We start from the raw sequence: 52,633 nt of genomic DNA on the forward strand, positions 1-52,633 counted from the left end.
GTTTACAATTTCCGTTTAGCGTAATTTCGCCGGTATTTCTTATTATTTTATTTTCGAGCTGACCGTCACATTGTATGGTTATCGTTTGTTCGGCGTCCGTCGAGTATAACCAGGTGTGCTCTTGGTGTAATGCTATCCATAACATGTGGGTTGAGACATAGTGTCTTACATTACATTTGCTCTGATAATGTTGTCGCTGCGTATACATTTGAATTTCGCATGGTGCGTCTAAATCTACGCAGTGTATAGGTGAATTGCGTTTACATACATATTGTGTATTAATTTTATTACAATTTCGCAATTCGCTTTCCGTCATTGTCGCATATGTTAATTTTTCTTTATCTATAACAATTATTTGATTATCTATTTTGATATAATTGTATACATTATTATAGGATGGTGTGGGGAATTTTATTACTTTTACAATATCATAGGTCGGTTGCGCAATTAAAGGGAAACGCAAAATAGTATATATTGTTGTCGGATCACAGTAAGTATATAACAGTAAGTATTAGTTTTCTATAAATAGCTTTAGTCTATTCGTATGCATGCGCACTGCTTTTCTTCCTTTTTTAATTGTGTAGTTTACGTCGGAATTCTTTTCGGTTATTACGTAAGGTCCTGCCCATAGTGCATCTAATTTTTTCGATCGTCCCCGTCGGAGCGTCTCGTCGTATACTAGTATTTTGTCGCCTATCTTAAATTTTGTTTCTTTCGCGGATTTATCGTAGTACCCTTTGGCTTTTATTTTGTCTTCTTTAATATTCTCTTTCGCGAGTTGATTTGACGCCCGTATTCTTTCTTTTAATTCTTGCGAGTAGTCGTCGTAACTATACGTTAGTTTGGGCGGTCTCGCTAGAGCTGTCGGTAGGTCCGCTTGATGCCCGTATACTAATTCGAAAGGTGTATGCCCCGTAACCGTGTGTGGGGTCGTGTTATACGTAAACATTGCGTAGGGAATCCACTCGTCCCAGTCTGTTTGGTCGGCATTTATATAGTGTCTTAAATATTCGGCTAACGTACGGTGTGAACGCTCTAATGCTCCGTTGCTTTCGGGGTGATAAGCTGTTGTCTGAATTTTATCGATTTTAAGTAATTTGCACGTATTCTTAAATATTTCACTTACAAAATTTGTTCCTTGGTCGGTTAGAATTTTTTCGGGAATCCCGTATTCGAAAATTATTTTTGTGGCGAATTCTTTCGCGATCGTGTTAGCTTCTTGGTTTGCGATCGGTATCGCTTTGCTAAATTTTGTTAAATTATCTTGGAAAGTTAGTAAATATTTATTTCCGTTATTAGTAATTGTTAACGGTCCGACTATATCTAACGCGCATTTTTCGAATGGTTTACTCGGCGTGTCCGTAATAATGAGGGGTGCTTTTACTCGTCGCGATAATTTATTTTTCTGGCAGGATTCGCATTTCGAGATATATTTTTCGACGTCTCTTGTTAATCCTGGCCAGTTATGTTTTAATCGAATTCTTTTTATTGTGCGTTCGATTCCCTGATGTCCTCCTGTGGGTGCATCATGATATTCGTAGAGTATTTGTTGTTTCTCCTCTTCGGTATATACTCTTGCGTTATCGGCGAGTTTTTCTTCTCTCTCTTCTTCCTCTTCTTCTACTTTGAAGATTTCTCTCTTTCTTCTCTCGCTTGTATCTCGAGTTACGTGTCGACTTAGCGCGTCGGCGTTCGCGTTTGCTCGTCCGGCCTTGTGAATTATCTCGTAATCGTATTCTTCTAATTTTAATCTCCAGCGGATGAGTCTTGATCCGGGGTCCGTGACGTTAAATAGCCAAATTAGAGGTTTATGGTCGGTTATTATTTTCAATTTTGTTCCATAGACATATGGTCGAAAATGTTTAACTGCCCATACGATTGCTAACAATTCTTTTTCGGTCGTATTATAATTTTGCTCTGCCCGAGATAACACTCGGCTGGCGTAAGCGATAGGTCGGTCATTGCCTACCGGTCCCTGTGACAGCACGGCTCCGATTGCGTAGTCGGAGGCATCGGTGGTCACGTTGAATTCTTCGATGAAGTCCGGATATTTTAACACTGGCGCGGTCATTAATTTTTCTTTTAGGGTGTCGAACGCGATTTGTTGTTCGTTTCCCCATACAAAAACTTCCGTCTTTTTTGTTAGTTTTGTTAACGGTTTCGCGATTCGCGAGAAATCTTCAATGAATTTGCGATAGTAGCTCGCTAGTCCGATAAACGATTGTATGTCTTTTATTTTTTGTGGCGTCGGAAAATTTTTTACCGCGTCTAGTTTCGACGGATCGGGTAATATGCCGTTCTCGGAAATAATATGCCCTAAGTATATTACTTCTTTACGTAAAAATTCGCACTTTTCCGGTTGCAATTTTAAATTATGTTTTCGTAATCTCTGTAGTACTTCCACGAGTCTTTTGTTATGATCCTCCAAACTGGATCCGTATATTACGATGTCGTCGAGATAAACGAGACATCTGAGCCCTTGTATCCCTGTTAGTACCGAATTCATTAATCGTTGGAAGGTCGCAGGCGCGTTTTTTAATCCAAACGGCATTCGGTTGAACTCGTAGTGTCCATAGGGGGTTGAAAAGGCGGTTTTGTTTTTATCGCGCTCAGCCATCGGTATCTGGTGATATCCTGATGCTAGATCAAGCGTCGTAAAATATTTGGCGTTCCCTAACTGGTCCAATATATCGGTAATATTAGGCAGAGGAAATGAGTCGCCTATAGTTAAATCGTTAACTTTCCGGAAGTCTACCCTGAGTCTTTGTTTTCCTGACGCATCGGCTTTTTTCGGCACTACTAATAATGGAGCATTCCATTGACTCATGCTTGTTCTAATAATTTGGTCTTTTAGCATTCCTTGCACTTGCTTATTTACTTCTGCTTTATGCTTCTCGGGAAGGCGGTATGGTCTTACGTTGACGGGCGAGGTGTCGGCGCGCGTGTTTATCTCGTGCTTTATCGTCGCGGTACATGTCAGTGGTTCTTCATTTAAATGAAATATATCGTTATATTCTTCGCATATCCGTTGTACTGAGCGTTTTTCTTCGACGTTTAGATGATCCGTGCGTAATAATTGTCAGATTCGTTCGTCGCGCGTTGACGAGTTATGGGTGTCGCCCGTGTGTATCGTGTATACTTTGTGTGCGTTATCTTCACATATGTCTTCTACGGTTACGAGCGGCGTACTAATCTCTACGGTCTCGTCGGTCGTATTAATTATACTGACGGGGCACACAAAATTTTTTGGTTCTACCAGGCATCGTCCGATATATATTCCCGGTGCTGTTTCTTCGGCCTTTATCACGCCTATCTTATTACGATTCGTTGCCGCTTGTATTATCGTTTCGCTACGCGGTTTTAATTGAATTTTATTGTACGGTCGTAATTTTAATACGGCGTTTCCTATTTGAATCTCCTGTTTTTTGTAATTGCACGTGACTTGTTGCTTTTGTAGAAAATCGATTCCTATGATCCCTTCGTATTCCATTGGGAAGTCGTCCTTTACGACATAAATCGCGTGTTTGATTTTTCGGCTGCCTAGATCGATAGTCGCGTAGAATTTTCCTATTGTTCGCGCTTTATGCCCGGTTATGCCGATCAAAGTAATTTTGTCGTTGTATATCTCGGTTTCACCTTTCAGGTGTTTAACTTTTATTAAAGAGACAGTAGCTCCAGAATCGTAGAGCATGTTAATCTTGCCGTTCTTTACTTCGCGTATAGGTAGAGTTATTAAATTCAGGCTCGCTGCTCCACGAGGCGTCTGTCGCACGTGAGTCACCTGATATTCTATCGCGCGTGTCTTTTTATTATTTTCTTCTTGCCGTTCTTCCTCGTCACTGCTATACTCGGAGTCGGTATCTCTTTTTCGCGATTTCGGTTTCTTACTGTTCTCAATTTTATTTATGCTTCGCGATTTTTTATTATCGGTTCCCTTATCGCGGTCCGGTGTATTTGTTTTCGGCCTTCCATTTAAAGTCCAACACTCGTCGCGATTATGTCCGCGTTTTTTGCAATAATTGCAGAATTTCTCTACGGTATTTGCGCGAGGGGGCTTGTCCGGTTTTGGGAGCGCGTATTTACTGCTGCGGCAATCGCGTCCGTAATGTCCCGATTTTCCGCATTTATAACATTGCGTGGTTTTATATTGACCTTGTCGCGGTTGTTGCCCAGTTTTGCTTTGTGATGCATTTGTCATTCGCGATGCGTTAGATCCTATTAACTTTTCTTCTGCGGTTGCGCCCGTTATCGCTTCTTGGAGTGTTGTGTATCGTTGTGATCGCACGAGTATTTTCAATTCGTTACGTAACCCGAATTGGAAATTTAATAATGCTTGGCTTTGTATGGTTTCTAAAATAGCACGCTTATAGGTGCTCGAACGCTTTTCTCCCTCAATCATTGAGCTATATAATTTCCTGGCAAGTTTGTCGACGCGTTGTCCGAAACTCTGTGCCGGTTCGTTAAAGTTTTGCTTGAGCGAATTGAACTCGATTTGTAAATGCGCTGTACTCCGCTTACTTTGATAAGAATTTTCTAGTTGGTCTTTCAATTCTTCGAACGTTTGAATGTCTCGTGTCTCGAAATCTTGCATGGCTTTTCCCCGTAATTTAGTAAATAATATTCCTTGAATTAACGCTTCCTCGTCATCAGGGTGAATATTTTTAATTGCGTACGTACAGGAGTTTAGAAATTCTTGTAATCGGGTTCGCGTTGTGCCGTCGAACTCCGGTATCATTATTCGCGCCTCCTTTAGTGACATGTACCGTTGTGAGGCATTCCGCCGATTTCGGATGTCACGCTCGGTTCGTCCGTAAGCCATACGAGGCTCGTGCTCTTCGTCCGAATCTCGATCATAAGCGCGTTCGCGGGATCTAATCTGCCTATTGTCTAAGCGCCTATCCGCTCCCTGTTCGCGTGTGTGTTCGCGTAGATTCCGTCGATCTTCTGCGTCTCGATTTCGAGGGTAGTCGCGGTGATCACGTTGATTATTTCTGTCTCGCTCGGGAGTGAGTTCGCGTAGATCTTGCCGACTGTCGCATCTCTCTTCCGCATTTTGATTACGGGTGTGTTCACGGAGATGTCGATTATCGCGGTGCCTATTTGCATCCCGTTTGCGTGCGCGTTCGCGGGAGCTTTGACGACTCTCGTCTGATCTCTCTCCGCGTGACCTCCAATCGTACATTTTATTTATTTCTGTCCGCATTTCGATTTGTAAATCTCGTAGGCCTTGCAATACGTCGCGCATCATAGGATTTTCCTCGTTCGCGTTGTTTTCGACGGGTGTCCTATGTTCGGCGGGTGTCCTGTGTACGTCGACTTCTACGCGATGTACGTTTCCGCGCTCTATAGTTTCGCGTAGGCGACCAATTTCGCGGTCCACAGCACCCACGGATACGTCCGCTGCACCATTTGGTGGGGTGTGCATTACCGACATGTTATCTTCGTTAGAGTCAAAATCGCTACTATCGTACGTAGTTGACCATCCGCTTTTCTGTGACGCGTTGCTAGGGGTTTTGCTTGCGCGTATTTTAATTTCTTTTATATTTTCGTTATTACCGTCTGTTCGCGTCTTTAGTATACTTTCGTCAAAACTATCGAAGGGGAACTCGCGTTTAACAATGACGTTCGCGGGTAATTCGTCTTCGCTTTCGCTTGAATATTCGTTCTCTAATTTTCTCCGAACTCGCTCGAGTCTTTCTACAGTTAAGGGTAACGCTTGAATCGCTCGTTTGGCTGAGTCGCTATGTAGCCAAGATTTGTTCGCTATCGGTTTCGGGGATGTCTTGTTCCCTTCCGACATTCACGCAGAAATATTATAAGGATCGGACTTACAGTATTACGGTTCGCATCATTACGCTCTTTATCGCTACGGCTTGACTGCTGCTACTGCAACTCGATCGCTCGTGGGCTGATAACGGCTGGCGGCTCGGTGCTCGTGATTGATACGGCAGGTCGTCGCTCGGTGATGATGCGTTGTCCGTGAGATTGTCGCAGGTCGGCGTTGTCCTTGGGACGTTGGCGATCCTACTCGATTCTCAGCTGCTTGCTTATCGCTCTTCGTACTGCTTGCGTTGTCCGTCCTTCACTTTCACTGCACTGTGACTTCTGCTTATTTCCGTCAGCTGTTTTTCTAACTGACGTGCCTGCTTCCACACGTTGTGTATGTGTGTATTGCGGGTCTTATTTTTTAGTATGCTGCTTTCTGTGTTGTCCGTCGATTATTTCGACGTGCCTGATTTTTCTAATACTTTTGTATTGTTTTCAGGTCTTCAGGTTCCTGCTGGTCCTGGCGGTCCGTCGGCGCGATCCCACCGCTGCCACCAATTTTGTTGTGTGCCTCGAACAAGGCACTGGGGTTGCGCCGAATTAAGGATGAGGATCCTCGGGTCGTGCAGGACTTCGTAGGAAGTTAGGAGTGTTGTACTCTTTTCTTTCTCTTAAAATACACTTTTATTTCGGATTGAATATGGTTTCGCTTTATTTCTCGTCCTTTCTTTAAATATATATTCGCGTAACATTCGATGAGCGTATATTCGTATTCCTCTTAATAATTCAGGTCGTTGTTAGTGAGTCTCGTTCTGATGTTCTGGTTTCTTATTAGCGACCACGTCTTGATGTTTAGGAATTGTATTCGAGACTCCGTCTTGATGTTTAGGAGTTGTATTCGATACTGCCTTCGCGGGCGGGCTCTCCGTCCTATATCCTCTTTGTTTCTTGGATTTCTTTCGGGAGAGGCCCTTGGAAACAGGTCTCTGATTGGTTAACAATACTCACGCGTTTTTGATCTAATTGCAAGCGAAGCAGGTCGAAGTCCCTGGTCTTCGCTTGCATCTCGCGGTTTCCGGTGCTTCGCGCGTGTCTCGCTGCGTTAGCGTTTTCACGCGACGAGCGTTTGTCGAGAGCGCTCTTTTATAAGCAAAAATGTTTTACAGTATTCTATAAAGATATTCAGTAAATTCTAATTTCTAATAACTACTGGTTATAGTTCGGGCTATAACAATATATATACTTGAAATAAAATTACTTACAAAATTTATATTTAAATAAAAATAAAGGAACATTTTATTTTATATCAAAATATATATATATATATATATATATAAAATTGGGGTGAAAAGTGGCCCCGCATGTTCAGTATCTGGCTGACATGCGGTGGGTCCCGGGTTCGAATCCAGTTCGAACCAAACACCCCATATGCCTGCTTGGAACTGGTGAGAGAAAGGAAATCCGGAGTCGGTGAAAGAGGGGGAAAGCAGGATGAGACAGGGAGTGGAAAAGGAAGAAGGAGGAAGGAGGAAGGAAGAAGTTGTTGGAAGAAAGGGAGAGGAACCGGAATAGAGGAGCTTAGAAAAATGGTGGAGATGGTGGAAACAGTTGGAAAGATAAGGAGTCATGGAGGAGAGGAAAAAGAGGCGGCGATTGTTGATTAAAGGACGATGAAGGAAGGGAAAGAAACCGGAATAGAGGAGCTTAGATGATGGTGGAGATGGTGGACGAGGTGGAAAAGATACAAGGAGTCATGGAGGAGAAGGGAAATGGGCGGATAATGGTTAAAGAATTTGTATATAGTATTGTAATATATTTGTATATGTATGATATGTATGATATGGTAAAAAGGAGAAGAAGATTGTAAGAGGTTTGGGAACGCTCCTCAGAAAAAAGCGCCTTCAATCCCCAAGGGGACGAATAAAGATATGTATGTATGTATGTATATATATAAAATTAGTTATTTTTATTTGAATATATAAAATAAAATGTTTCTTTATGTTTATCTGATATAGATTTTGTATAATTGTTTTCAAGTATATATTAAATTAATAATATATTAATTATTGATAATTAAGAAAATATAGTTATTTTCATTTCAAATATATATATAATAAATTAATAATATATTAATTATTATCGATAATAATAAAAAATTAGTTATTTTTATTTGAATTTGAAGTATATAAAAAAAATGTTTCTTTATTTTTAGTTTTTATTTCAAGTATATAATAAAATGTTATTTAGTTTATTTGTGATATAGATATTTAAAAATATAAAAATACTGTGAAATATTAAAATTTTTATTCTCGCTATTCCTTTTCCTCCTCCTCTCTCTTCAATTTTGTTTTATGTGTATGTGCGTGGACGCGTGCGTGTTTATGTGTTCGTTGGTAGTTGTGCATGTGTGCGTGTATGGTCAGGTGCGTGTGTTATGTGTGGTTTGTTGCGATTGTGTATGTGTACATGCGTGCACGAATCCGCGAATTTCTCTTTCTCTCACTCTCTCACTCACTCGCTCGCTCTCTTTTTCTCTGTCTCTCACACACTCTCATTTTTACACAATACGATATGTATTACGTAGCTTAATCGTCAATTGATAGTACCACTGACAATGAAATTAAATCGGTGGCGTAATGATCGTATGGTCGATTTATCGACCGTAATCTATAAGTAATTTTATTATCATCAGGATTATCGAGAATAGATTTATCATCAAAATCATATATATCTCATTGGCCGCGTTCAGCAGAACAACTGCTAAGTTGTCGTCTTATTAACACTACGTTGATTTGTTGGTTCTAAAAGTATATATATATATATATATATATATATATATATTATAACATAACATAATATATATATATATATATTATATTATAACATAACCCCGCACGCTGCTAATATCGCGGAGCGTCACTAACGCCGCCTGTGTCAAACGTGAGAACTGGACAAGATTACCACTACATGCATCTATTGCATGTGTTGTATACGTGTATGCATGTGTTGTATACGTGTGATTAATAATGCGTGTAGCACGATAGATACTACTATGTATGCGTGAACGATGATGACGGTGACGTTTCTTAAACGAAATTTTTCATATATTTAGACTTTGCATTATTATATTTCCGCTTACAAAGCACGTAGAGCAAAAATAAAAACACTTTCATTATATAATTCGACCTCAATCTATCGATTAAACTTAGTAAAAACTCGATCGCTTCAGCCGTTAATGAGCATCCGAATCTATGACTATCTCGAACTGTCCGATTCGCGTAAAGATACACTGTGCCTCGCTTCTGAGAGTCGGCTTCGCCCTAACTAGGCGCGAGACACTACCGTGTCTCTTGATATGATATATCCTAATATTGTATAAATAAAGTTTTTTATCATCGAGATATTATTACACATTTATTTTTATTTTTACACATTTTGTTACTTGCTGTTTAATTGTCTTTTCTTTTCTTTCCAATGTTTGAACATATACATTTTCTTATTTGAAGTGTGAAAAGTATGTAAAGTGCAAGTAAAATAAACAGACTATGGGAGTTGAATATAATATATGAAAATGTAAAGGAAGAATATTTTGCTTACCTTTCATGTTATTACACAAACGTATTTTTGGGATTCCTCTTTCCAAATTTCTTTTAAGTATATTTAGATATTCAACATTTGCTGTAATATATAAAAAACATATAACAAATATGTACAATATATATATAATATATATATACAATACAAATACAATAATATATGCTTTCAATATAAATTATGTATAAATCAATGAAAACTATTTTTAAATGCATTTTCATGTTATTATGCAATATTTGTATGAAAATATATAATAATATTATTTAATACTTCTCGAAGAATTTGATAAAAAAATGACTTACGATGCCGCACTATAATTTCTATTTGATGATATAAACCTGTACCTTTTCTTTTCTTAGCACGTAAATTACGTCTAAGTGAAGGTAATTGCGAAATTTTACAAACATAATACGTTTCATTGGAAAATTTAATTAATGCGTACATGTTTTTGCAAGTAATCGCGCGTAACGACTAATACTACCAAATAACAGAAAGGTTAAAACAAAAGACAAGAGAAAAAAAGTTCTCAACAAATTGCTTCTTATTCGCGTAAAAGCGCGAAAAATTCAAAATGGCATATTTTAAACAGGAGCCATAAACAATTTTTTTGTTGAGTTGCAGAGCAATAATAACATATTTTTGATTTAATAACACGATATAATACTTGCTATGATAACATCATGAAGTACAAATTATAGTGTGCCATCCAAGTTATTATGTATAAAACTTCGAAAAAAATTTTAGATAATATTACTACATATTTTTATTTAAATATTGAAAATTCGACTTAATAGGCCTTTTATTAGAATTTTGTTACAATTTATATGGAAAAGATGTTTTGTCAAATATGTAAAATTAAATTAATAGTTTATATATATTTCTTATATATTATTTTGTATTTGTTTCTATTAAAAAGTCTAACATATTTTTGTTTCTTCCAATGTCAAGTATGTAAATGCAAATAATTGAATTACGCATAAAAATATTTTATTATTATATAAAAATAATTCCATTTTTTATTTACTAACCACTACTAAAAATTACACTTTATAAAATTTAAAAAATCGAATTTATGCCATTTCTTTATTAAAAGAATTACAAATTATAAACAGTTATTTTAAATAAAACACCTATATACCTGTGTATCTGTCAAGAATATGTCAAAATTAAATTGTGTATGTCAAACTTGAATTAATTTTCCATTTGTTTGCTTATACCTGTTTGTATTGCCAAGTCAATTTTTCTTGCCTTCCGTATGCAAATGTGAATGTATAATACATTATTATGTAAAATATGGTTGTCTTTTTCTTATGTACATATCAACCCACTATAAATAATACGGTATAAACCTAAAAGCATCACATTTATGATTAGAGTTATGTATTGAAAACTTTATATATTTTCAGCACAGTTCTTTTCTTAATAAACTAAATATAATATTTGTATATTTGTCAAGTAATAGAAATATAGATACCTTATAGAAGTATCATTACATATTAGTATATAGCTCGATTTGATTAAAATGAGTTACAACTATGGTTACAGAAAACCATACAAACAAACATCTAAGCACACATTTTGAATCGTACAAATATTACGACACACTTTTTCCAGAACAATAAAATTATGTGCACACTTTGTTTTTACGTCATCGCATCTTATTATGTGTATCAAGACCCTGAAATAATATATAAATTAAAGAACAAATAATAATTAAGCGCAGAATCATTTTTCTTAATTTTATACAAAATTTCTTACCACAAACTTGTTTAGTTATTTTAATAAGTGATAGTTTCTTCGGATTGTGCATCGGAGTGTACATATGTATATAGTGTGACTGTTTGAAATTTCTCTTCTTTTGATATTAGACGATTTTAGATACTTTTACATTTCACATATTTCATAAAATAATTATTCTAAAAATTTATGAGTCCGTATTTGTAGTAGAATTCTATTCTGTAATAGAACACAACGATAATGCAGAATCTGTAAAGTATAAAAGAACTTTTATAAAAAATGTTTCAATGAATAAAATATAGAAATAAATAAAAGAGTATAATATTTGTCAAGTAATAGAAGTATAAGTACCTTATAGAAATGTCATTACATATTAATACAATAGCTCGATTTGATAAAAATAAATTACAACTTTGGTTACAAAAAACCATACGAACATCTAATTGTAAGCACACATTTTAATTCGTACAAATGTTATGATATACTTTTTCCAAAACAATAAAATTATGTGTACACTTTGCCTTCACGTCATCCCATCTTATTAGTGTATCAAGTCTCTGAAATAATATAAAAAATAAATAACAAATAATAATTAAGCGCAGAAACATTTTTCTTAATTTCATACAAAATTCCTTACCACAAACTTGTTTAGTTAAATGCCAGTTATTTTGATAAGTGATAGTTCCTTCGAATTGTGTACATATATAGTGTGACTGTTGGATATTTCTCTTCCTTGGATATTAGACGATTTTAGATAGATTTACATTTTACATTTTTCATATAATAATTATTCTAAAAATTTAGTCCACAATTGTACCAGAACTCTATTCTATAATAGAATACACAACTATAATGCAAAATATATAAAGAATAAAAAAACTTTTATAAAAATTGTTTTCATCAATAAAATATAGAAGTAAATAAAAGAATGTGAATAAACTACGCAATTTCTCTCTAATTCATTGTTTATTACCTGCAGAAAGTCTTCTCCATTTGCTGCTAAATGAAAGGCAGTGAGGTTAGTTAATTCGTCCCGCTTTGTGTGCAAGATTCCAAATTCACATAAAACATTTTATTAATTGCTTATTAATTTTTAAATTAATTATATTTTTGAATCTTTTGCATATACATGTATATCGCGGGTTAATGAAACTAAATCATATGTCAACAAACTTTTTTTTTTATGTATTTAAGGTGGGAAATCTGTCATATCAATAAAATATAGCGATATCAACATCCGTTTTGATAGACAAAACCTGTGATATATATATATATAGAGTTTGATACAAAGTGTCATTAATATAAAATTAATAAGCCATTAAAATATTATACGTAAATTTTAATCCTGTGCACAAAGCGGGACGAATTAACTAACTTCACCGCACGTTATTTGGCAACGAATGGAGAGAAGTTTCTGCGGGTAATAAACAGTAAAATGGAAAAAATTTGCAATTAGTTTATTCGTTGGTTTATTCACAGTTTATTATTCACACTCTTTTATTTACTTCTATATTTACTTCTGTTTTTTATTATTTTATTTTTTATTTTTATTTTATATTATTTTATATTTTATTCTATATTGTGCTCATAAATTTTTAGACTAACTTTTTGATAAATAAAGGAAAATGTAAAAGTATCTGGGTGTTTACGACAAATGATCGGATTTCTAATCAGACCGAGCAGTGGTACTCAATCGGTTCATATCAGAAAATCCCCTAGACTAGTCGGATTATGTTTGCTGTCTCACAAGGGACATGTCACAACTGTCCGGAACCGATTTGATTCTTCTTCAAATATGTTGTTAAATTCACAAATCTAAAAGATACGTATTTTTTTATATGTGCGGATATTGAGTTTTAAGGGGTGAAACACCCCTTTAAAGAAAAACTGTATTTTTCTTTAGGATCGAATATCTGGTAAACTATAAGAGGTAGAAAAAAAAGACGTACAACAAATTTTAATGGCTTGAAGAGTACTTTAAAGTTATATGAACAAAATTTTTTTATTATATAGTCCTTCCCTTTCTTTCCACCCTCATATCTCCACCCTATATCCTAATACCGCCCATACCAACGCGTCAAACAGCCATACCCTTTTCCCCCAGTCCTCTCCAAACCGTCTCTTTCCTATTCCCCAGACTTGCCCTAAAATGCCCCCCCCCGCCGCCCTATCCCCTACCTGCCTACCCTGCCTCCCTCTCAACTCTCTTCTCACTTTTCTCTTCTCCTCTCTACACTCCTCGTCAAACCACACTCTCCCCTTTCCTCTGTCCTCCCCTTCGTCCTTGTTACCTTTTCTTAAATCGTTAACACCTTTTCCTTTATCTTCACCCACTCCTCCTCCACTTCACTCCTTTCCCCTTTCACTTCCCCTAATTCCTCCTAGAATTCCTTTCTCCCCTCCTCAGACCAATTCCATCTTTTAAGCGCCATCTCTCCCTTTTTACCTCTATCTACTCCTCCTTTAACCCATATTGATATTGGCATGTGATTCGAGTCGATTCTATTTCCCACCCTAAGACTCCCTATTCTATCCCTTACCTCCTTATTTCCTATTATGTAATTAATTACCGAATTTCCATTCGGCCCCAAATAAGTCCAGTTTCCCTCTTCATTCCCCTCCATTCCCCTATTAAAAATTTCCCATCCCACCTCCTCCAGCTTACTCACTAGCATCTTCCCATCCCCATTTACTTTCATATCTTTTGCGCGCGAGCGATCATTTTTTTTGTCGCGGCGAACGGAGGAGAATTTGTTGATAGTGAGAGAGAATCGATGCAGGAGAGAGAAACGTCTTTAGAACGTTGAGACCGAGGAACGAGAAGGATAGCGATTGCTATTATATCTCGGATGTACGGGCGATGATTGGCGATAACGGCAGAGAGTGATAGAGAAAGAGGAGTTCGAGTTCTTGAAATGATTTCGATAATATAGGCGATCTTTTATAAAGAAAATAATAACATATTTATTCTACGAAGTTCCGGAATGCGGTTCCGGTTAATGCACAGGTGAAATTAACTCTTGCAGTGTCCGATAAAACTTCGAAATCGTCTTTATGGCGCTCGCACAATTACCGAGAGATATTCAATCGCGATACAATATAAGAGAATGCAGAAATTGCGATGCTTGGACTCGAAAATGATTGTCTTATTAGACGGTGTGTACTACTCGACTGTTCTTGCGATAAGATCCCGCGAGATTCGCATCCTTGGTAATTAAAGCCTTCGCCGAAACGTCTCGAAATTTCCAAGAATGAAGAAAGGGAATCCCGAACTCCGGTTAAATTCGAATGTTTCCACGAAGCTCGAAACGATAGATTTATTTGATTATATATCAAATAAATACAAAAACGAGCAAATACATCGAGATTGACAGTGAAAAAAGTATACATTTCATAAAATATTAATATAAAATAAACAATCTTTCGTTTTAAATGTGTTATCATTAAATATTATAAATTAATTGTAGAAATATAGATGTATTGAAAATGACTGTCGTACAGTCGAAACGTATACGTGAGTTAATATATTGAATTGTTAAGTTAATCGTAATAATAAAGTTTATTTGACATCTGGAATTAACACAGCTCGTTTAAGTTGGCCTTTATTTATTTATTAATTTATAGAATACACACGAGCCATAATTTATTTAAATTTATTTTCATAAACGCTGGCCTTATAATGCGGTATTATATTGATAATAGAAGCTTTAAACACTATCGTTTTAATTTTAATTTTATACACGACACATTTGGAGAAAGAGTGGTAAAATGCCTGAAACATTGGTTGAATACAAATTATAATATTGTGAGATGCGTGTCTAAAATAAAGTTCCTAAAACAATGTAAGTCAGCTAACATCTTCCCGAAACACTTGATGAATTTATGTAATAATAAATTCAAATTCCATCACCATAAATCAGAGAGAAAATTAGAGAAAGTATTGCACAAATCCAGACTCGATATATTAAATATTGAAATTTTTGATTTATATAGATCACTAAATTCACTACATAAGAATCTCTCAAATTACACTGAATCTTTATATAATGACATTCCATCTTACATGTGATTGAGATTTCTAACTATCATTTCATCTCTTTTAATAAATATCAAAAAAAGTTACACTACATTCATAAAAAGAAGTTTTTATGGTTACTACAGAAACACAAAACGGAATATTTGAGTAACATCAAGCCTATTAATTTTAGTTGCATGATAGAAAACATAAACAATCCTCAAACAGACAGATATACACATATCAATAACCACATAATTGCAAAAGAATTCTCACACAATATATTTAAACCTATAGAACAAACTAACACGAAATGGTTTATGAATTTAACAGGCGAAAATATCCCAGCAGTAGTAACGAATTTATTACAATTAGGAAGTAATTTCAGCCTACCAATCAATACTAACAAAAAAATAATGATCCACGAATTTATTAAAGATATAGAGAGTAATTCTAACAATTTGAATAACCTCAATACAATACGCAACATTGCTATACCACAATTTAACCAATTTTTAAATAATAAAGCAAAGAAAAATCAGACACAAGAAAAACTGGCCTTTATGTATAAAGAAACAAAAAAATTTTGCAATCAAAATCCCAACATATTATTCACACGTGCGGACAAAGGTAATACGACGGTTGCAATGAACAGAGAAATTTACATTAAAAAAGTAGAAGAATTATTAAATGATAATAACACATACCAAATGATCAAAAACAACCCCGCAATAAAAATAGAGAAAGATCTTAACAATTTAAAAAAAAAATGGCTGAAAAACGACACAATCACGAAAAAACAATATTATTACTTACACTCGAGTGATTCTCTACTTCCGAAAGCTTATGGTTTACCCAAAATCCACAAGAAAAATGTACCTTTCAGAATAATAGTATCCTCAATCAATACTACTACGTTACATCATTTTGCTTCTTTTTTACAAAAAATTATAACAGATAGCATTCCCAAAGCAAATAGTTTTGTGGATAATAGTTTTGAATTGTGCAACGCATTGTCTGATAAAAAAATAAATAACACTGAAATCATGGTGCCATTAGATGTAGTATCTTTATTTACAAACGTTCCACTGGACCTTGCAATGAACAGCATAAACAATAGATGGCATCACATAGAAAAGAATACGAAAATACCTAAAAATGAATTTATTAATGCAATTAAATTTATTCTAACGTCCACATCGTTTACGTTTAACAGTAAGAATTATAAACAAATATATGGTGTTCCTATGGGTTCCCCACTATCTCCAATTGTTGCCGATTTAGTAATGCAGGATCTAGAAACGTCGATTTTTAACACCTTGAATATTAATGTACTATTTTATTATCGATACGTCGATGACATTTTACTTTGTATCCCAGAAGACAGTGTCACACTCATACTGGACAAATTTAATAATTACCATGAAAGATTGAATTTCACGATAGAAAGAGAGAAAAGCCGCTGTATAAATTTCTTAGATATATCTATCAAAGTAATTGATAATGCAATACACATTGATTGGTTTCATAAGAAAACATTTTCGGGGAGAACACTATCGTTTCATTCCAGCCACCCCATTTGTCATAAAATCGGTGTTATTTATAATTTAGTGGATAGAGCTTTATTGTTATCACACCCTATATTCCATAGTAAAAATTTGGAAATTATCATAAATATACTACTAAACAATGGTTATCCTCTCAATCTTATCTTCATAAAAATTAATTGTAGAATTAAGCACCTTATAAGTAACAATCTTAATGTAATCAAATCAAATAACTCAGATAATAGTAATATTAGGGAAGATACTAATAAATTTATTGCGATACCGTACGTGGAAGGAATCTCAGAACTAGTTGCGTCAGCGATAAAAAAATCAAAGACAAGAGTGGGATACCGTTGTATAAAAAAACTAAATAACATTATCACAACACAAAAAGATAAAAATCAGATATCAAAAAATTCTAACATCATTTACAAGATTGATTGCAAGAATTGTGAAGCAACATACATAGGACAAACGAAAAGACAATTGTACACTAGGCTCGGGGAACATAAGAATAATATCAAATTAGACTCAACGAGACACTCAGTGATTTCTGAACATATATTAAATCAATCACATACATTCGATTGGGATAATACAAGAATATTAGATTACGAAAGCAATTATCATAAAAGATTAATATCAGAAATGATACATATAAAGGAACATAAAAGTAGCATCAATTTAAAAAAAGACACCGAGTTACTGGATAGTTGTTATTTTGATGTACTTGAGAGATTGGGTGAGTCATGCTAATGTATTTATAACAGTTCAATAGATATTTATTATTCTTAACTGTTCCTTTGGCACATCAACATACACAACTAATAATAGTCTTAACGATAAACCAGCAAGAAATCTTGTACACATTTGTAAGTATAAATAATAATTGGAGATTCGACAGAAATAATAATTATTATAAAATTCCATAGCTAAAATTAATACTCGAACTACCTTCAAGTTATGGAATTCAATAAGAGATCATCTTATAGAGAAATCAAACTGCCTCACTTTTCGCTTAGTAACGACAAAATCGGAGCAGGAAAATTTCCTTTAAGGAATATGATCCAGAATAAAAAGTTTTAACATTGGGAGACATTAATTACATTAATTAGACTAATCATTGACATGCGATTTATACGCTTTTAGACATAGAAATCCAATCTTTCGTTTTAAATGTGTTATCATTAAATATTATAAATTAATTGTAGAAATATAGATGTATTGAAAATGACTGTTGTACAGTCGAAACATATACGTGAGTTAATATATTGAATTGTTAAGTTAATCGTAATAATAAAGTTTATTTGACATTTGGAATTAACACAGCTCGTTTAAGTTGGCCTTTATTTATTTATTAATTTATAAAATATTAAATTTGCATAAAGATATTTTATTTAAAATACGATAATTTTTCACACTTTATTTATTAACTATTACATAAACTTTCATATGTATGATGATTTCCCGAAACTACATATACGATGATCACGTATCGCTATAAATAAACAGATAGAGTTAGGTCAAATATTCGAAAGCCTGATAATTCTAATTCGATTCTAATATATTTGTATTTGAGCAAATGTATCGTTACGTCGAAATGATACGATCGATAATTTATTCCGATGCTACACTTCCTATGCATTGTATGTTTAAATCATCCCTGAGAAAAGTTTTATATGAGAATTCATGAAATAAAATAAAATAATACTTTATATAGTCTACATTAAATAATAATAAAAAAAATAATAACTAAAATCAACGAAGTAGCCAGCGTTAAATAGAATATAACAATAGCTGACAATTTAGATTTGGAATCTTTTAAAATAAAATAAAATAATACTGTAGTCTTTCTACATAAAATAATAATAAAACTAATAAACAATAACTCAAATCAACGAAGTAGCCAGCGTTAAATGGAATATAACAGTAGCTGACAATTTAGACTTGAAATCTTTTAAAATAAAATAAAATAATACTGTAGTTTTTCTACACATGAAATAATAATAAAACTAATAATAACTAAAATCGATGAAGTAGTCAGCGTTAAATGGAATATAACAATAGCTGACAATTTAGACCTGGAATCTTTTTATTGCGTTGACACTAAATCCGAAAAATGTCTGTTCAAAAATAATAAACGTCAATATATCATTTTTCCATGCGATAGTCCAAGTGAGAAAATACCAAGAGCCACATCTCGTTTTGCATCGGAAGTGTGCGATCTCTCAACCACTTATTCGAAACGATTTATCTTTTGGAGAAACCATCGTTAGATTTGTCGCTAAACAAGGTCAAAGGTCGAGTCTGTCGGATGGTTGGATACAAAGAAACGTATAGTATAGGCAGTCGGATTCTGTGGCCTTCGAACCTGCATTTTTTCGCTTCATTTACCATCTTTTATTCTATATACGCTGCTTTACGAATTGCTCGCTTTTCTCACTGCGCCGCAGGGATTATATGATGATGACAAAGTCGTGTTTTCTTCGATATGCTATTTCTTAAAATATATAGCAAGGAACTTCATAACTATACATATAAATATACATTATATATTTACATTTATACTATATACATTTATATTGTAATATATACATTTTGTTTATATGTGTACAAAAAATTGTATACATACTTTCTCTCTTGACGAGCGTTGGCCTGTACGAGCCATTTTGCGATGATTCTATCAATCTCTGTCTCAGTAACATCCTTGTAATGAACGCGAACAGTTTCTATTGTAAATTTAATAAATTATTAGCAAATTACTATCACTTTATAAGTTAACATAATCAAGAAAAAGTTAAGTCTTCAAAATCTAAAACAGTACAACACTTACCAAGTATGATTTTATACAAAATCAAATCCTGAAAAGCCTTTTTCTTTTTCGCTCCGACTAAGCTGTACATTTGAGCCAAAGGATTAGTTATCAACTTTTTTAATACATTAATGGTGCAAGAATGCACATCGACACCTCCTAAGCCTTTTAATGTATGTATCTATGATATAAAATAAATAATTTAAGGGGCCTTATCCTAAAGCTACGGCCGAACTCCGACGGGTTTGCGCCCTCATCTGAGAGGAACTAAAATTGTCGATAATTGTCGATAATTTTAGTTCTGTCATTACCGACAGCGTTATGTATAAAAATAACCACAAAAGAGTAAATAAAAATTGTGTTCAATATGTTGAAAAGACATCATATATTTCTACTGTTCTATCGCTTCGCACGCGTATCAAAGAGTATCGGAGCGCATAGAAAACAGTATATCATATGTGTGTCTGCCTTCATCATATGTTGAACACAATTCATGTGTGAGCATATTGCGTTTATAAATTTCTACTACATATGTATAAATATTTATTTATACGACCAAAAATATACATACTTATAATGTTTATAGAAATAATACATTGTTATTACATCATCGTCATTATATTGATTGAAAAAAAACGAACTATTAGATAGATTGTAATTGAGTAGAAAGTTACATTATAATATTCAGTTATATATGTATTATGCACATACATCTGTATACGTCATATATATTTCTTATATTTATACATACATGTATGCATACATACATATATAATACGTATATATATACAAGGTATTTTATTTGATACAGTGTTATCATAAAAATAAAACATTTTCTGGAAAAATGTTAATATAAAAATTGTATTATATTATAAGATTTCGAAAGGAGATAATATCATGAAAATTGCTCTTGCGTAGCGTTTTTCAATTATATTTAGACTTAGTTTTTTTAGTGGAACTATTTTTATTATATAAATCGAACTCTCGCAACATTCAACATAAAAAGTAATAGGATGGCTAAAAAATGAAAACTTTACGAAATATTTTAAAATTGATTTAATTTTATATAAACTATGAAATATCTCATAAAATATTCATTTTTCGATAATTTCATCTCAATACTTATGGTATAAAGAAAACATGGTATAAAGAGTACAATGGTATGAAGAAAACAAACAGTTATTCTCAAAGAAAAATATGTAGCTGCTATTATACTTTTTTTAACAACTATGTGTTTTTTTGCACTAATTTATTTCTCTCATTATTTTGTGCATAAGTAGATGTAAGATTATTGAAAAAAATGAATATTTTATAAGATATATTTCATAATTTATAAAATTATATCAAAATTATAAAATATCTCGTAAAGTTTCTATTTTTTAGCCATTTTATAATTATTTATGTTGAATATTGCGAGGATTCGATTTACATAATAAAGGTAGGTTCATAAAAAAAACTAGATTGACCTCTAAATATCTTTGAAAAACACCGAACAAAACGATATTGTCCCCCTTCGAAACCTTTTACAACTTTTATATAGAACATTTTTCCTGAAAATGTTTTATTTATTATTTTTCTGATAATCCACTGTATCAAATAAAATACGTATATATATATAGACGTATTATTTATGTTTGCATACGTGTATATAAATATAAGAAATGTATATGACACATGCAGATATGTGTGCATAATACCTACATATTCTCGATATTATAATGTAGCTTTATATAAGTTACAATCTAATTAAGTTTATTTTTTCCAATCGATATAATCGAAAAATAAAAATGTATTATTTCAAAATTGTGTATGTATGTACACACACAGAATATAATACATTATATATATATATTATATATATATATATTTTTTTTTATCGTATAGGTAAATGTTTATGTATTGTAATAAAGATTTACAATACATTGTTTGTCTCGATTGTAACAGAATAATGTATTTTTACAATATTCTAAATATTTAAAACATAGAATGGACCCCTCCCCGTCCATTCTCGTGAGAACGCAACCAATATGTTTTTCGTCTCTCCGATTATAATTTGCAATCGAGATTGATGCAGCTTTCTCTGGTCAGTTGTAAAATATAGATTTTTCAAGTCTATATTTGTAGCATAGATTTTTTTTAATAAAAAATTATTTTTTATTATTTTGGAAAAGGCGAGAGTTTATTGCTTTCTAGAATTGTATAAAGATGTTCTCTCATGCATTTTACATTTTTGGAGTATTTTTCCACGCAAGGATTGCCTCCTAAGGCTATAGTCGTGGCGAAGGCGGCAGCAAAAATTCCACAACATATGCCATCAGGTTGTGTTTGAACCTTTTCAAAAATTATGTCACTCGAGCTTATTGTTGGATAACGAAGATGTATATAATTTTTCTCTTTAGCTACCAATTTATCGTATGTACAGCCAGGTAGACTATCGTACACGCGAAGTTTGGTGCCGTCAAAGAAAATACATCTCCAATGATTACTGCAATTCCCTCCAATTATTTGTAAGCTATTATCACTACGACTAGCTTTAATCATGTGAGGGTATTCTAAATAAAGCACACTTTGCGTTTCGAAATGAGAAGTTTCTCTTATGATACGCAAAAATAGATCCAACGATTCATCGTTTAATTGACTTGTCATACGCAAGACATTATCCTTTACCAAATAAAGAGGAGCAAATGTGTTTAACAGTTTTTCATTTCTCTTTATATCGTCTTCAGATATATCTCGCTCGTTACTAGAATAACTTGTGATAATGCAATCATCATCTTCCTCTTTATTCAGAGCAATATCAGCAGTATCAGTAATTTTTGCTTCTATTAACGAAACGTTCGGTTTGAATTGTTTGCTCTTTTGTATGCCATTTTCGCTTTCTACTATATTTCGTTTCTTTGTTCGACTCATTGTCACTATTTTTTTTGCTGCTTCTTCTTTAGCTTCTATAATATATCTTGGATCTCTGATTGGCATATGCCTATTATGACGACTATCCAAGATTTCTGGAAGCATGCATTCGTTATAGAAACGTGTTAAGTAAGGTAGCATTTGATTTCTCCAAAAGATATTGTCTGCATCAATGCGCAATATTTTCATGCTTTGTGGAGTCCAAACAGCAAAAATACAATATTCTCGCCGTGTTATGTTCAACTGACCTTGAACTTGATAAAGATATCGATGATTTCTATTCATTTTGTGTGGATCTTTTTTATCAAAGATACCTTTCAAAGAAGGTAATGTCTCTACAGCTGTTTCTGCTGTCAAATGCTCAGCTGACAGAGGACATTTTATTTCCACTAGACCATTTTCGTCAATAATTCCGTCAGGAGAAGCACCCAAGCACGGATTTTCAGTATCAATAAATAATCTGCAAGGTTTTATTTCTTTATTTAATTTTTCAGCCAATTCGTCTCTTGCTACTTTTTCGTTTTCGCGACCATATTTTAGGGCTGCGGTATCAATAAACGAAGGATATAAAATGGCTTTTAATATTGTTGCGCAAGACGTTGTCGGTCTCATGCGACATACAGTTCCAAAATTGCGGTCAACATTTCTCGTCTCAATGATAACCATAATTCCGAGTCAGTAGGGATACTATGCCAATTCTAACCCAGGTCCTCCGAGAGGGGCGCGGGGCGGGGGGTTCTCCGTGGCGAGGGGGTATGACGTCACGCGGGGCGGGGGGGATCTTGTAGGCGGGGGGGGATGACGTCACGCGGGGCGGGGGCGCTTATCGCTGTGCGGGAGACGCTTATCGCGTATTGTTTTTCATAAACAAAACAGCGTATTGTATTACTTTGAATTATCTAACATGTTTTATTATAAACAAAACACCGCAAAGTGAGCGCCAATATTCGGCCGCCCTCGCGGTACTTCTCCCTCCCCCATAAGGCGACGCGCTTTGGCGGTACTTCCGCCCTCCCCCACCCCTGCCCATATGTGACGTTTCTTCCTCATTGTTTAGGAAGAATTCTTTTGCGATAATTTTGCCGACATTCGGCCGCCCTCGCGGTACCTCCCCCTCCCCTCCTCCATCTGAGGGGATCTTGGGAGGTCGCGCTTATCGCAATGAACACGTCGGGACACGTGTTTTCTTCGCGGTAAAAGACCGGGTTGCATTACGCACCGATATTTGGCAGCCTTTGCGGTACCTTTCCCCTCCCCCTAAGCGGAATTCTTTCTCATTGTTTAGGGAGCGCCGATTCCTTTGCGAACATCTCTCTCGCGTGCGCCTCTCGCGTTATCTCTTTCTCACGTGTGCCTCTCATTCTCTCATAAACGCCTCACGCTCTTTCTTCTAAGCGCTCTCGCGCTATCCCTTTCTCGCGTGCACCTCTCGCGCTATCTCTGGTGGTCCTTAGCATCGCGTTCCCCTTCCCCATCTCTCGCTCTCTCATAAAACGCCTCGCGCTATCTCTTCTAAGCGCTCTCGCGATCCTTAAAATTTTATATACTCATATATTCTTATCTTTATATTCATTTATATTTTTAAAAATTTTATATCCATTTTATATTATAATTTTATATCCATTTTATATTCACATTTATATACATTTACATACATTTATATACATTTATATTCTTTTAAACACACACACAAACACAAATGTATAATACACATTTATTCATAATTAAAAATAATTAATATTAAATTAATATATTCATTTTAAAAATTCCCCTTCTTTTCCTTCACTGCGTCATCTCTCGCGTGCGCCTCTCTCGCAGTCCCTAACCTCGCGCTATCTCTCTTTCATATACCTCGCCGCAACATCTCTCTCCTTCACGTTCGCCTCACGCCCTCTCTTTCTCTCGCGTTCACCTCGCGCTCTCTCTTTCTCTCCTAAGCGCTACCTCTCTAGTAGTCCCTAACCTCGCGCTATCTCTCTCTTTCATGTTTCTCGCTGCGACACCTCTCTCGCGATCCCTAGCCTCGCAGTCCCTAGCCTCGCGATCCCTAGCCTCTCAGTCTCTAGCGTCACGTTCCCCCTTCCCCGCAAGGACCAAGCAACTATTGGGAGCTATACGTATAAGAGCTAGGGAACTGTTTACGGATGGGAGAGAGTGTGGATTGGAAATGCGTGCAAAGAAATTACATCATAATTTAAACTTAAAATCTCTTTATTCTTCTCTCTTTTACATATTTCTTTCTTACATATTTTTTTCTTACATATTATGGACTAAAAACTAAAGCTGCCAGCTCGCAATCGACGAGTTGATGTTTATTGAAGGCGTCGCTAGCGTGTATTACATTTAATACTTCTTTATTATCCTTTACAGTGGACGCGATATTTGAAAATTGCGTAAACTTGATATCGACTGTATTGATAATTTTAACCAATCGGTCAAAAGTTACATCAATGCATGGATCGAGATCGAACATACGGTGTAACGTCGATTCGATTATCATCGTGCATATATTTGAAGATTCAAGACTTATTAACTTGGCGTCGTTAATCGTACGAACTCACACTGTTAATGGTCCAACGCTTATAAAACTGTAGGCATCTTTAGAGTCGTTTCGAAGCAGATTCTGAATATTGTGACGTTGCTCGTAGAGTCCCTTCCACGCTTCGAGAGATAGTATCAGTTCCTTTCCTCGATGATCTCCTATGGCGATTTTCACGTAACTCGGTGGATCCACTTTGATACCAATTTCGAGGAATTTAAATCCCGTAGCTGTCAATGCATATCGTTTATATAGTATACGAACCGCATGAGGCTTTAATGAAAAGCTGTAAAAATGAAATTAGTTTAAAAATAAAACAATTTGTAAAAAATATAAAGACATAAAAATAGAAAAATAGAAAAAGTTAAACTTAGTTGTCACATTTGTTCTCAAACGATGGAGTTTCATCACAATTCGGTATGTAATTATTCACATGTCTGCCGGAGCCGCTGCTTCTTTCAGCGTAGTACATATTTCCAGATTTTAAAAGTGAAACCACCAGTACGAACGGTTAACACGACACTGATCGTATAAAGAAATTAATCAAGTGTTGTACATGACGCTTATTTTTAAAAGTAGTGGGGTAAATGTGGTGGGAGATTCTAGAATACTATTGGCGCTATGAAATTTAGGAGAAGGGGAAACGGCGCTCGGATAAAAAGAATTCTTAGAAACGATTCGTGAGGAAAGGATTGGGGAAGGGGAATAAGAGATAAAACACATTAATGTTTAAATATTTTATTTTTCTAAATCTTGCAATTCTTTCTGGCGTTGCGACCACCAGTTAAATATTTTGAATACATTTTGTAATGCGCAATTCTTAACATGTTTTCCACATCGCATAGTGTTTTTAACATCTAGATTATTTAGAGACTCGATATCGTCGTAATCAGCATCCAAGGTCTCAATAATGAAACCGTTTCCCGCATCATCCAATATATCGGCTAACCATTCTCGCTTTTCAAGTCCTTTTACATATACGAGAATGGATTCTTCTTCTTCTTCATGTGGTCCACCAACGATAGCTGTTGTAATCAAAGCTGAGCCATGCTATATGGAACGTTTCCATCTTCCCATTGCAATCCATGATGATTTCGAGTCAACCATGAGGCTTGGTGTCTCTCCGATTTTATGAGCACATCCCATGGTACAGGACATGCGAAAAAATAATGTGATAAAATAAATCCTCTTCTCAGGATTGCCGCTTCCTTTACAATGAATTGTTTATTGAGGATAAACCCCTGTAGATCCACAAACGTTGGTACGGACATGACGAAATCTCTCTCTTCGATGTATCAGTTAAAAAAGAAGAATGACAACCATCTCATAACACTTTGATTTATATTCTGCTATGCTTCCCCCTCTCTAAATTATTGGTGATTTTGCGCACAACGTTGGTCAACGGGTTGTACTGGATCACGCGATCATGTATGATGAGACAGTACGCAGAGGTATTCATCGGCACGTTTTCCTTACACTCAAATTCCAATCTCACATCCACGGTTGCGCTCTTGATCGATTCGTTTTGTCGAGAACAATCGATGATTACGAATGGGCCGTTACGTAGAAACATTGAGACGGTGAGACTCGGCTCGAGATACTCGTATCCGTAATAGTTTTTGCAGAAACGCGCATACGTGTCGTATAGAATCGACCATCTGTTTTTATCGAAGTCCAGATTCATGTCGTCGTACGGATAACATTCCGAGTTCAGATAGAGTTTCACGTTGGTCAATTTACAATCGTCGAATCGACTCATATCCTCAGACATGACATTCTTCCGGCCTGTCTGCAGAGCAAAGATAACGTATCGTGGTTTCTCCAGTTGAGTCGCGGTTTTAATGGCCCACGAATGCTTGGTTGTACGCTGCAATAGCGGAAACTCATACAGATCCCACGAGCGAAAACCCATGCTGAGGTAGCGTCCGCTTTCCAGAGCGCGCAGCATAGACAGCTTCTTAATCTCGCTCAACAACACATGTGGCATTCGCCATTGTATCTTGAATATGTTGATCACAGGCTCCAGCGTCGAATCTCCAACCAGACAATTGATGTCGTTGCGATCGTATTAAGAACAACTCGTGACGAGCGTTAATCACCACTCGTCTGTAATCCTCGCAAAATCCCAATAACATGTAGGGCGGCACGCAAAAATTGATATTTCCATTCACAGTAGTCGGATCACTCCAACTGGCATTTCTCATAATCACGCTTCTATAGGATGATATCGTTACATAGTTTTTGAGCATACTTGTTATTCCCACGTTTCTGTTGCGATCAATCTCCACGCCATCGAGTTCATATCGAATCTCATCAAACATGAATGCGACGCAATTATTTCCCAGTATCACATCAGATCCTTCGGCTGGTCTATTTATCTTTAATTCTCCTTCGATGTATAGAAAACTGTCAAACGGCAACGTATACAGATCCTGTTGTTGTATGGGTATTCTTATCTCATCACTGTGTCCGAACGTGGTGTTGGCGAACGGGTTGTACGTGTGAGTCTCAATTTTGATGATGCGATCGTCGAAGATTGGCTCTTCCCTGATGTTGAGGATGTCGGTCATTGTTCAGATATTTCGCATCGCGAATCCCAAAGATTGTAAAAACGCAACGTTTGATGCGTTCAGTTTCTTTTTCTTGGCGCAACCGGATGATTGGATATTAGCGAATGTGGACGTTGTTGTTGTTGTCGCTGGCTCCGTAAAGATTGTGTTATCTCTCGTGTTTTTCGATCCGTTCAACACAAGCATCTCATACGCCGCACACGTACGTTATCGCTGTCGTCGTCGTACGTGCAATCTAATGGTGATTTCTTCTCCTCGAAAATCGAGCAATCGTCTGTCCTGGTCGACAACGCGTAACGTTAAATCTCGTAATGCTCCGCGCGATGATCGGCAAGTAAATGATGTGCGCCGGTGTTTCCGATATCTTATATCCTGGTGGTACCCTCGGTGAAAATTCATGTATCGTATGAACGAGTTTGCCGTTGCTGTACGCGCCCGCGATCACGTTACACTCTACGCGGATAATGTTCACGTTGATAATGTTAATCGGCATGTCCGACTCGTACCATTTTCGCGGCTGCAGTATACGGTTCGAGAATCCCAGCAGCGATCCAATGTTGTTAGGCTTGTTAAAAGTCATTCTGTATGCGCATTTGATCTCACTCCTCATCGTATTGTAATTAGCGCGGAGAACTATCGGGTATTCTTCATCTTCAAAGTCACCATTGTCAATGTGTTTTTTATCTTCATCACGAATAGCGTGTCGCGGACATTTTCGTGAAATTGCATGTTTCAAAAACTCATGTATCGCTTGCAGCTCATACGATCCCTCGGGAATCGTAATTTCCGCGTCATCTTTGCCAAAGTAAAATTTATTATTCGAGGAATTCACGTTCGATATCGTGTGATAAGTCTCAAAATCCGCTAGACCGAGTTCGTATTCATCGTCGCTCAAATCTATGGCGGGAAAGTAGTTTGCCGCGAGGACGCTACTCTTTCCAGTCAACGTGAATGTCATAGACATATCGGCAAAACTGTTTAACGAATACTGAGTTAAATAATGCAATGTCCGTCTTTAAATTCACGTGTATCGACCGTTCGGAGAAACTGCAAACACAATTGTTCACAGATGCTCTGATCATAAGTTTGAACAGGTGTGTGATTGTACTATATCTTTGTCACGTTCCGCCCGAAATATTGCACCAATTCATTCGGTGGTCGAAGATTGCCAAAACTGTCGAAATATATAGCGCGATTCCCCCTCTTTGCGTACGCCACCCAATGAGTACCTGATCCTTTAGCGTTATCCAAAGGACCCCGCACAAATCTTATGGAAAATGGGTCCCAGTCGAATTGGCTGAAATTTTAGTATAATGTAGTTCATTGCATCCTGATGAAAAGTGTCCATGGGCACAAGGTCGAAAAATGGACAGTTTCCGAGTTATAGAGCGTCAAAAATCAGAAAAATGGATTCATCTGCTCTTGGTAGTCTTAATGCGTATGGTCATGGTAGTGTGTTTTGGCGTGTGTGTGCGCGCGCGCGCACGCATGAATGTGTGTATGGGGTTAGGTGACTACATGATTATAATAAATCAAAAACTAAACTCCTTCCTTTTGAAACGGCGGCAGCAATATCAATTCTATAATATAGAGTCATATATAATTAACTGTGTGGATAGTGGATATGCACGGTGGATATGTTTGATATGTTGTTCCGAAGTTGATAATTCTCTATTTTACTTTTCCAAGGTATTATTAAAAATACTTATTCTTTAAACCTTTCAATTTAACACACGTATAAGAGATATATCGGATTAGTATAATACGAGTTTGTAAAAATTAAAAATGCTTAAAAGTCTCAGATCTGAACGATTCTCAAAAGTTTCACACACATATTCGATTAAGACATAATCTAATATTCTCGAAGATTTTTTATAAGTATAACTAAAGAGTTCGCATTATATTATTTATGTTGTATACGTTTGTAAAATCTAATATCCATTTAATTTTTTCTTTATTCCAACTAATATTCCAAATATTAAAAAGAAATACATTATAATAACGTTACCAACATTGATAATCTGACTTAAATTAATTTAAAGTAATATGGCATTCAGAAACATTTTACGTTGTTACGTTTGTGATAAACGATTTGCCCCTCGGCTAATGACTCGAATAGATGGAGATGAGAATGCCGACAAATGTGAAATAGCTATTCGGAGACGAGACGAATTTCATAGACCGCCTCTCGATGTAACACATCTCACGAGAATATGCACTAATTGTAATCAATCAATTTGTAACGAAATAGCTGCAATTGAACAAGATCCTACTTGCTTAAAACTCAATGTATTGACGCAAACTAAAAATAGTACTTGTCTGATCTGCAATGCCACTAATGATATACACAGGTTATCAGTTGAATGCAAAGCTAATGTTTTTATTTTACAAAATATTTACATTCTCGAAGATGTTAAATCATGTAGACATCATTTAGATGATAAGGGATTTATTTTCCAACCTTTGTTACTTGGTTTGCGTTCTATTAACAGGCCATACGTAATTAGGGGACGACAACTTCAAATGTTCTTACAAGAACTTCGTAATGTGAGATATCTGACGAGAATTTACGATGAAAATAGTTTGTGTGATGATGAATTTGAATGTTTTTGCCCTATGACGAAACAACAGTTTCGAGAACTATTTACTTATTGTGATAGAGTACCTTGTCAAGGTGGTTACAGATATGTTAGTAAAAAGGACCTGTTGATGTTCTTGTGCAAAATGCGTCAGGGACTTTCTAATGAATTTCTCAAAGTTATGTTTCAATATCCAAGTAGACAAGCAACAAGTCTAGCTATTGCCACCGTTAGACAATCTTTAATGCAACGTTTTGTGCCTAATAATATTGGATTTGATGCGATTACAAGAGAAAATTACATCGAAAGACACGTGACGGAGTTTGCCAACGAATTGTATAATCCAGAGTCACATATTCCCCGAGTAATCGCATACATTGACGGTACTTACAGCTATATTCCAAAAAGTAGTAATTTTCGAGCACTCCGACAGTCATACTGCGTTCACAAAGGGCGACACCTAGTTAAACCTGTTCTGATAGTCGCACCTGACGACTATATACTTGATATTCAAGGGCCGTACTTCTCTGATAACCGGAATAATGACGCTGCTATTCTGCAAAATGAATTTGTAAGACATGCTGAAAGAATGACAAGATGGTTCCAGGAAAATGATATTATTATAGTAGATAGGGGATACCGGGATGCCACTGAGCTACTGGCCCGTTTAGGTATTTCATGGAAAATGCCGGCGCTTCTTGAAGCAAACGAGCGTCAACTCTCCACAGACAATGCGAATGATTCGCGTCTAGTTACAAAGACAAGGTGGCTAGTAGAAGCTAGAAATGGGCACATTAAATCCATTTTTAAATTCTTTCAGCAAATTATACAAATCCAGCATCTTCCAAATCTGGGAGATTTTTATCGGATAGCTGGAGCTATTATTAATAAGTACCATCCCCCTATTCTTATGGAAGGAGTCAACGCTGAGATGGCCCAACAATTACTTGAGAAGGCGAAGGAACCAAACGTCATCCAAGCACTGGTTGAGATTGAAAATCTCAAAACTAAGAATGCTCAAAGGTGGGTACGTTTAGATGCTGCACAATTGCTTGATTTTCCAATCTTGACACTGGACTTTCTAAAAAACCTCACAGTTGGTGTATATCAAATCAAGTTAGCTTCATCCTATATACAAGACAAATCACAAAGAGATGAGGAAGAAGAGTTCCAACTTGAAATGTTAAGAGATATAAACAGATTACCACAGCCAGGATTGAGAAGAGTTAGAGTATTTTCACGATTCTGCAACGCACAAAAATATCAGTTATGGATTTCATATCGACCAACTGATGATAATGAGGTGGACGATGGGATAGATAATGACGAACGTAATCCCATACAAGGTTACTACTGCACATGTAAGTCCGGCGCTCGAACTCTTGGAACCTGTGCGCACATTGCCAGTGTCATATGGTTTATGGGGTATGCACGACATGGAATAAACATTCGCTACCCTTCAACAAGATTAATCGAGTCCATATATGACGCAGCAAACAGACCGCAACAGCGAAATATAAATATCGTACCAGAAGTCATTGACGTTTAAAACAGATACTTCGATACGAAATGAGTAACATGTTACATCTGAACAAAAAATCGGGACAAGTTGCACCGAAATATAAACGGATACATTTATACATATGTGCACACTACAAGCACACACAAACATACTAAATATGTTCAAAAATGTAAATCAATCGGCCCTTTTTAGGACCAAATTATGTGCAAAATCCGATCGCGCAACCTCCTTGTGGTGTACATCGGGTAACGCTGATGCCGACGGTAATTATTTGATTAATGTTAATTAAAGGTTTACGTACCTTTTATTATGAAAGATTTAAACATTCTTAGAATTCAATCGATTAAAACGAAATTTTGCATATCTTTATCCACGCACGCACGCACACACGCACGCCAAAACACACTACCATATACGCCAAATAACATTATCATGACGTACGCATTAAGACTACCAAGAGCAGATGAACCCATTTTTTTGATCTTTGACGCTCTATAACTCGGAAACTGTCCATTTTTCGACCTTGTGCCCATGGACACTTTTTATCAGGATGCAATGAACTACATTATACTAAAATTTCAGCCAATTCGACTGGGACCCATTTTCCATAAGATTTGTGCGGGGTCCTTTATGATGCTGCTCTCGTTTTGATATATATCACCGATAGGTAGCGAATCACGCATGAAAACACCTCTAAAGTATGGAATGCGCATACGTTTTGCCAGTTGCAGCAATTGTATATTAGTAGTTTCGCCCTTTGGCATTTTTAGCGTCTCTTTGACGTTTTTTTTTTTTTTTTTTCTCTTTGAAACTCCTCGTCCACGTTCGTATGGAGCGAGATACAGTCCATGACCTTCCATGGCGCGATTGTGACGTAACATCTCATGCAACTGACGTTGCGAGGCTTTTCCGTCGTTCACCATCTTTGCTACACCTGCCGCTCCACCAATCATGGATCCAAGCGCGCCCAACATTGGTAGAATTGGCAATATGCCACCGCGTTTCGATACCGGAAGTATCCGTTTCTTCGTCGTCTTTTTCTTTGTCTTCGTTTTCGTCGTCGTCTTCAGGCCCATACCGAGCTTCGTCTTGGTTTTCATCGCTGCCCAGACAGCTGTGGCGGCGGCTCTTTCACCGAGAGTCGAATCTCTCGCAATGATACAAGTTCGCGCTTTGTCGGCGAGTACCTTATCCGCCACGTGTCTCTCGGTGAGATCGTTGCTCCGAGAGTACGCAATATCGTGTTCACGGCACGCCGTGTCCAATGGGTTGATACCTCGATCGCCTCTGGCTAATCGCTTTTGTAGCCGCGTGCCCGGACCACAAAACTGATAGCCGGGGATATGGAATTCGATTGGAAGTGCGTTTATTGCGTGATTTAATAGTCCTCTACCTATTTTTTTCGCTGACATTCGCTGCAATCCTTTATCATCGGCGCTGGACCGTCGATGTGCGTTCGCTGCCACGGTCGATTGTAATGTTCGAAACAGCGGCGACAGGCCTGAATCTCTGGATCCGCCTTTATGTGTTCCGGAAGCTTGTCCCACACGTAGTGGATGTGATTTTCACATTGCAGTAAAACTGCTTTTGGCACAAATTGCAGCTGTTCGGCGCTTAAATCCTGAATAACGGAAGCACTTGTTAGCAGAACAAACATTTTTTCGTTACTGAGCGATTCGTGGTTCCGCGCAGCTATAAATAGGCAAGCGTTCGATTCAATCGGGGAGTGAGAAAATGAGATTCGTGCGACAATCTTTGACGATACGCGTGACGAATTGCGACGACAGATTACGCTCGGTGGGGGACAACGCGGAGATGCGCAGACATGGTACGATGTTGCCGACTACTATACGCGCGATCATATGCGGCCCTTCGAATTGCGGTAAAACTAACGTCTTGATTAGTTTGATAGAAAGCCCGCACGGTGTTTGCTTCGAAAACGTGTACGTGTACTCAAAGTCACTGCAACAGCCGAAATATCGGTATCTAGAGAATTAGTTGACGTCGATCGAAGAAATCGGCTACTTTACATTCTCCAATAACAGTGACGTCATTCCTCCGAGCGAGGCATGTCCAAACTCGATTTTCATCTTTGATGACGTGGCGTGTGACAAGCAAGATACGATAAGAGAGTACTTTTCAATGGGACGCCACTCGAACGTTGATTGCTTCTATCTCTGTCAGACGTACGCGAGAATACCAAAACATCTTATACGCGACAACGCGAACTTACTGATCTTGTTTAAACAGGACGGTACCAACTTGAAACACGTGTACAACGATCATGTGAATACCGACATGTCGTACGAAGATTTCAGTAAATTATGTCGTATTTGTTGGCAACAAAAGTATGGATTCCTAGTGATAGACAAGGACAGCTTGCTTACAAACGGGCGATACAGAAAAGGATTTAACGAGTTTGCGATACCGCAAAACGATTAGTCGCTGCCGATATTCTGTCGAGAAGAGTGAAACGCGAGCACTCTGCAGACATGGCTGATAACCATAACATTCGCGAGCGTGAAAAGATTGCGAAGGAAATTGTGAAAACGAGCGAATCGATCCGTAAGAAACATCGTGCTTTAAAGACTGGTAAGATCGATGACGATATCGCAATCAAGACTCACTTTAAACCTATTATCGAACCACTACAAAAGATTGTCGACAACGCGAGCTTGATCGCAGTGAAATACGAACCTGAGAGTAAAGCTGACGTGAAAATTAAAATGTTACCCGCTGTTAAGCGGTACGAGGAGGAGGAGGAAGATGCGACACCGAAAAAGAGAAAACGACCAAACACAAATCGCTCATCGACACCACGTACATCGGACGGATTTTTACTGGAAGAACCACCGATAAGCTCAATACCGTCCACCTCTACACAGTCCGCGACAACGAGAATCCTACCATTTACAATACCCGAATCACTCGCAAACGAAAATGTTTTCGAAATCACAAGCAATTCACTTGAAACATCCGTTCGAAACACGTTACAAACGTCGGAAGGTCAAGAAATGTTGCGAGAGCACTTCGGACCACTGGGACAAAAATACATGGGCGCTCTCCTCGGTGGCGATAAAAAAAACGAGATCGATCACGTTTATGGTATCTATTTCGAAAAGGATGGAATGTTGCTCGGTAACAAACGATTTGACATGGATAAATATGATTCTATAATTATAGACAAAGTAAAGTACATTGGTACACCTGGATTATACGAGCTAGTTTTCAAGAGGATTCCCGATGATGTTATTTACACGGAAGACGATATGCAAAAATACAAGAGCATATTATTGGCGACGAACGCGTATAAACGCAAATATGAAGCGCAAGGTCAATTACGGAGCAACAGGGGATACAAATACAAACAAATAATCGCACCGTTGATGTCAATTGAAAAGAAAAAATCTGGAAAGGGTGTATTCATGCCTCAAGCGATGACGCTAACCGACAATAAAATCGATTACGTGCACTGGGACGACTCCAACGAGCTAGTGGATCGGATACGATTGCTCGATGCTTCGCGTCGAGCTGGCCACAACGCTCACGACAACGAGATCCTGTCGATCATCGAGGAACTTCGCGAAGCAGGCATTATTATAAATTAAACGGGGTCTCGGCAAAACTAATCAGTCGATCGGTGTCATTCGCATCGAAAAATGCCTATCAACAAATTTGGATTATTCGAACGGAGAAATGATGCAACTGGCACAAGCGATCATTGGGATAGATTGGTGAGAAGTTACGTGCGCGGAAACGCTCTGCGTCGTGTTGCTACAGACTATGATGCAAGGTCGCGCAAGATTCGTCGTGTAGCGCAACCTGAAGCTGACACTGATGCTGTCAACAAACTGTATGTGGAATCCTGCGTTAAAAGATTGATGAATCAACAGAAAGAATCAGATGAGAAGCTGACTTCGTTCGAGAAGGACGTGCGAGCAGTACAGACTGCGATAAACGAACTTCAACGTACAGCTAATGCTAACTCAAAAACGACTATCAACCTAAATGAGCAGCAGTGAACGGGTTAGGCTATCGAACGGGAGCGGCTATCGAACGGTTATGAAACATCTACGAAGGGTTATCGAACGACTACGAACAATTATCGAACGGCTACGAAGGATTATCGAACTGCTATCTAACTACAATGAGTGGTAGTGGTAGTGACCGGCCTAGCAACAGCTGCGAACGAGGGTACGAACAACTCAAGCAGGGTTGCGAACGAGGCTACGAACAAGTCATTAAAGGCTACATACAAGGCTACTATCAACTCAGGAACGGCTGCGAACGGGTTAGGAACGGTTGCGAACTGGTCAGGAACGGCTACGAACGGGTTAGAAACGACTGTGAACAAGGCTGCGAACGAATCAAGAACGATTTTCGAATGGGTCAAGAACGGAAGTAAACAACGCAAGAACGGCTATGAACGGCTCAAGAACGGGTCAAGAACGGCTACGAACGGGTCAAGAACGGGTCAAGAACGACTACGAACGGCTCAAGAACGGGTCAAGAACGATTACGAACGGCTCAAGAACGGCTCAAGAACGGGTCAAGAACGGCTACGAACGGCTCAGTAACGGAAATGAGCGATAAAACAAGAAGCAGTAAATGACGATCAGGAAAAAAAACCGACGAAGCGATGAAACAACATAGTTTGGAGAGACGGCAGTTGGTGAACGAAGTGCACGCGCCGGCGAGAAAAAATTTTCCCCGAAGACATGTCATAGTGCGAGGATATGATGATCTGTGGCAAGCCGACATCGTCGAGATGCGTTCGTACTCTCGTTTCAACAAAGGTTATCACTACATACTCACCATCATCGATGTGTTGAGCAAGTTCGCGTGGGCAGTACCACTCAAGAGTAAAGGTGGAGACGGCTGACGCTATCGCCGAAATAATTCGAGATAGCAAGAGATGCCCGAAAAACATGCAAACTGATATGGGGAAGGAATTTTACAACGCTGACGTGCAACGGCTTATACGGAAACATAACATCAATCATTATTCTACATATTCGGTAATGAAGGCCTCGGTCGTCGAGCGATTCAATCGTACGCTGAAGAACGACATGTGGAAGATGTTTACGCTGAATGGATCGACGCGTTGCCGCGACTCGTATCGGATTATAACGCGCGCAAGCACCGAACAATCGGCATGCGACCCGCCGACGTCACCCCCGCGATCGCTGATAAACTTTTAAAAACGGTATATAGTAACATAAAGATTGCCGCTCCGGCGAAATTCAAAGTAGATGACTCGGTACGCGTTAGCAAGTACAAGAAACTTTTCGAGAAGGGTTACACGCCAAATTGGACGGAGGTTTTTAAGATTGTTAAAGTGCAGCGTACTAATCCCGTAAGCTATCTACTCGAGGACTATCGCAAAACATCTGTCGCTGGAGCGTTTTACGAGTATGAGTTGCATCGCGCGAATTATCCAGACGTGTATCTTGTGGAGAAAGTACTGCGCAGGAGGGGTGACGAGGTTTACGTGAAATGGCTGGGATTTGACAATTCACACAATTCTTGGATACATAAGGACAATGTGATTTAATTCATATAGACTATTTATTTTAAGAATAATATAATGTGTATAACGTATAAAATATATAAAATATACATGAAATATATGAAATACAAAATCTTTATTAATACATCCTTTCCTTTAATCGTTACAATATATTACACATATGTTACATAACAATATATCATACACACATACACACACACACACATTATACTACATTATATTTTATAAGGGTATCTGGTAATGTCCCCATGATAATGTGTCGGTCGAATCAGGTATAATATACCGCTTATCGTCGTATGGACTTAGAGCAATTTTTGTCTCGCGGATGGTATACACTTCGTGCAATTTCGATCTAATACATGACTGCTGACGTGTCATTTCAATCTCGTCATTCAGGCACCGCGTATAATCGTCGAATGTTATACTACGCGCTACGACATTACTTTTGACACCTTTTGCTTTTTTAGTGTCTTTTTTGCCGTTCACCCTCACCGCGTACATTTTTGCTCTAAGCCCGACGAATTCGGTCATTATCGCGCCGTTATTCTCGTCTTTCATCAAGCCTGGCACCTTTTTGTTTGCATGCGCTATACCGTACGCGTTGTCAATTGGATAATCGCTCGTATCGAATCTAGCGATATCGCGTTTCATGTTCTCGAACACATCGTCGCACTCGATGTGATATATTAAACTGTCGGTGTCGGTGTACATTATCCGACATCTTTCACGATAGAGCGGTGACATGTACTCGTAGTGAAATTCGTACAGACACACTTTCGATATATCGAGTATACACATACCAACATAGATTGGTTTGTTAAATTTTACTTCTAGTTTACGTAATTCAACGGCGATTAAATTTTCCGAAAAGACGCTCCTGCTATGGAATTTGGTTTCGCGATCGTCGCTTCCGCACCGTATCGTCCTACTTTGTCAATAATTTTACATCTACATGATTTCGAACGTTTTCCATAGTTTTGCCGAATACCGCGTTGTTCATCAATTTGTACAAATTTTTTTCAAAATCATTTTTCGCTTGTGTTCTAAATTTTGTATTGAGTTCGATGTAATCGCGGAGCCATGCGGATTGAGTAAATTGTAATACGCGATGTATCTTTACGATACGAAGACCGTGACGTGTGCACTGCTGCAGATTGCGATAATGTATGACGTAACGCTTCTTGTCATATAGCGTCGCGAGGAGCTTATCTTCCCGCTTGCCGGGCGGCTTGGCGCGCGTCGGACAGAACGGTAGGTCAATGTGTGTGTTGTGTTTATTTTGTGGGTACTCTAGATCAACCTCGAGAATATAACCTGTGAATCCGGAGCGATCGCGTTAATGTCAAAGTTTGAAACGTCTTCGACCCATCGAAAATCGGCATAAGGCAATGGTTGACACATTGCCCATCCATACAAATTATTTACATCGAAGTACATAAGGTACGACGATGGTTTCGATGGATCATATGACTGCATGTACTTGTTATTAGCATGCGCGTATCTGTTGGAGCATTGACTTAGACCACCACGTATACCCCGTTCAATAAACATAACCATATCGATATCGGGAAGCAATTCAAACGTAATATTTGTATGTTTTAGCATCGCGTCCCATGTATACCCGGGAAGAGTATAATAATACGCAGGGTCGAGTCCGTAACTCGCGATGCAAGTGTCACGGAAATTTTCAAAAATATCTGCTAATAACAAGACATCAGTTTTTAAGTACAAATCGCTATATTCACCTAGAGTTCGAAGGGAGAATCGATTCCAGATGTTCTCATCGTGCGCGTAATCGCTCTCGGATACAGTGTCACCGGTCAAGGAACTATAAAACGATTCGCGCGACGGTAAACGCGTGTCCTGCAGCTTGTCCACGCAGTCAATGTACTCGTACGGAAAGACACTTTTTCGCGTCAATAATTCGAAATTGTGAGTGGATAATGCGGAAAAATTGAAATGTAAAATTTTTAACTTATTCTTATCGAGAAAAGATGCTAATTTGTCAAGACTAGCACTGAGAAATTTGTATGAATCGATGAATCGTAATTTTATGCAAGCTTTCCGATCTTTGTCGTCGTCATCGGTACTATTGACAGTCTTTGTAAATGAAATGTATTTTTCTTTTGTTATTGGAAGCACATCTACGCGTCCTTCGTATGCGGTAGCTATTTCTTTTATGATAAAATGTGCATCATAACCGGATAGATTGTGGAAAACTACAGGAATGACATAAGAGTCTTTGTAATTTAGATTACAGTTTGAGTGTGCGGGACCCCTGTATCGCCCAGTTAGATGACAATGATCGCGTACTCGATTATCGTCCGGCGCAAACGGTTTTTCACAAATGTGACATTGCGTGGCGCTATGAAATTTTTCCCACTCGTCTGATGTTAAATTTATCATGGGGACATTATCAAATAAAATACCCTTTATGCGATGCGCTAATTCCTCGAGTTTGTTGGCGAACCACGCGACACAATCGGCACCGCGATAAGATCGGTATGTGGATAATGTTTCATCGTACGAACATTGCACATAGTACCCAACGCTAAATACCTCGTGATGTTGATCGTATGACACCGTGTTCCGATGTCTTCCTCAGCACACACTCCAAGTCGGCATACATCATGAATGGAAGCCGCTCTTTTCTGTTGTAGTTGTCGAAGCCGAGCCACTTATCTTTATCGCTTGGTAACCGGATAGCGCAGTCATTCATTTCTCCACAGTCTACCGTATGTGCCTGCAACTTGTCCTCTGATCCGAAATAATGCAAGCATCTGTGAAAAAAAATTACAATTTTATTTACAATTTTATTTACAATTATATATAATTTGCAATAAATATACGTACCGATCACAGATATATTTCTTGTGACCATTTTTGCTCAATTGCGTGTTCACGAGGCGAGACAGATTTTTTATGTATGCGAAATGTCCAACGTTGTCTTCCTCCTTCTCCACGTACAGCAAATTCACATGTTTTTCTTTTTTCTGATCGGCAAGTCGTATCGGAAGAATTGATAGTTCCTTCTTCCTCTCGATGCCATAGACGTTGATTGAGATATTGTTTATATGTTCAAACTTTTTTATTTGATTCAACGTTATCAGAAACTCAATGTTTTGTAAATTTAACACCGTTGTATAGTGCGGATATGAAAATTCCCGTTCCACATGTCTTTCAACGGGGTACAGAGCGGCCACCACTGACCACGCGAAACACGCATTATTCGTTGATCGCACATTAATTACCGCTCTCTTCGTCATAATTTCTCGCGGTAATTTAATATGGCATCCCGCGCGAATAAGATTGCACTTGTTGACGTTGACCGTAAGATCGAGGATTCGTGACAATGCCCATCCGCTATCACGTTCCAGGAACTCTTCGAGAGACGTCAATGTGGTTTCGATGACATGCCGCTCATACCACTCGCGTAAATCGAACGTGCGAAAAAGTTCATAATTTCTTGTGTTAATACTTTTGTTGGCGCGCTTATCACCTGTCACAAACTCACCGTTGAACACAGTATTTACTTTTACACAGTTGTGTATTTTTATAACGTCTTGCACTTGCTCGAGTACTACACTACTAGCATCTTCCAAAAATTGTCGCGGTTCGTTATAGTCTGCGTTAATCACCGCACCGGTCAGTATACGATTTTCAAACGCGGTATCGATCTCTCGCCAAACGATTCTTCGCGCGTTATTGTCGCCACTGTAATTACCACCACTGGATATAAACTGTCTCTGCAATCGAGTTTTTGCACCCTCGAGTCGCGCGATTCTAGCAACCAAAGATTGTCTATATCCAATCGAGAGTCGCGGACGCTTGACACGGCTGTTTTCTTCGAGCAGTTTGATAAATTCCTCGCAGTGCAGCGCCCATTCAAAATACTCGCCCAAAGCGGCGACTTGATGAGACCGCTCCAACAAGTCGCGTTCAGTCTGCTCGATGTTTTCCATTTTTCCACACTTTTTAAAATCACGTTCTATAGAGCACTTACACCCGCTATACTTTTTTCGACCGACGTATCTGTGCGCTTGTAAATTACGTACTATGGTTTGAAGTGGCAGCAGTCCTTATTATATTTCGTCTAATCATTTCTTCCCCTCTTCATGATTAACGGATTGTTTAATTACATATCAGAAAAGTGATCTCCCTTCATCGCGTTATCGCTTTTGACACAAAGCGGCCGGACATCGGCGCTCATTTTTGTTTATAAAAATTCAAGCGGCCGGACATCGGCGCTCCCTAAACAATGAGAAAGAATTCCGCTTAGGGGGAGGGGAAAGGTACCGCAAAGGCTGCCAAATATCGGCGCGTAATGCAACCCGGTCTTTTACCGCGAAGAAAACACGTGTCCCGACGTGTTCATTGCGATAAGCGCGACCTCCCAAGATCCCCTCAGATGGAGGAGGGGAGGGTGAGGTACCGCGAGGGCGGCCGAATGTCGGCAAAATTATCGCAAAAGAATTCTTCCTAAACAATGAGGAAGAAACGTCACATATGGGCAGGGGTGGGGGAGGGCGGAAGTACCGCCAAAGCGCGTCGCCTTATGGGGGAGGGGAAAGTACCGCGAGGGCGGCCGAATATCGGCGCTCACTTTGCGGTGTTTTGTTTATAATAAAACATGTTAGATAATTCAAAGTAATACAATACGCTGTTTTGTTTATGAAAAACAATACGCGATAAGCGTCTCCCGCACAGCGATAAGCGCCCCCGCCCCGCGTGACGTCATCCCCCTCGCCTACAAGATCCCCCCCGCCCCGCGTGACATTATACCCCCTCGCCTCGGAGAAGCCCCCCGCCCCGCGCCCCCCTCGGAGGACCTGGGTTAGAATTGGCATAGTATCCCTACTCGAGTCACTTTGGTTTCTCGTATCGAATTCAATTTTCTTCCAGTTTCTCGCATTTTCAGACAACTTTTCTAAATGATTTTGCCGAAGTTGCTCAAATCATCAGATGGAAGATCTGGTTTTTGAGACTGCGGACCATAATAACGATCTGTTCCTGTCTCTCGTTTGAAATTTGTTTGCGTTCCTTGCACTTCTCGAGATTCTCTGGTTTTCGCAATTTTTTTTTGTCGATTCTTTTCTACATTCTCAACAATAGGTGGAACAGTTTTATCCATGCTCTTATGTAATTCTGTAAGGACTTGTTGCGTATTAAATTGCACAGCTGTTGCCGCAACTCTGGCATTGTAAGAGCCTCGTTTACCAAAATGAATGCGCTTTCCACCAATTTCTTTGCAGATTATCGAATTAAACGATTCTGCAGGATTATTAGTTAAATTCAGCAATAAGCTGTCGGAATAACCGCTTAGATATGTGATAGCGCTTTCTATTTTTTGATACAGGCCATGTATTTTCAACAATGGAACATAATTTTTGTTCGTTTTATTATCATTCTCTTCGCATATACCGCATGCTTCGCATCGCTTATGTTCGCCAAAAACATGACTAGGAATGTTCAATATATCTTTCTGCAATTCCATAGCCTTACAATGTTGAGGTGTTTGTTGATCTTTTCTTCGTAGCTCGGCTGCTGTTTCTACCTCTTTTCTGATGTTTTTCATGTTTTTTTTCACAACATTTCGCAATTCTGTAAAGCCACGCTGCCTCTGCGTTTTTGGCTGAGTCATCTCTGCCACAGCTTTGAGCTTTTTACATAAATTGCGAAGTAAATAATTCGTGCATCTTTTTTTACTGTGACCATCTGTTCACTATATGGTCTGTTATCAATAATGGTCTGATAAACGCTACTGTCACCGTCGGCAATAACTGTTTTATAAATCAGCCCATGCATTTCGAGGCTACAATTAAAACCTTCCGCGATGGCATCGCTCTCCATCCTTGTGGAGCTTTCGTTGCGATTAAAATTTTTGTAGCATTTGTGAGCTTTTGATTCGATACTTTTTCGTTCTGCCATATCACATACTGCACAAAATTTATTGCGGACACCAACAAAGAGAATCTTTTTCGTACGGTAACCAATTATGGCTCCAATACCGGAAGGAGAATTGTAGGCATTGCCTACGATCTCTTCATCCAACTACCATCCGCTACAACTGTTATATACGGAATACCGTTTATAACTTCGTTTCTCTCAAGAGCGAGTTGTTTTTCAACTTCGCCAGCCTTTTTCATACTTTCTATGGCTGTTTTTTGAAAAGCATCGACTAACTTTTCTCTATTTTCTATGTACCTTGGCTCGGTCATACAAGGAATATTCATGGCTGTACACTGCTCATTCAGCTGAGCATAACCAATTCCTACTGTAACAGTTCTTGCTACAGCAGCTATATTAATGTCCATTATTTCCTGCTCTTCGGGTTCTGACCAGAAGTCGGCTTCAGTATGGCACATTTGGCACTTGAAGTACAAACGCGTTTTTAACCCTTTGTCAGAAGTGTGGGTGAGTTTCCAATCTTCAAATCGGCACTCTATTCCTCGCATGTGGTTATTAAATGTTCTGTGGATTTCATTCCACATATGAGAAAGGTCGACAATGCGACGGCTTTGAGGCATGCTTTCCTGGATACGATTTGTATCCAGAGGGCCATTATCGATAACAAAATAATTGTCATCTTCGCAAAATTCTACATTTTGACTACACGTACCTGTATTTGAATTTAACTCCAGGCATTGCATCGTGGGTACTAACGATTGGATACTAACTTTCGAATCCATCGTATCGGAGAATAATTCCACCGATTTCTGATAATCGATGGATTCGTTGTTAGTATCCTTAGACGTGCTGGATACTAACGATTGGATACTAACTTTCGAATCCATCGTATCGGAGAATAATTCTACCGATTTCTGATAACCGATGGATTCGTTGTTAGTATTCTTAGACGTGTTATTCCTGGAGTCATTTTCCTCTTGTCTCTCCAGCTTCAGCATCTGTCGCCTGCAAAAAAAATAATGTTAAAATATTGTTAAAAAAATAAGATGGGTCAGTTATTATATCATTATATATAATCAAGAAAAGAGTAAAATTTCTGAAAAATAAATGCAGTCTCTTGTTTATAAATCTATATCTAATTGAAAACTATATTATATTATACAATAGATAATGTTTTACAACATAAATGTCTTATTTTTCATAATAACCAGAGGACACATATACCATATAAACCGTATCTGATGTGAAAAACAACCAGTTCACGAATAGATGCTCTCTGGTATAAAATATCTTTTTTTGAAAACCAGAACGCACATGCAAATCATTCTGGGAGAAGATATTTTTTATAAGCAACTAGCAGACGAATATATCGTCTCTGGTATAAAATATCTTTTTTTAAAAACCAGAACGCACATGCAAATCATTCTGGGAGAAGATATTTTTTATAAGCAACTAGCAGACGAATATATCGTCTCTGGTATAAAATATCTTTTTTAAAAAACCAGAACGCACATGCAAATCATTCTGGGAGAAGATATTTTTTATAAGCAACTAGCAGACGAATATATCGTCTCTGGTATAAAATATCTTTTTCTGCTACTACTTTATAACTATTATTACTACTAACTACTATTTATTACTACTATTTCTACTACTAACTACTATTTATTACTAATATTTCTACTACTAACTACTATATGTGCAAGACTGCTTTATTTTTCAGAAATTACTATTTTTTCGAAATTACTATTATGTGTGTGTGTGTGTGTGTGTGTGTGTGTGTGTGTGTGTGTGTGTGTGTGTGTGTGTGTGTGTGTGTGTGTGTGTGTGTGTATACAGGATGACCCATTTTAATCTATAAGCCAATATATGTATCTTCTATGATTTTGAATTTAAAAAATTGAACATATACATGTTGAACGAGATTGAAAGGGTTATTAGAATATCGCAAATAAAATTCGAAAGATGAAGGAGTCTTGGAGATTTCAGGATCATTTTTGTTTTTTTAAATGGAATCGCTATAATTTTTTATATAAATCGATTCCTTGGAATATTCTGCAGTGACCAAAAAGTGAATAGTTTACGAGTTATTTTATATTTTAATTTTATAATTTTACATACACTATAAAATATTTTGTAAAATATTCATTGTTTGATGATGTTACCTGAATACTTTTATGCATAAAATAATGAGAAAAATTAATTGGTGTAAAGAAAACACATGTTTGTGTTTAAAAAAGGTAATTTGCAACTAACAGTTATATTTTTTTAACAACTCTTTTTTCTTTATACCAATTAATTTTTCTCATTATTTTATGCCTAAAAGTATTCAGGTAACATCAGAGAACAATGAAATTTTACATACACTATATAATATTTTACTAAAATATTATATAGTGTATGTAAAATTACTTTAAAATAAAAAATAACAATTATTCACTTTTTGGTCATTGTATCCTTTTTTTATGCAAAATATTCCAATAAATTAATTTATATTAAAAAATTATGGCGATTCCATTTAAAAAAACAGATGATCCTGAAATTTCCAAGACTCCTCCACCTTTCGAATTTTATTTGCGATATTCTAAAGACCCCTTCAATCTCGTTCATGTATATATTTAATTTTTTAATTCAAAATTATTTAGAAGATACATATATTTACTTATAGATTTTAATGGGTCACCCTGTATGTGTACATATATATATATATACATATACATGTGTGTGTGTGTGTGTGTGTGTGTGTGTGTGTGTAGAGATAAAAAAATATATATATTAAAAAAATTAATTTTCAAGTTTTTTTAATTTATACGAATATATGAATATGTATATATGTATATATATGAATATGAATATATATGAATATGAATATATATGAATATGTATTTATACGAATATGTATATATATGAATATGTATATATATGAATATGTATTTATATGAATATGTATTTATATGAATATGTATATACATATATATACATATTCATATATATATATATATATATATACACACACATATATACATACAACATACGTTTTTTACGTATTTTACGTATCGTAAGAGCTTTAGGGATTAACGACTAACTGTCGATAATATTGTTCATGATAATCGAAAATAAATTACCGCTTATCGCAGCAAAATGCGATAGCGCTTCGAGCTTCGAGCTGTAATCCGTTTCGCGCGTATGTTTTGTTTTCTGTGAAACGGATAAAAAGGCGGTATTAGTTGTCTGGCGACTGGCGTTTTTTTCGCAAGAAAGCAAAAGTGAGTTAAAAAAGCGAAGAGAACGAAGAAAATTCAGCAGAAAATTACGAAGATGGACCACTCACACCCATCAACAAGTGGCATCGAGGAAAAGAAAATAAAGAAGCGCACAAAAAAGGTATTTAAATCATTTTGGTTAGAATTAAAAGAATTTAAAGGATGGTTAACATCACATTCAGACAATAGAAAAGCTTATTGTACTGTATGCAATAAAATTCTTGCATGCGGCAAATGAGAATTACTGAAGCATGCAAGTCGACGTAAGCATATTTTAAATATTAATAAAAATCGCGGTAATAACCCAGCTACTTCGCTGCTCACTGTCGATCATAATTATAATATGGGTCATATTAATAAAGTAAAAGCAGCTGAAATTAAATTAACATCTTTTTTCGCTGAGCATAATATAGCATTACATTTAGTAGATCATATGGTCCCTTTAATAAAAAGTATTTGTTCTAATCCACAAGTAGTAGATCTTACATTGGGACGAAAGAAATGTACGTACATTTTAATAAATATTATTGGAAAGTGCGAAGAAGAAATAACTATACAAAATTTAAAATATCAAAAATTTTTGATTTTATTAGACGAAAGTTCTACTATTACTAATGATAAATTACTTTGTATTTCCTTTGTATTAAATACATATCTCCCGAGAAAAAATGTATTACAGAATTATTAGAATTAATAGAATTAGATGCTAAAGATTGTTCAGCAGAGAAACTTTATTCTGCGTTTGAACATTGTTTTAAAAGTAAAAACCTACCTTTGTCTAATATCGTGGGAATGGCTTGTGATAACGCGTCGGTTATGATTGGAATTCGAGATTCTTTTGTCACTAGATTAAAAAAAGAGGTTCCGGCTCTTATAGTTTTAAAATGTATTTGCCATTCCTCAGCACTTGTCGCAAGCAAAGCTTGTTCAAAATTACCGGATTCGTGTGAAAATTTATTACATGCTATTGCTACGTACATTTCTTGCAGTCCAAAAAGATCAGCTATTCTAAATAAATAGATGAAAGTATTAATTGAAGTTAATTGAAGTTAATTTACAGTTCTTAATATTCTTTTATTTCAAATTTATTTTATGGAGCTATTTTCATTTAAATATGCATCAATTTTTTAAAAATTTGTTTATTTTTAATTTCTTTTAATTATAACTTTTTTTTAAATTTTTGTAACATTGATATCTTTCATTATTATATTTATCTTTATATTGTCGATTCTTTTTTTATTTATTGTTAATCTTTCATATAATACTTTGTATTAATTTTCTATATGTCTCTTAGATTTTATAGATATTAATTTTTTTCATATTAATTATAAATATATATTATTTTATTTATTTACAATTTTGTGTTTATACTTTAAAAATGATGCTTTTTAGTTTATTTCTTATTGTTTAATTCTTATATTATAATACACTTGTTTTAATGCACTTATTATGATAACATTCATAATAAGCATAATTTTTTCTTTCTTTATTTATAACGTTATCTTATGTTTTTTTATTTATTTATGTTATTCTATTTCTTATTATTATGTTTATTTTACGTACAAGTGCAATATTAATTTGACAATTTTAATTTATTAAATAGAAAGAGATAATTATAGATAATTATTTTAATATATTATTTATGTTAATATAGTTTATTTATAATTTTAAAAATAAATTTAATTTGCATTTAACTCTGGATGAGTCAGGGTGGGTCATCATTTTGTGGGGTTGGATTGTATATTAATCTGTGATTTTATTTTTTTAGAAGCTTCTTGTATAGTCAGATACTGTGCCATATTTGCTATAACATGATATTTATAATATTTAAAAATTATATAAATATGTATGTTGTTATATATTATGTTGTGTGCCTCGAACAAGGCACTGGGGTTGCGCCGAATTAAGGATGAGGATCCTCGGGTCGACCGGGACGTCGTAGGAAGATAGGAAGATTATTCTCTCTTCTTTTGATTAAATATATTTTTATTTCGGATTGAATATGGTTTCGCTTTATTTCTCGTCCTTTCTTTAAATATATATTCGCGTAACATTCGATGAGCGTATATTCGTATTCCTCTCAATAATTCAGGTCGTTGTTAGTGAGTCTCGTTCTGATGTTCTGGTTTCTTATTAGCGACCACGTCTTGATGTTTAGGAATTGTATTCGAGACTCCGTCTTGATGTTTAGGAGTTTTATTCGAGACTCCGTCTTGATGTTTAGGAGTTTTATTCGAGACTGCCTTCGCGGGCGGGCTCTCCGTCTTATATCTTCTTTTGTTCTTTGATTTTCAACGGGCGAGGCCCTTGGAAACAAGTCCCCGATTGGTTAATAATATTCACGCGTTTTTGGTCTAAATGCATAAATGCAAGCGAAGCAGGTCGAAGTCCCTGGCCTTCGCTTGCAGCTCGCGATTTCCGGTGCTTCGCGCGTGTCTCGCTGCGTTAGCGTTTTCACGCGACGAGCGTTTGTCGAGAGCGCTCTTTTATAAGCAAAAATGTTTTACAGTATTCTATAAAGATATTCAGTAAATTCTAATTTCTAATAACTACTGGTTATAGTTCGGGCTATAACATTCCTCCCCCGTAAAAAAAAGAAAAACGGAGGTACGAAGTTTTTCGCTTTCTTATCTTATTTTTGTTAAGATTATTTCTAATGCTACGTACAGTTATAATTCCCGTTTACAATGTAGTTTTATAATCGTTTCTTATTATTGTGTCTGGTGTTGTCAGTTTACAATTTCCGTTTAGCGTAATTTCGCCGGTATTTCTTATTATTTTATTTTCGAGCTGACCGTCACATTGTATGGTTATCGTTTGTTCGGCGTCCGTCGAGTATAACCAGGTGTGCTCTTGGTGTAATGCTATCCATAACATGTGGGTTGAGACATAGTGTCTTACATTACATTTGCTCTGATAATGTTGTCGCTGCGTATACATTTGAATTTCGCATGGTGCGTCTAAATCTACGCGGTGTATAGGTGAATTGCGTTTACATACATATTGTGTATTAATTTTATTACAATTTCGCAATTCGCTTTCCGTCATTGTCGCATATGTTAATTTTTCTTTATCTATAACAATTATTTGATTATCTATTTTGATATAATTGTATACATTATTATAGGATGGTGTGGGGAATTTTATTACTTTTACAATATCATAGGTCGGTTGCGCAATTAAAGGGAAACGCAAAATAGTATATATTGTTGTCGGATCACAGTAAGTATATAACAGTAAGTATTAGTTTTCTATAAATAGCTTTAGTCTATTCGTATGCATGCGCACTGCTTTTCTTCCTTTTTTAATTGTGTAGTTTACGTCGGAATTCTTTTCGGTTATTACGTAAGGCCCTGCCCATAGTGCATCTAATTTTTTCGATCGTCCCCGTCGGAGCGTCTCGTCGTATACTAATACTTTGTCGCCTATCTTAAATTTTGTTTCTTTCGCGGATTTATCGTAGTACCCTTTGGCTTTTATTTTGTCTTCTTTAATATTCTCTTTCGCGAGTTGATTTGACGCCCGTATTCTTTCTTTTAATTCTTGCGAGTAGTCGTCGTAACTATACGTTAGTTTGGGCGCTCTCGCTAGAGCTGTCGGTAGGTCCGCTTGATGCCCGTATACTAATTCGAAAGGTGTATGCCCCGTAGCCGTGTGTGGGGTCGTGTTATACGTAAACATTGCGTAGGGAATCCACTCGTCCCAGTCTGTTTGGTCGGCATTTATATAGTGTCTTAAATATTCGGCTAACGTACGGTGTGAACGCTTTAATGCTCCGTTGCTTTCGGGGTGATAAGCTGTTGTCTGAATTTTATCGATTTTAAGTAATTTGCACGTATTCTTAAATATTTCACTTACAAAATTTGTTCCTTGGTCGGTTAGAATTTTTTCGGGAATTCCGTATTCGAAGATTATTTTCGTGGCGAATTCTTTCGCGATCGTGTTAGCTTCTTGGTTTGCGATCGGTATCGCTTTGCTAAATTTTGTTAAATTATCTTGGAAAGTTAGTAAATATTTATTTCCGTTATTAGTAATTGTTAACGGTCCGACTATATCTAGCGCGCATTTCTCGAATGGTTTACTCGGCGTGTCCGTAATAATGAGGGGTGCTTTTACTCGTCGCGATAATTTATTTTTCTGGCAGGATTCGCATTTCGAGATATATTTTTCGACGTCTCTTGTTAATCCTGGCCAGTTATGTTTTAATCGAATTCTTTTTATTGTGCGTTCGATTCCCTGATGTCCTCCTGTGGGTGCATCATGATATTCGTAGAGTATTTGTTGTTTCTCCTCTTCGGTATATACTCTAGCGTTATCGGCGAGTTTTTCTTCTCTCTCTTCTTCCTCTTCTTCTACTTTGAAGATTTCTCTCTTTCTTCTCTCGCTTGTATCTCGAGTTACGTGTCGACTTAGCGCGTCGGCGTTCGCGTTTGCTCGTCCGGCCTTGTGAATTATCTCGTAATCGTATTCTTCTAATTTTAATCTCCAGCGGATGAGTCTTGATCCGGGGTCCGTGACGTTAAATAGCCAAATTAGAGGTTTATGGTCGGTTATTATTTTAAATTTTGTTCCATAGACATATGGTCGAAAATGTTTAACTGCCCAGACGATTGCTAACAATTCTTTTTCGGTCGTATTATAATTTTGCTCTGCCCGAGATAACACTCGGCTGGCGTAAGCGATAGGTCGGTCATTGCCTACCGGTCCCTGTGACAGCACGGCTCCGATTGCGTAGTCGGAGGCATCGGTGGTCACGTTGAATTCTTCGATGAAGTCCGGATATTTTAACACTGGCGCGGTCATTAATTTTTCTTTTAGGGTGTCGAACGCGATTTGTTGTTCGTTTCCCCATACAAAAACTTCCGTCTTTTTTGTTAGTTTTGTTAACGGTTTCGCGATTCGCGAGAAATCTTCAATGAATTTGCGATAGTAGCTCGCTAGTCCGATAAACGATTGTATGTCTTTTATTTTTTGTGGCGTCGGAAAATTTTTTACCGCGTCTAGTTTCGACGGATCGGGTAATATGCCGTTCTCGGAAATAATATGCCCTAAGTATATTACTTCTTTACGTAAAAATTCGCACTTTTCCGGTTGCAATTTTAAATTATGTTTTCGTAATCTCTGTAGTACTTCCACGAGTCTTTTGTTATGATCCTCTAAACTGGATCCGTATATTACGATGTCGTCGAGATAAACGAGACATCTGAGCCCTTGTATCCCTGTTAGTACCGAATTCATTAATCGTTGGAAGGTCGCAGGCGCGTTTTTTAATCCAAACGGCATTCGGTTGAACTCGTAGTGTCCATAGGGGGTTGAAAAGGCGGTTTTGTTTTTATCGCGCTCAGCCATCGGTATCTGGTGATATCCTGATGCTAGATCAAGCGTCGTAAAATATTTGGCGTTCCCTAACTGGTCCAATATATCGGTAATATTAGGCAGGGGAAATGAGTCGCCTATAGTTAAATCGTTAACTTTTCGGAAGTCTACTACTACCCTGAGTCTTTGTTTTCCTGACGCATCGGCTTTTTTCGGCACTACTAATAATGGAGCATTCCATTGACTCATGCTTGTTCTAATAATTTGGTCTTTTAGCATTCCTTGCACTTGCTTATTTACTTCTGCTTTATGCTTCTCGGGAAGGCGGTATGGTCTTACGTTGACGGGCGAGGTGTCGGCGCGCGTGTTTATCTCGTGCTTTATCGTCGCGGTGCATGTCAGTGGTTCTTCATTTAAATGAAATATATCGCTATATTCTTCGCATATCCGTTGTACTGAGCGTTTTTCTTCGACGTTTAGATGATCCGTGCGTAATAATTGTCAGATTCGTTCGTCGCGCGTTGACGAGTTATGAGTGTCGCCCGTGTGTATCGTGTATACTTTGTGTGCGTTATCTTCACATATGTCTTCTACGGTTACGAGCGGCATACTAATCTCTACGGTCTCGTCGGTCGTATTAATTATACTGACGGGGCACACAAAATTTTTTGGTTCTACCAGGCATCGTCCGATATATATTCCCGGTGCTGTTTCTTCGGCCTTTATCACGCCTATCTTATTACGATTCGTTGCCGCTTGTATTATCGTTTCGCTACGCGGTTTTAATTGAATTTTATTGTACGGTCGTAATTTTAATACGGCGTTTCCTATTTGAATCTCCTGTTTTTTGTAATCGCACGTGACTTGTTGCTTTTGTAGAAAATCGATTCCTATGATCCCTTCGTATTCCATTGGGAAGTCGTCCTTTACGACATAAATCGCGTGTTTGATTTTTCGGCTGCCTAGATCGATAGTCGCGTAGAATTTTCCTATTGTTCGCGCTTTATGCCCGGTTATGCCGATCAA

At 37.0% G+C, this 52,633-nt stretch overlaps 2 protein-coding genes across 2 annotated transcripts; both read left to right on the top strand.

Moving 5' to 3' along the window:
• Positions 1-29,596: 29,596 nt before the first annotated feature.
• On the top strand, positions 29,597-31,618 carry LOC145938376 (uncharacterized). The gene has a single exon (XM_083041925.1). The coding sequence runs from the start codon at positions 29,597-29,599 to the stop codon at positions 31,616-31,618; it is 2,022 nt and encodes a 673-aa protein (XP_082898051.1).
• Positions 31,619-34,083: 2,465 nt separating this feature from the next.
• Positions 34,084-35,199, top strand: LOC145938385 (uncharacterized). Its single transcript, XM_083041934.1, has one exon. It carries the CDS (start codon positions 34,084-34,086, stop codon positions 35,197-35,199), a length of 1,116 nt encoding a protein of 371 aa, XP_082898060.1.
• Positions 35,200-52,633: the final 17,434 nt, after the last annotated feature.

Source organism: Prenolepis imparis, unplaced genomic scaffold (assembly GCF_030444845.1).
Source record: "Prenolepis imparis isolate NDT839.2.m4 unplaced genomic scaffold, iyPreImpa1.0 SCAF_1, whole genome shotgun sequence".
Taxonomy (NCBI): Eukaryota; Metazoa; Arthropoda; class Insecta; order Hymenoptera; family Formicidae; genus Prenolepis; species Prenolepis imparis.

Coding starts and splice junctions, on each gene's coding strand:
- LOC145938376 (XM_083041925.1), top strand. CDS start 29,597: ATGACTCGAATAGATGGAGATGAGAATGCCGACAAATGTGAAATAGCT.
- LOC145938385 (XM_083041934.1), top strand. CDS start 34,084: ATGGCTGATAACCATAACATTCGCGAGCGTGAAAAGATTGCGAAGGAA.